The 72089-nt window shown below is 46.8% G+C and overlaps 2 protein-coding genes and 2 pseudogenes across 2 annotated transcripts; 1 reads left to right on the forward strand and 3 right to left on the reverse strand.

Annotated features, from left to right (window-relative positions):
- Nucleotides 1-15641: 15641 nt before the first annotated feature.
- LOC141021849 (uncharacterized) lies at nucleotides 15642-21424 on the reverse strand (annotated as a pseudogene).
- A 10355-nt stretch (nucleotides 21425-31779) lies between these two features.
- On the forward strand, nucleotides 31780-33736 carry LOC109731898 (UPF0481 protein At3g47200-like). The gene has a single exon (XM_020291074.4). The coding sequence runs from the start codon at nucleotides 32222-32224 to the stop codon at nucleotides 33524-33526; it is 1305 nt and encodes a 434-aa protein (XP_020146663.1). The 5' UTR covers nucleotides 31780-32221; the 3' UTR covers nucleotides 33527-33736.
- A 5088-nt stretch (nucleotides 33737-38824) lies between these two features.
- Nucleotides 38825-40087, reverse strand: LOC120963422 (uncharacterized; annotated as a pseudogene).
- A 641-nt stretch (nucleotides 40088-40728) lies between these two features.
- Nucleotides 40729-52349, reverse strand: LOC109731901 (uncharacterized). Its single transcript, XM_020291076.4, has 16 exons — nucleotides 51955-52349; nucleotides 51201-51395; nucleotides 50841-50915; nucleotides 50581-50745; nucleotides 49054-49217; nucleotides 47381-47599; nucleotides 45413-45539; nucleotides 44271-44459; nucleotides 43662-43748; nucleotides 43392-43546; nucleotides 42957-43076; nucleotides 42633-42858; nucleotides 41997-42056; nucleotides 41735-41908; nucleotides 41535-41644; nucleotides 40729-41364 (listed from the first exon to the last, which is right to left on the reverse strand). The coding sequence occupies exons 1-16, from the start codon at nucleotides 52138-52140 to the stop codon at nucleotides 41199-41201; spliced, it is 2418 nt and encodes an 805-aa protein (XP_020146665.1). The 5' UTR covers nucleotides 52141-52349; the 3' UTR covers nucleotides 40729-41198.
- Nucleotides 52350-72089: the final 19740 nt, after the last annotated feature.

Below are 72089 nucleotides of genomic sequence, written 5' to 3' on the forward strand. Positions count from 1 at the left end.
GATAACTTTTACAAAACATAATCATCTCATACAATAACTTATATCACATCATGTCTTGACCATATCACATCACAACATGCCCTGCAAAAACAAGTTAGACGTCCTCTACTTTGTTCTTGCAAGTTTTACGTGGCTGCTACAGGCTTCTAGCAAGAACCGTTCTTACCTACGCATCAAAACCACAATGATTTTTTGTCAAGTGTGCTGTTTTAACCTTCAACAAGGACCGACCGTAGTCAAATTTGATTCAACTAAAGTTGGAGAAACAAACACCCGCCAGCCACCTTTATGCAAAACAAGTTGCATGTCTGTCGGTGGAACCGGTCTCATGAACGTGGTCATGTAAGGTTGGTCCGGGCCGCTTCATCCAACAATACCGCCGAATCAAAATAAGACGTTGGTGGTAAGAAGTATGACTATGATCGCCCACAACTCTTTGTGTTCTACTCGTGCATATCATCTACGCATAGACCTGGCTCGGATGCCACTGTTAGTTTAACGCGATTGATGTAGTCGAACGTCTTCACGATCCAACCGATCAAGCACCGAACGTACGGCACCTCCGAGTTCTGCACACGTTCAGCTTGATGACGTCCCTCGAACTCTTGATCCAGCAAAGTGTCGAGGGAGAGTTTTGTCAGCACGACGGCGTGGTGACGGTGATGGTGATGTGATCCGCGCAGGGCTTCGCCTAAGCACTACAGACTATATGACGGGAGGAGTAAACTGTGGAGGGGGGCACCGCACACGGCTAAGAAACAACTGTTGTTCTTTGGGGTGCCCCTGCTCCCGTATATAAAGGAGGAGGGGAGGAGGCCGGCCCTAGGGGCGCGCCCAAGTGGGGGGAAACCGACTAGGACTCCCAATCCTAGTCGCCCCCCTTTCCTTTCTTTCGGAGGGGGAAAAGGAAGGAGAGGGAGAGGGAGAGGGAAAGGGGGCCGCGCCCCCTCCTCCTTGTCCAATTCGGACTCCCTTGGGGGGGCACCCATTGCGGGCTGCTCTCTCTCTCCCCTATGGCCCATGTAGGCCCAATACTTCCCCAGGGGGTTCCGGTAACCCCTCGGTACGCTGAAAAATACCCGAACCACTCCGAAACCATTCCGGTGTCCGAATACCATCTTCCAATATATCAATCTTTACCTCTCAACCATTTCAAGACTCTCCATCATGTCTGTGATCTCATCTGGGACTCTGAACAATCTTCAGTCACCAAAACACATAACTCATAATACAAATCGTCATCGAACGTTAAGCGTGTGGACCCTACGGGTTCGAGAACTATGTACACATGACCGAGACACATCTCCGATCAATAACCAACAGCGAAACCTGGATGCTCATATTGGTTCCTACATATTCTACGAAGATCTTTATCGGTCAAACCGCAATGACAACATACGTCATTCCCTTTGTCATCGGTATGTTACTTGCCCGAGATTCGATCGTCGGTATCATCATACCTAGTTCAATCTCGTTACCGGCAAGTCTCTTTACTCGTTCCGTAATGCATCATCCCGCAGCTAACTCATTAGTCACATTGCTTGCAAGGCTTATCGTGATGTGCATTACCGAGAGGGCTCAGAGATACCTCTCCGATACTCGGAGTGACAAATCCTAATCTCGATCTATGCCAACCCAACAAACACTGTCGGAGACACCTGTAGAGCATCTTTATAATCACCCAGTTATGTTGTGACGTTTGATAGCACACAAGGTGTTCCTCCGGTATTCGAGAGTTGCATAATCTCATAGTCAAAGGAATATGTATAAGTCATGAAGAAAGCAATAGCAATAAAACTTAACGATCATAATGCTAAGCTAACGGATGGGTCTTCTCCATCACATCATTCTCCTAAAAAGTGATCCCGTTCATGAAATGACAACACATGTCTATGGTTAGGAAACTTAACCATCTTTGATTAACGAGCTAGTCTAGTAGAGGCTTACTAGGGACACAGTGTTTTTCTATGTATCCACACATGCATCAAGTTTCCGGTTAATACAATTCTAGCATGAATAATAACCATTTATCATGATATAAGGAAATATAAAATTACAACTTTATTATTGCCTATAGGGCATATTTCCTTCACAACCACAAGTGCAAGAGAACACTCATGTCAAATTTGTTAAGCCCAAGAGTCCAGAGGTTGGAAAGTGGAAGACGAATGAAGCTAAGGTGCAACGCAAGAGAATCAAGCCAACTTTTGATATGTTGCTATCCAAATATGCCAATCAAGCGACCGGTTCTAGCTTTAACCGATCATCAAATTTGAAATGCTCAAGATCACCTTCAAGGCAAGAATTTCAGAATCACGCAAGGGCATATGAGTCGTGGGCACGAGGACCATGGATGGCGCCACCCCCCTATGCGCCATACTACATGGGAGACTTCAATGGAGGATGGGGCAGCCCCGAATGGCCCCTTATGCTTTTCATCCGGGTTGGGCAGAACTAAGGAGGCCCGTTCATGAGAGGCTTTCCTATCCCACTAGAGGTCGTTTGAACAATGGTGTCAACCGACCAATGCAAGATAATCAAAAAAGGGTCAGGAAGCAAGTGTGGCGTGCTAAATCACCACCACCACCACCACCACCACCACCACCACCACAACAACAACAACAAAGCCTTTAATCCCAAAGAAGTTGGGGTAGGCTAGAGGTAAAACCCATAAGATCTCGCGACCAACTCATGGTTCAAGCACATGGATAGCAAGCTTCCACCCCCTTGTCCAAAGCTAGTTCTTTGGTGATACTCCAATCCTTCAGATCTCTCTTTACGGACTCCTCCCATGTCAAATTCGGTCTACCCCGACCTCTCTTGACATTCTTCGCACGCTTTAGCCATCCGCTATGCACTGGAGCTTCTGGAGGCCTACGCTGAATATGCCCAAACCATCTCAGACGATGTTGAACAAGATTCTCTTCAATTGGTGCTACCCCAACTCTATCTCGTATATCATCATTCCGGACTCGATCCTTCCTCGTGTGGCCACACATCCATCTCAACATACACATCTCCGCCACACCTAACTGTTGAACATGTCGCCTTTTTGTCGACCAACACTCAATGCTATACAACATTGCGGGTCGAACCGATGTCCTGTAGAACTTGCCTTTTAGCTTTTGTGGCACTCTCTTGTCACAGAGAATGCCAGAAGTTTGGCGCAACTTCATCCATTCAACTTTGATTCGATGGTTCACATCTTCATCAATACCCCCGTTGTAAGGGCATATTTATCCCTAAGATGTTTTGGTGATTGATGACAATGCTTTTGTGGTCTAATCGTGTGCGTTGAGTGTTTTTCAGAGATTCATCCTTTTGGCACGAGACGATTTCCTCCCCTCGGAGCTTAAAGCGAAGACGGTGTAGTCCTTTCGGATTAGTTTGGTGGACTAGTTTCATAGGGATCACCGTACTATCAAGAGGGGGTCCGTTTTGGTAAGGCTAGGGCGGAATCATCACGTACACTTCCTTTGCCCCTCCCTCCGAGCCTTTCCGTTTCGATGATGGGCTTGGTTCTCCTCTCTTTGTGCCCTCTCTGGTCCCAGCGGTAGTACCGCGGGCCAGAGCGGTAGTACCGCTTGGGTGCTACAAGCGGTAGTATCGCTCTGGAGCGGTAGTACCGCCCAGAGCAGTAGTACCGCTAGTAGCCCCCATGTGTGTACTAACTCTGGTCCCAGCGGTAGTACCGCGGGATGGAGCGGTAGTACCGCTTGGGTGCCACAAGCGGTAGTACCGCTCTGGGAGCGGTAGTACCGCTCTAGAGCAGTAGTACCGCTAGTGGCCCCAAGCCGTAGTACCGCAGTGGTCTCGTGCTAGTACCGCCTCGATTCGAGGGCTCCTTTTTCGTGTCGGGTTTTACGGTACTGGCCGCGGCTGTGGGGCGCCGTAGTACCGCTCCTGTGCGGTAGTACCGCCCTCCCTCCGCGGTAGTACCACTGTGGGCCAAGCGGTAGTACCGCGTTGTGTAGCGGTAGTACCGCTTATAGTGGCAAGCGGTAGTACCGCTGGCACAGCGGTACTACCGCTCTCTTCGGGGCAGAAGGGGGGTAACAGTTGGTTTGTTCCCCCCACTATATAAAGGGGTCTTCTTCCCCAAAGTTGACTCACCTCTTCCCCCAAAAGCTCCATTGTTGCTCCAAGCTCCATTTTCGCCCGATCTCTCTCCCTAGCCAATCAAACTTGTTGATTTGCTCGGGATTGGTTGAGAAGGCCACGATCTACACTTCCACCAAGAGAAATTTGATTCCCCCCACTTATCCCTAGCGGATCTTGTTACTCTTGGGTGTTTGAGCACCCTAGACGGTTGAGGTCACCGCGGAGCCATAGTCCATTGTGGTGAAGCTCTATGGTGTCGTTGGGAGCCTCCAATTAAGTTGTGGAGATTGCCCCAACCTTGTTTGTAAAGGTCCGGTCGCCGCCTTCAAGGGCACCAATAGTGGAATCACGGCATCTCGCATTGTGTGAGGGCGTGAGGAGAATACGGTGGCCCTTGTGGCTTCTTGGGGAGCATTGTGCCTCCACACCGCTCCAACGGAGACGTACTTCCCCTCAAAAGGAAGGAACTTCGGTAACACATCCTCGTCTTCACCGGCTCCACTCTTGGTTATCTCGTTCCTTTACTTTAGCTAGTTTACTTGTGTTATATCTCTTACTTGCTTGCGTGCTTGTTGTCGTTGCATCATATAGGTTGCTCACTTAGTTGCATATCTAGACAACCTATTTTGATGCAAACTTTAATTTGGTAAAGAAAAGCTAAAAATTGTTAGTTGCCTATTCACCCCCTCTAGTCAACTATATCGATCCTTTCAGTTGGTATCAGAGTCTCGTCTCTTTATTAAGGACTTTACCGTCCAAAGAGTATGGTTGACGTCGTAGACGGTGCGGAGGAGCACTTCGGTGAGAATCCAGTCTCGTCTACGGGAGATGGGGGAACCGCGGTCTCTCGTGAGGAATTCAATGTGGCGTTGGACACATTGAAAACCTCCATGACGACCAAGGTCGAAAGCATGTTGAATAAATTCTTAGAAGGGCTTAAACTTACCACCGCACCGTTGAAAGTGGGTGATCCCGCTAACAAGGTGACGGATGCTACCTCCGACAAGGGGGAAGCTTCGAGCGAGAAGGCTCCTTGTTCTAGTGATAAAAATGGGACCGGCATCTTTGCCCATGTGAAACCTCCACCTGTCTATGGTGGACCGCTCCCTTCCACTCATTTGAATCATGCCGGCCCGGCCCCTAAGATTGAGAAGAATGTAGATTTTGATTCTTGGGTCTATCGTTTTAAGCGTCATTTAAATCATGTGAACACTAACCTTTGGAGAATCATTGAAGAAGGTTTTTATCCGCATGACCGAAGTAACTTCACTCCTAGAGAAGTTGTGGATCATCAATTCAATGAGAATGCTCTCTTCATCATCCAAGAAGCAATCCCACCCGAAGATCTTCCTCATCTCCGGCCTTACACCGTGGCCAAAGATGCTTGGCTCCAAGTTGTTTCCCTCTATCGGGGAAGCGCAAGCATTCAACGCTCCAACTATGAAGTGGTGCAAGATGAAGCCGACGAGTTTGCAATGAAAGAAGATGAAGAACCTCGTGAGCTTTTTCGGAGAGTAACCAAACTCGCGGTCTCTCTCCGAGATCATGGAAGTAAGGACACGGATGACAATTGGATCAAGCGCAAATTCCTCAAGGCAATGATGCCCTACCACAAAGCCATGTCCTCCGTAATTCGTCAAAGGCCAGACTTCCACACCTTGTCATCAAGTGAAGTGTTGGATGAGTTTGTTGCTATGAGCATCTTGGACAAGACCGCCGACAATGCGGTTCTTCGCTCTCAAAGAATAAATAAGCCCAACCTTGCTCTAAAGGCCAAGGTTAGTATGGAGGAAGAGGATGAAGAGGAAGAAGAGGAGGGCAACCTCGAAGATACGAAGTATGCCTATCATGAACACATGGCTCTTGCTTCAAGGCAATTTTGGAGCAAGAAGAACACGAGGCCAAACTTCAACAAAAGCAACTCAAGTGGCGCAAAGGGCAAGCAACGGATGAGGACTTGCTTCAATTGTGGCAATGTGAGCCACTTTGTTGCGGAGTGCCCTTACGAGAAGAGGGAAGACAATGGTGGCAAGCTCATTAGAAAAGACAAGGCCAAGTCGTTCCCCAACAAGAGCAACTTCACCAAGAAGACTCCTCCCAAGGCGTTGGTGGTTCAAGAAGAGTACAATGAGGATGATGACGATGATGAAGATAGTGAGTCGGTTGCCATGGCCTCCGTTGCCATTGCGAAGACTCCACGGGTGTCTCTCTTCGACTCACCCAATGAGAACATCACCGCCAAGTGCCTCATGGCTAAAGCCACCAATAAGGTAACCTCCAACATCAAAACTAGCATCATTAATCATCCTTCTTCGACGGATAGCATTGATGAACATGAGGGGACAAATGTGGAGGAAAATGAGTTTGAGATCTTTATGGGTAAACTCAAGGGTAAATCCAAGAAGCACTTCGTTGCTCTCTTGGAACAACTTGGTGAAGCCAATGACATGATCGAGGATCACGAAGATACCATCTCTAAGATGGAGGGGCATAGTCGTGACTATGCCGATGAGATTTCGGATCTTTCCAATGCTCTTGACGAAGAGCGTGGTCTTCGTTTGGCTCTTGAGGAGTCATACAACGATGATCATGCTAAGTTAAAGAAAGATCTTGATCATGCTCTTGTTGTGTCTCGTGTGCTAAACTCCGAGAAGGCAAAACTTGGGGTTGATCTTGCTAGACTCAAAGAGGAGTTTGGCATTCTCGACAAGGCTCACAAAGTCTTGAAGGGTGTTCATGCTAGCCTCAAGGAGTCTCATGATCAACTCCAAGTGAAGCTAACAAAGGAGAAAGCCACCTTTCCTCATATGGTGTTAATTGATAATGCAAATGCTACTAACCCGTGTTGTGAGCATGTGCATCTTGTTGAGGAGAATGCTAAGTTGAAGGAGCAACTTGAGAAAGGCCTTGTGTCATGCATACAAGGTGAGAAGAACCTCAACGACCTCTTGAGCAATCAAAAGGAAGTTGTGGCCAAGGAGGGGATTGGGTTCGCACCCAATCCCAAGAACAAGAAGAAGAATGACAAGACCAAGCGACCTCCTCCTCTCAAGCAAACTTTTGTGAAGGAGGGAGAGGGTGCTTCCAAGGAGAAGAAGAACAATGCGAAGGGTGGCGGTGTCAAGAAAAGCAATGCCACTCCTTCCAACAAAGCCGGCGACTTTAATCCTTCTTATGTGTTATGCCGTGCTAGTGATGGGCATGTTTATGCCAAATTCGTTGGTTCTCCTCATGAGTACATTGAATGGTCTATTTGGGTTCCTAAGACCCTTGTTGCTAACATCAAAGGACCCATTACAAAACGGGTACCTAAAACCAAGCATTGATCTCTTGTAGGTGTTTGCTTCTGGTGGGGGATCATGGTTGCTCGATAGTGGAGCTACAAATCATATGACCGGAAGCAAGGACTTGGTGGTGGACGTGCACAAGATTCCATCTATGCCCACCAATGTCGAGTGGGGTGATGCCTCGTCTTCTAAGGTATTGGGACTCGGCAAAGTTGTCATTTCTCATGATCTCACGATCGAGAAGGTCATGCTAGTTGAGTCCCCTGCATACAATTTACTTTCCGTTCGTCAACTTGCTATCATGGGCTTTGCCACTTTCTTTGATATTGATACCGTGGCCCTCTTGTGGAGCAAGACTCTTAAGGTAGCCTTTGTTGGGCATGTCGAGAACGGTCTCTATGTGATTAACTTTTCGGAGCAACCCACTAAGACCGCGACATGCCTAATGGCTAAAGTTGACGTGGGATGGCTTTGGCATCGCCGTTTAGCCCATGTCAATATGAGATCTTTTCAAAGTCTTCTCAAGGGGGACCATGTCCGTGGACTAACGAACGTTAGTTTTGCCAAAGATCGTGCTTGCAGTGCTTGTATCGAAGGAAAGCTTCATGAGAAGGCTCACCCTCCCACGACTCTTATTTACTCGAAGAGGCCATTGGAGCTCCTTCATTTGGATCTCTTTGGGCCTCCATCCTTTGATAGTCTTGGGGGTAGAAAGTATTGCTTGGTAATCGTGGATGACTATTCTAGATACACGTGGGTGTATTTCTTCAAGAGGAAGAGTGAGACCCAACAAACCGTCATTGACTTTGCAAATGAAGCCCAACGTCAACACAATGCAAAGATCTTGACAATAAGAAGTGACAACGGCACCGAGTTCAAGAACTACACCTTGGATGAGTTTCTCAGTGATGAGGGGATCAAGTATCAATATTCCGCACCTTACACCCCTCAACAAAATGGTGTTGCGGAGAGGAAGAACCGGACGTTGATGGATGCGGCAAGGACCATGATGGCGAAGTTCAAGTCTCCATACAACTTTTGGGCCGAAGCCATCAACACCGCGTGTCATGCTTCACATCGGCTCTATCTTCGCAAAGGCTTGAACTAGACTCCATATGAGATCCTCACCGGTAACAAGCCCAACCTCAAGTACTTTCGGGTGTTCGGGTGTAAGTGTTTCATTCTCAAGAAAGGTGTTCGTTTGTCTAAATTTGAGACTAGAGCTCATGAGGGCATATTTGTTGGTTATGCTACAAACTCCCATGCTTACCGTGTTCTCAATAAGTCCACGGGACTTATTGAGGAGACGTGTAACGTGGAGTTTGATGAAAATAACGGCTCCCAAGTGGAGCAAAGTGGTACTTGTGATGTAGGTGATGAAATTCCTCCCCAAGCCATAAGAAGAATGGGTATTGGATATATCCTACCCATTGAGGAACCCCTTGTGGCCGAAGGAGAAGGACAATGCTCCACTCAAGTGGAGCCATCACCAACCCAAGACCCACACGCTTCCGAAGAACAAAGTGAAGGCCCACAACCTCATGAACAAGATCAAGGGCAAGATCAACCTCAAGATGGTGGTGATCCACCAAATGATGCCCAAGGTCAAGTTCTTCCCCTCGAGCTAGTTCAAGATCAAGAACAAGCTCAAGACGACGCTCAAGATGATCAAGTAACCCCTCCTCACTTCACTTCCGAGGAGGAATTGGAGCGTCGTGCCACTAAGATCGCTTCCAAGCTCACCACCAAAGGTCATCTCATGGAGAATGTGGTTGGAAGCCTAAGAAAGGGGGTAAGCACTCGTAGACAATTAGCAAACTATTGTGAACATCATGCGTTTGTTTCTTGTGTCGAACCCCAAAAGGTTTATGAAGCGCTTGAGGACCCGGATTGGCTCAACGCCATGCATGAAGAACTCAACAACTTCGAACGTAACCAAGTGTGGAAGTTAGTGCCAAGGCCAACCGGGAATCATAATGTCATTGGAACCAAGTGGATATTCAAGAACAAGCAAGATGCTCATGGAATCATTGTTCGCAACAAGGCTCGTTTGGTGGCACAAGGCTACTCCCAAGTCGAGGGTATCGACTATGGTGAAACCTTTGCCCCCGTTGCTCGCCTTGAATCTATTTGTTTGTTGATTGCTTATGCTTCTCATCATAATTTCACTTTGCAACAAATGGATGTGAAGAGTGATTTTCTTAATGGTCCCATAAATGAGTTGGTATATGTCAAACAACCCCCCGGGTTCGAAGATCCCTATTTCCCCGATCATGTGTATCAACTCCACAAGGCACTCTATGGCCTTAAACAAGCCCCACGTGCGTGGTATGAGCATCTTATGGAGTTGTTACAAGATCGTGGATTCGAAATCGGGAAAATCGACCCCACTCTTTTTACTAAGAAGGTCAAAGGGGAGTTGTTTGTGTGCCAACTATATGTTGATGATATTATTTTTGGTTCTTCTAACAAAGCTTTCAATGAAGAATTTGCCGCTCTCATGACCTCAAAGTTCAAGATGTCTATGATGGGAGAGTTGAAGTTCTTTCTCGGATTCGAAATCAAACAAAGAAGAGAAGGAACCTTCATCAACCAAGCCAAATACACTCAAGACATGCTAAAGAGATTCAAGCTAAGTGATGTCAAGCCGGCTTCCACTCCAATGCCCACCAAGTACCAACTTGACATTGATCCCAATGGTAAAGCGGTGGATCAAAAGGTATATCGCTCTATGATTGGATCCTTGCTTTACCTTTGTGCATCTAGACCGGATATCATGTTGAGTGTGAGAATATGTGCACGGTTTCAAGCCACACCTAAGGAAAGCCACTTTGTGGCGGTCAAGCGAATCTTTCGATATTTGGCTCATACCCCAAACTTTGGCCTATGGTACCCAAGAGGAGCAAACTTCAAGCTTGTAGGTTATTCGGACTCCGATTGGGCGGGAGACAAAGTGGATAGGAAGTCCACTTCCGGAGGGTGCCAATTTCTTGGTTGCTCTTTGGTAAGTTGGTCTTCTAAAAAGAAAAGTTGTGTGTCTCTCTCGTCCACCGAAGCGGAGTATGTGGCGGCCGGAAGTTGTTGTGCACAACTCTTATGGATGAGGCAAACTTTAAAGGATTACGGTGTCATTTGTGACAAAGTGCCTCTTTGGTGTGACAATGAAAGTGCTATCAAGATTTCTCTCAACCCGGTGCAACACTTCAAGACAAAGCATATTGAGATTCGGTATCACTTCATCCGGGATCATATTAGGTGAGGGGAGATCGAGCTCAACTATGTCAACACTCATGATAACCTTGCAGATATTTTCACGAGGCCATTGGATGAAGCAAGATTTCGCGAGTTAAGGCATGAGCTAAATATCATTGATTCGAGCAATGTGGTTTGAACCTTTGCACACCCCTCACATTCATTGTGCTTTCTTGTCTAGGTGTAGGCATGGACGTAGGGGGAGTGTTGTTCTCTCAATGAACTTTCCCTCCCCCCACAATGCATAAAATGATCTCACTCTTTCACATTAGCCATTTTTGATGGTACTTGTGCTTCAAAGACGAGCTTTGGTCATGGGCCCAAGGATAATTCTTCGCGGTGCCATACCAAGTGACTCAAACATAGGTGGCCTCGGCCACCGCCCTCTCGTATAGAGGCGTGTGATTCTTGTTCTCTTGCTAGTGCTCTTGTTGGTCTTCTTGCCGGTATTTCCCGTCTTTCGTTTTGCACCATATGTGTTGAGTCTGGTTTGAGTTGCGCTGGGCGGTACTACCGTTGTGCAGGAGCGGTACTACCGCTGGAGCGGTACTACCGCTCCACGGAGCGGTACTACCGCTTATACGGCTAAGCGGTACTACCGCCCCTCACCACGGTACTACCGCTGAGGGGTGGGGCCAGGGGGTTAAGTCGTGGGCAGGGGTGGTTTCCTCCACCCCATACCCATTTGCTTCGTCCCCTGGTTCCTCTTCCTCTCTCTCCAGCGCCATCTCGCCGCGGGAAGGCTCCGGCGGCCCTCCGTCTCCGGACCGTTCCTCTCCATTTCCTTCGGTGGAGTCGATCCCCACCTCGTCCTCTTGCCATGGATGCCGGTATTGCCCCCGTTCCTCTTCTCTTCTTGCTAGTTTTCAGATCTCGCGTTTTAGGGGCAATAGTAGTTGCATCTCTAGATTTTTGGCCAAATCTAGGCTTGAGTAGGTTGGAGAAGGCAACTAGACTCTTTGGATTGATGTTTGGTAGGTTTATTTTTGAATTTGGCATCCCCGGTAGTGTCGGATCTGACCACGGCAGTAGGGATCCGCCGTGCCCCGTCTCGGGCGGTACTACCGCCCATCTGGCACGGTACTACCGCTGGAGCGGTACTACCGCTCCACGGAGCGGTACTACCGCTTATGTGGCTAAGCGGTACTACCGCTGAGCAGGCACGGTACTACCGCTGGATGCCCAGTTCCATTGTTTCCTACCACATGTTGATCCATCTTTGTAGTGTTTATTTGGTTTTGATCGTTCCTTCTGGTTGTTTCTTGTGTCCGTGTGTTTGGTTCCAGGTGATGAACATCCTGAGCAGCAAGTCCGCCGTGTCAACCCCGGGCGTTCAACGTCGAAGCGGTACCGCTCATCTGAGACTGCAGGTGGTTCTTCCAGTGCTCCACAGCCGGCAGGTGGTGCTTCCTCAAGTGCTAATCCTCCTCGCAAGAAGAAGATTGCCAGCCGACCGAAGCCAAGTGGCAAGAAAGTGACTGAGATGTCTAGCAAGGAATTCTGGGACAGGCGTCGGCGCAACCCCTATGAGGAAGACCAAGAACCCAATCTTGTCAACCGCCCGTTCTGGAACCGGTTTCAGTATGCCACATACTTTGATGTGATCAAGGCTAAGAAGAATCTCTTTGTCAATGTTCATTCCATCAACACGGATGCTACGGAGAAGGACCTTGAGTACTTTGGTGATGCCCTACAGATGTGCTCTCAGTTGAACATCCTCATGATCATGTAGTTCAACAAGGACTTTGATGCAGATTTGCTGGCACAGTTCTTTGCCACTGTTCACCTAGGAACTGACGCAGACAGGACTCTGACTTGGATGACAAATGGAAAGGTGCTAGCTGTCAAGTGGCAGGCCTTCATGGGGCTGCTTGAGGTGGAAGATCAAGGGCTCGAGACTCCAGTTGGTTTTCGTCCTCACCAAAATGTCACCTCCACTCACAAGCAAGCCCTCTGGCCCTACTGTACTCGGAAGGTCCACCCTGAGACCAGGAAGGAAACCTATAAGTTGTCTACCTATCTGGACATCCTTCACCGTATCTTCCGCGAGACTCTCTTCCCTCGTATTGGGAATCTGGACATGGTACACTCTTACCTTGTGGACATGCTTCTCTTCTGCCAGCGTGAGAAGGACGCAAACACCGGCGAGTCCCTGGACATCTCTCACGTCATGTGGTCTGAGCTTCTGGCGGCTGTTTCTGAGCGCAAGTGCCCAATTTATGGTCCGTTCATCATGTTGCTTATTGAGAGGGCCTGGAGACATACCTATCCTGAGGAGCAGCTGGAAACTGGAGAGTTGGTCTCTCATGAGATCAAGCGTCTGAGGAAGAAGGATAATTGGGGTAGATCTGGAGCTCCATCTTCTGCTGCTGCCATGGAGATCGAGGACGAGGCTGATGCCGGTGATGATGATGAGGATTATGTGCCTCCTGGGACAGAGCCTTCTGCAGCAGAGCCCTCTTGGGCAAAGAAGCTCAAACGCAAGATGAAGAAGCTGTTCTGCATGGAGTCTCATGGTCAGTACATGACTCATGTGGCTGAGAAGAAGGCAAGAGGACGTCACAAGGAGCTGATGCGTCAGATGGGTGCGACAGTCACCAGCGGCTCTGAGGGTCAGATTACTGAGGAGGAGGAGGAGTGGGTCCAGCAGCACTGTCCGTGGACCGACTCAGATGCCGAGCAGTTTCCGGGCGAGGACGGCAGTGCAGATGATCACGCAGAGTCCTGATGTTCGAGATCCTCAGCATGCTCTCACCTGGAGCCGTAGGGTAGCTCTTTGTCCCTTTTGGTGTCTCGATGCCAAAGGGGGAGAGAGTTTAGGGATTTGCGTCGTTGTGTTGCGAGTGTGTCTTTGCCTTTGTGCTTTCGTTATGTGCTACTTTGTGCTTTGCTTGGACCTTGTGCTTTGCTTGGTTTTGTGTTCAGTGAGACTTTAGTTCGAGTCATATGGTGTGAGACATATGCTACCCTATCATTATCATATCTTTATCTTTGTCTCTAGTCATTTGATATCTCATGAGTCATATGGTGTGAGACATATGCTACCCTATCATTATCATATCTTTATCTTTGTCTCTAGTCATTTGATATCTCATGAGTTATATGCTTCATTATGTTATATATCCTGCTATCTTATATCTCGCTTAGGTTGTTGGTCTCTAAAATACAGGGGGAGTGTTGATCCTAGTATGTGTGTCGTGCAGTTCAAAGCACTTATCTTGATGGCACACATCTAGGGGGAGCCCGTCTATATTTTAGAGATTTGGGGTTTGCTTATGTCCTTTGTTTTTTCCCAGTTGTGCAAATCCTGTATTGTCATCAATCCACCAAAAAGGGGGAGATCGTAAGGGCATATTTATCCCTAAGATGTTTTGGTGATTGATGACAATGCTTTTGCGGTCTAATCGTGTGCGTTGAGTGTTTTTCAGAGATTCATCCTTTTGGCACGAGACAATTTCCTCCCCTCGGAGCTTAAAGCAAAGACGGTGTAGTCCTTTCGAATTAGTTTGGTGGACTAGTTTCATAGGGATCACCGTACTAAGGGGGTCCGTTTTGGTAAGGCTAGGGCGGAATCATCACGTACACTTCCTTTGCCCCTCCCTCTGAGCCTTTCCGTTTCGATGATGGGCTTGGTTCTCCTCTCTTTGTGCCCTCTCTGGTCCCAGCAGTAGTACCGCGGGCCAGAGCGGTAGTACCGCTTGGGTGCTACAAGCGGTAGTACCGCTCTGGAGCGGTAGTACCGCTAGTAGCCCCCATGTGTGTACTAACTCTGGTCCCAGCGGTAGTACCGCGGGACGGAGCGGTAGTACCGCTTGGGTGCGACAAGCGGTAGTACCGCTCTGGGAGCGGTAGTACCGCTCCAGAGCAGTAGTACCGCTAGTGGCCCCAAGCCGTAGTACCGCGGTGGTCTCGTGCTAGTACCGCCTCGATTCGAGGGCTCCTTTTTTGTGTCGGGTTTTACGGTACTGGCCGCGGCTGTGGGGGGCCGTAGTACCGCTCCTGTGCGGTAGTACCGCCCTCCCTCCGTGGTAGTACCGCTGTGGGCCAAGCGGTAGTACCGCGTTGTGTAGCGGTAGTACCGCTTATAGTGGCAAGCGGTAGTACCACTGGCACAGCGGTACTACCGCTCTCTTCGGGGCAGAAGGGGGGTAACGGTTGGTTTGTTCCCCCCACTATATAAAGGGGTCTTCTTCCCCAAAGTTGACTCACCTCTTCCCCCAAAAGCTCCATTGTTGCTCCAAGCTCCATTTTCGCCCGATCTCTCTCCCTAGCCAATCAAACTTGTTGATTTGCTCGGGATTGGTTGAGAAGGCCACGATCTACACTTCCACCAAGAGAAATTTGATTCCCCCCCCCACTTATCCCTAGCGGATCTTGTTACTCTTGTGTGTTTGAGCACCCTAGACGGTTGAGGTCACCGCAGAGCCACAGTCCATTGTGGTGAAGCTCTGTGGTGTCGTTGGGAGCCTCCAATTAAGTTGTGGAGATTGCCCCAACCTTGTTTGTAAAGGTCCGGTCGCCGCCTTCAAGGGCACCAATAGTGGAATCACGGCATCTCGCATTGTGTGAGGGCGTGAGGAGAATACGGTGGCCCTTGTGGCTTCTTGGGGAGCATTGTGCCTCCACACCGCTCCAACGGAGACGTACTTCCCCTCAAAAGGAAGGAACTTCGGTAACACATCCTCGTCTTCACCGGCTCCACTCTTGGTTATCTCGTTCCTTTACTTTAGCTAGTTTACTTGTGTTATATCTCTTACTTGCTTGCGTGCTTGTTGTCGTTGCATCATATAGGTTGCTCACTTAGTTGCATATCTAGACAACCTATTTTGATGCAAACTTTAATTTGGTAAAGAAAAGCTAAAAATTGTTAGTTGCCTATTCACCCCCCCTCTAGTCAACTATATCGATCCTTTCACCCGTCCTTCTGCAGATTGACCCCATGTATCGAAAGATGTCCTTCTGAGGCACCACATGCCCATCAAGGCTAACTCCTCCTCGCGCCTAGTAGTACTGAAACCGCACATCAGTACTCGGTTTTAGTTCTACTAAGCCTAAACCCTTTCAATTCCAAGGTTTTTCTCCATAACTCTAACTTCCTATTTACCCCCGTCCGACTATCGTCAACTAGCACCACATCATCCGCAAAGAGCATACACCATGGGTATCCCCTTGTATATCCCTTGCGACCTCATCCATCACCAAGGCAAAAAGATATGGGCTGAAAGCTGACCCCTGATGCAGTCCTATCTTAATCGGGAAGTCATCGGTGTTGACATCACTTGTTCGAACACTTGTCACAACATTATCGTACATGTCCTTGGTGAGGGCAATGTACTTTGCTGGGACTTTCTGTTTCTCCAAGGCCCACCACATGACATTCCGCGGTATCTTATCATAGGCCTTCTCCAAGTCAATGAACACCATATGCAAGTCCTTCTTTTGCTCCCTGTATCTCTCCATAACTTCTTGTACGAAGAAAATGGCTTCCATGGTCGACCTCTCAGGCATGAAACTAAACTGATTTTTGGTCACGCTTGTCATTCTTCTTAAGCGATGCTCAATGACTCTCTCCCACAGCTTCATTGTATGGCTCATCAGCTTAAATCCACGGTAATTAGTACAACTCTGAACACCCCCCCTTGTTCTTGAAGATTGGTACTAATATACTCCATCTCCATTCTCCCGGCATCTTGTTTGACCAAAAAATGAGGTTGAAAAGCTTGGTTAGCCATACTATCGCTATGTCCCCGAGGCCTTTCCATGCCTCAATGGGGATACAATTAGGGCCCATCGCCTTGCCTCCTTTCATCCTTTTACAAGCCTCCTTGACCATAGAATCCTGGATTCGCCGCACAAAACGCATGCTGGTCTCATCAAAGGAGTCGTCTAGTTCAATGGTAGAACTCTCAATCTCATTGAACAACTTGTTGAAGTACTCCCGCCATCTCTGCTTAATCTCCTTGTCCTTCACCATGAGTTGGTCTGCTCCGTCCTTGATGGATTTGACTTGTCCAACATCCCTCGTCTTCCTCTCGTGAATCTTGGCCATCTTATAGATGTCCCTTTTGCCTTCCTTCATGCCTAACCGTTGGTAGAAGTCCTCATATGCCCGACCCCTTGCTTCACTGACAACTCGCTTTGCAGCCTTCTTCGCCATCTTGTACTTCTCTATGTTGTATGCACTCCTATCCATATACAGGCATCTGAAACAATCTTTCTTCTCCTTAATCGCCTACTGGACATCATCATTCCATCACCAGGTATTCTTAGCTTCGCTTCTCCTTCCCCTGGACATTCCAAACTCCTCCGAGGCCACCTTATGAATGCAAGTCACCATCTTCATCCACACATTGTCTGCATCCCCTCCTTCCTCCCAAGGGACCTCCTTAATAACCCTCTCCTTGAACGCCTGAGCTACCTCCCCCTTGAGCTTCCACCACTTCATTCTAGCAAATTTGGCACGCTTATCCCTCTAGACACGAATCCGAAAGTGGAAGTCGGCAACCACCAGCTTATGTTGAGAGACAACACTCTCTCCAGGTATCACCTTACAATCTAGGCGCGCACGCCTATATTCTCTTCTTGAGAGGATGAAATCAATCTGGCTAGAGTGTTGGCCACTACTAAAAGTCAGCAGATGTGATTCTCTCTTTTTAAAGAGGGTGTTAGCTATGATCATGTCGTAGGCTAGAGCAAAGCTTAAGACATCTTCTCCTTCTTACTTCCTGATGACATAGCCAAAGCCCCCATGCACCCCTTCAAGACATGTGTTAGATGTACCCACGTGTCCATTGAGGTCTCCTCCTATGAAGAGCTTCTCGCCAATCGGTACACTCCTAACCATGTCCTCCAGGCCTTGCCAGAACTCCCTCTTGGTGTTCTCATTGTGGCCCACTTGTGGGGCATACGTGCTGATAACATTGAGAACAAAGTCCCCAACTACTAGCTTGACTAGGATAATCCAGTCCCCACGTCTCTTGGCGTCTACCACTCCATACTTGAGGCTCTTGTTGATCAAGATGCCTACACCATTTTTGTTTGCAGCCATCCCCGTGTACCACAGCTTGAAGCCGGTATCCTCCACCTCCTTCGCCTTTTGGCCCCTCCATTTGGTTTCTTGGACGCAAAGGATATCAACAACTCTCCTCACCATTGCATCAACTAGCTCCCGAAGGTTCCCTGTCAGAGACCCTACACTCTAGCTACCTAAGCGAATCCTCCTAGGCTCGGCTAGCTTCCTTACCCTTCACACTCGTCGAGTCAAATGCGAAGACCCTTGCTCATTTTCCACTACATCCGGGCGCCGATGTAGCGCGCCACTAGGGACGCGATGAGCCGATCCTTGCTCACTTGACACCGTATCCAGATCAAGATACGGTGCGCCACCTGGGGGTGACGGCCTGCTGACCCTTGCCCATTTGACACCACACTCGGGTTTCGATGTGGCACATCGCTGAGAGGGTTACGCCCCAATGAAAATCTTTAGGGTTTCATCTCCATAAGAGTGGCTGAGTTTTTACGTTAGCTCGCCAAGCCTATCACAACCCTCCTCCTTTACCCAGGCTTGGGACCGGCTATGTTGAGATAACACAGGCGGAGTTGCGTGCTAAATCACCAAGTGTTGAAATTTCAGAGCCTAGCAAGCGAAAGGGGAAGAGTACTAGTGTTGAAGATATTATAGGCACTAAAGAATTAATGATCAAAGAGCCGATTATTGTTGATAATCTGGCTAATTCTAATAAAGATGTGGCTGCTGTCCTGCAAGGTCCCATGGCTAATGATCATGAAGCTAGCACAAGCCGGGCCAAGCCGAGGGATCCAAAATATAATCATCCTAAGTGGTGTCCTCCCGGTCTGGCCAAGGCACAAAAAAGGAGATTGCAGCGCATGAGGAGCCACGAGAAAATAGAACTAGAAGCAGAAAAGCAAAGGGATAAATTGTTCAATGAAACCCGTCCCATGATGCCCGCAAAACAATTATGGAAGCCTAATCAAAAGGAAAACGTAGTAGCTTCTGCATTGATCATAGCAGCACCTATACCACCAACGGAGGACGATGCGGCGGCTATTACATCGTCCACTTCACCTATTACTTCATCTTCACTTGGAGATATTTCAGAGTCGGTGGACATGCTTGAGGATGGAGATGATATGCTGGATTATGGGTCTACACCGGTTCATGAAGTTATGGATATTAATACGGTGTATTACTTACTCGTTGAATTTCATGCAATGGATGAAGAAGGGGAAGTAGCTCAGCTGGATTTTGGCCCTAAAAATGCTATATTTGAGAAGCCAAAAGAACCGGTGACGAACTTGAAGCCATTATTCCTTAAAGGTCATATTAACGGATCACTGGTTGCTACAATGCTTGTTGATGGTGGTGTTGTGGTGAATCTTATGCCATATTCGGTCTTCACAAAATTGGGACTGCGCGATGAAGAGTTGATAAAGACCAACATGGTGCTTAATGGATTTGAAGGCAAAGAAAAACTGAAGCCAAAGGAGTTATATATGTGGAGCTTATGGTCGGAAGCAAAACTTTGGCTACCACGTTCTTTGTCGCCAGGTGCAAGGTAATTACAATGTGATATTAGGCCGTGATTGCGTTCATGCAAACCAATGCATGCCATCTATTATGTGTCGGTGTACAAAAGTAGGGGTCCTATTTTATACCCCTTTACCTGTGCACGGGCAGTTGAAGCCGCGCCTGCGGCCACACTTAGCGGGGCAGAGGAAGGAAGCAAAGACACAAGACAACCAGAGCAACGCCAAGCCAGAGACACGAAGCGCAGAAGGGCGAGGTGAGCTCCCCCGGCAAGGCCCTTGCCGGGGGCGGCCTCCACAGCCCTGGCAAGAACCTTGCCAGGGCAACTTGCCCAGCACCAGCAGAGCCGCCACCCTTGAGCCTAAGAGTTCCGACGCCATCACCCACATTGGAACCAAGGCTCGGGAGGCGCCTCCCTGGTGGCATGCAGATCTTTGTGAAGACCAAGATCATACAAGACTAGATGAGAATGAGAAGACGATGATCCTCGGCAAGATCCTTGCCGAGGATACCCACGAGACCCCCCGGCAAGACCCTTGCCGGGGACGCCCATGACGCCACGGCAAGACTCTTGCCGAAGACATTCACGGGGCCACAGCCAGGCCCCCACCTGCCAAGACTCCACCGCCGTTCACACACACCTGCCAGCCCACCAACTAGGCGAGCACCTGCATGGTGACGTGCGGCCTCCAGGCCAACTCAGCAAGCACCTGCGTGGTGGCATGCAGATCTTCGTGAAGACTTTGCCACCGCACCAGCTCCCCAGCCAGCCAGCCAGCGTGGCACTACACGCCTCGTCAACTCGGACGCGCGTCGAAGCCAGGTGAGGCGGCGACAACTGGGACGAGCTTCCTTACCATCCCCGATAAAGCAAGAAGGGCACGTCGGCATCGCATTAAATGCGTTTTTCCTACGGTGCCAGGAGATAGACTCGACTACTGTACGAACTTTCCACCTCCTGTGTGCCACTGTGGCAGCCCCTTTATCTATAAAAGGAGGCCCGCGGCGTACTGGGAGAGGATTCGGACTTTTTGGACCCTGCACGCTTTGTAGCTAGTCCACGAACACCAGATAAACATACACCAGCAGGAGTAGGGTATTACGCACGACTTGCGGCCCGAACCTGGATAATCCCCCTGCGTTGATCTTCTAATCCCGCTTTTTCCACAGCCCCGCGCCCGCCAACCGTAGCAAAAGGGATTCTACGTGATCCCGTAGGTGTCGTTTCCCCCGACATCTTTGGCGCGCCAGGTAGGGGGCGCAAGCTATGAGAATCCGGTTTTGAAGCCGACGCCTCGACTTCATCATCACGATGACCCCCAAGAAGAAGGAGATGACCGAGCGAGCGGCACCATCCACAGACGTAGTGGCTGTCCGCGCGGCGACAGAAAAGCTAAGTCACGCAAAACTTTGAGTAATTCCTTTATATATAAGGTTATTCTCCTCGGAGATCTTGCTCTTTGTATGAGAAACCTGCACGCGATGGGGGCCTTCCGTTGTTGGCAACGCCCTTGTTCTGTTTCGAGTCCGCTCAACGGTTCAAGCGGCCGCGTTGAGAACGGCAGGGTGGCCTTCCCGTTATTGTCAACGCCCTTGTTCTGTTTCGAGTCCACTCAACAGTTCAAGCGGCCGTGCTAAGAACGGCGAGGTGGTTTGCCTGGCCGCAAGCACACCCGGCCGGCTGTTGAGGATCCGTCCTCGAAACGCCATGGCCTGGGTTTACGTGCCGGCAAGCCTATCCAGTTAAGCGTAGGGTGTACATACAAAGAGAGATCGAACAGGATAATAACATGCGTCGTTCCAAAGTAACTACAGAGTTATATTACACCAGTTGTTGCTACGGTTCTAACTAAAGATAAAAATTGTCTTGGTCATGAACCCACAACGATGATGGGAAACGGGGTGCCTAGTCCCGGAGCTGGCCCTCTATCCTCCGAACTCCGTCGACGCGGCTGATGATGGGCTCGATACGCTCCTCGAGCGCCGCGAGGTCCACGTCCTCCGGCAAGCTCTCCAGCGCGTCGGCGAAGTCGACGTCGGGGTTCCAGTACGCCATCTTGGTGAGGACCTTGGTCAAGGCGCCCCGACAAAGCTTCCGGGCCTCATTGGCCAGAGAGGTCGCTCGGTTGGCCCGAAGCCGCTCCAGGGCTCCGAGGACGCCCTCGAAGAACAAGGTCAGCCTGGCGTTGGGGCTCACGTTCTGCTCCTGGGAGTACATGACATCCGGCAGGCCCATGGTGGCTAGCAGCGCGGTGAGCCTCCCTGCGACGTCGACGAGGCGACCGATCTAGAGGTTCACGCCCTTCGCGTAATCCTCGTACTCGGCGGCGCCGTTCCTCCGCAGCCGTCTCTCCTCCTCCAGGTCCTTGGTCAGGGTCTTCTACCGGGCCCTGACCTCCGAAAGCGTCCCCTCCAGGCCATTAAGGTTTAGCTTCAGGTATTTGATGGAGTTATTGGCCTTGAAGAGCAGCTCGGCCTTGCCGAGGACTGCGGCCTGCGCCTCCACCAAAGCGTCGTTGATCGTGTTTTTCTCCTTCGTCAGCTCCAGGACCTTTTCCTTCAGCCCGTCCCGCTCCACCTCTAACTCCTTCACCTTGCCGCCGTGGACTAGGGCCTGAGCATCGAGTGCCTCCTTGCGCCTCTGCTCCAACTCCTGGGTCCGCTGCGCGACAAGCTTCTCGACCTCCTCATCCTTGCCGCGGAGTGTGGCGGCAAGCGCCTCCTCACGGGCGGCAAGGTCTTCCTCCTGGGAGTTCAGTAGAGCCTGGTGCTGTTGTCGAGCGGCCTCATCTTTGGTGGCCTGCTCCTTCGCCAGCTCCTGGGCCTTCTCGATGTCGGTCCGCTTCAGGATGAGCTCCTGTTTGCGCTCGGCCAGCAAGCCCGGGCCACCCTCAGTTCTTCATGGGCCTCGCGGAACCAGACCCGCGTCTCAGTGATGCGCTCCTTAAAATCCGCTTCCGCTTTGTCCACCGCCGCCATCTTGGATTTCGCCTGGTCGGAGCGGGCACGATGGAGCGCCTGGAGCTTCTGGAAGTTGACGCTCATGGCCCGGAGAAGTTGCTCCTCTTGGGAACCGCCATCACCAGGGCTCGGCTCATCAACAACCTGGAGCCCGACGGTGGCGAGCACCTCGTCGTCAAACACCTCCCCCTCAACCGGCGCCCTAGCGCCCGCTGTCCCTGGGAGGTGGACGAACAGGCCGTCGCCCACCTTCAAGTACCTGCCCGAGACGGGGCCGGAGGGGAGGGAGGTTGGTCGTCAACCACCTCCTCCTCAGAGGCAGCCTTGCCGGCCTCCCAAACTGCGGCCTCGCCGGCCCCTTCGGCAGCAGCCTTGCCGGCCTCTCCGGCAGACCCCTTGGCGGCCTCCTCAGTAGCAATCTTGGCGGCCTCCTCGGCAGCGACCCTGTCGGCCTCGGCCTCGGCGTCCTTGGCGACCTCCTCGATGACGAGGTCGATATCTTCTTGGTCCATCGAGGGAGGATCTGGATACCAGAAGAAAGAATGGAACGAGGTCAAGATCAAAACACAAAGAGAAAAAAAAGGAAAGACAGAGACGAAAAGCCGGCCACGTACCTGCGCCAAGCTGGGAAGAAGTGTCCCCTTCCCCGCCAACATTCGTTGCCGGGATGGAGCCACCCAAGTTCGCCTCCTCCTCTCTCTCTCTCCATGTGTGTGGGCCCGGTGGTGGGGGTCCTTGCCGGTGACGCCCCCTGGGCGGCGTGGTCGACGGGGGCAGCGTGTTAGGAATGGCCCCCAGGGGTTCCTCCTGCTGTCGCTCTCCTCCTACGATCCTGGCAAGGTCAGCGTAAACAATTCACACCCTGATGCCCATCGACAAGGAAATAAGCAGTAGGCTCACGCTGGGGGCTGAAGCAGGGGCTGCGCCTGGGGCTGGTGTCCGAGCCACTCTTCACCAACACCGGTGTTTGCGGAGTGCCCACCGAGGGCTTGTCGCCCGTCAAGGCCTTGGCCCTCTTTGCAACCCTCTGAGTCAGCGTCTCCATGTCCCTGGGAAGACAAGATTGAGTTAAAGAAGGATAAGCATAAGCGTGGGGTCAGAAGGTGAAGGGGGCGAAGTACCTACTCGTCCTCCACCTCCTCTTCCACCACCCTCCTCTTCCTCTTCGGGCTAAAGGACCCGAGGTCGAAGTCGGCCTCCGGGGTACTATCCGCAAGAGGAGGAGAGGGGGATGGGGACCTGCGCCGCTTGGACGAAGGAAGGGCAGTCGCAGTCCTCTTCACCACCGCGGCCTTCGCTGCCGCGGCCTTCATCGCCCTCGTCTCACGCACGAGCTGCCCCTAGGCCGGCTGCCGCTGCGTGGTCCTATCGGGCCGGACCGGCTCGCCAGAGCTGGCCCGCCGTAGGATGTGCTGCCTCCCCGCGGCCAGGGGATCAAGCTCCTCGACCTCCTCTTCGAATGACTCGTCGCCCGCGTCTTCAACAAGGGGGGCCCCGGCGCTGGCGCCACTGGCCTCCCCGGCAGACTCCGCCCACTGGGCGAGCTCCTTCTCCTCCGCGGCCACGTCGGCCTCATCCTCCACGCCGCCAGCGCTGCCGGCCTCCCTGGCGAGCGCCGCCTCCGCCGCCCTGGCGGCGATGTAGTCCAGCTCCGCTTTAGTGGTGTCTTGGATGAGCAGCAGCTCGTCACGGACATAGCTTCCGACAAAGTGTCGAAGAACTCCTGCACCTTCTCCACTGGCGGCTTGGCCCAGGCCGGGTCAAGGCCATGTGCATTGAAGTCCAGCATCATGGCGATGATAGAGGACTGGCGAGAGTTGTTGCTCAGCGGGACCACTCCCGCCGGCAACCCAAACAGGGGCCCCTTGACGACCTTGCCGGCCTTCGCGGCCCTGCCGGTCCTCTCGGCTCTGCCGTCGCCGTCCACGTCGAGCTGAAAGAGCCTTTGGCAGAAGTGGGCGTGCCCCATCACCGTAAAGTTGTGCTTCAGGCCGGGGCAGAGCCTCATGATGTCGGCCGTGTTCCTGAAATCCCAGGCCGGCCTCCCCTTGTTATGCAGCGGGGCGATTCAGCAACGGATGAAGTCGGCCCCGATCATCTCGAGGGTGAGCCTGGCCATGGCGAGGCGATGGATCCTAGTGGTGGCGACCGTGAGCTTCCCGTCGTTGGCGTCGAGGTCGCTCCAGTCCCTGCGGCGAGTTGGCGGGCTCTGACGAACCCGACAGAACTCCTGCGGGTCCTCCTCCTCGATCCAGCACCACCGGCTCCGCCATTCCTCCCACCTCTCCTTCTGAGCACCCTCCGGATACGTGCCCTTCTCCTGGGTCCTCGGGATCCAGGTGATGCAGCTGGAGATAGCGCCCCCTGGCTGGAGGCGAGGGGAGAAGTAGTGGCGGAAGAGCGCCGTGCTAGGGAGCACCCCGGCAAAGCCCTCGTAGAGGTGGGCAAAGAAAGCCATGCACGCCACGGCATTCGGCGTAAGATCCAGAAGATGAAAGCCGTAGGTGTGCATGACGTCGTTGAAGAAGTCAGAGAAAGGGGGGTAGAGCCCGCAAGAGAAGAAATCGACGAAGAAGGGGTACCCATTTGGGCCGGCCTTGGCGAACTTGGCGGGGACGGCGCGCGTGGCAGGGTGCCACGTTGTCTTCCTCCCCCACAGGGGCAAGAAGTAGTTCCTGAGGTGGACCGCATCGACCGTTGAAGGGAAGTAGGCGAGCTGCGTCCGCCGCACCGCCAACTCGCTCTCCAGCGCCTCCTTCTCCCCGGCGTCTTTGGCTGCTCCTTTGCCCTTGCTGGTTTTGGGTGCCATGGCGGCTGGGAGAGGGCGAAGGATCAAGAGCAATGGGGGCGCAGCGGCAGCAAGCAGAGGCGAGAGTTTCGAATCTTTCGTCGAAGGAAGAAAGGGGGAACGGCGATTCCGAGATTGGAAGAGGCGTAGAGGGTAAATGAGCAGCGTGCCTGCAGTTTTTCCTTTTTATAGGGAAGGCGCGGGCCGCCTCTTTACCATTTACCACGGTGTGACGCATGAGTGCAGCAACCGCCCCACGCATGACCCCCACGTCACGCGCGACCCCCACGTCGCGCATTCAGCGCAGGTCGTGGGGAAGCGCAACTAGCGAGGGAGTTACTGCAGTAAAACTTGGCCCCGCATGCCCACGCACCATTTTGGGCCTAGCCCAACAATGCGTCATGCTTATGTGTGGCCCAGGCCCAGGGGCTCCTGTCAGTGTACAAAAGTAGGGGTCCTATTTTATACCCCTTTACCTTTGCACGGGCAGTTGGAGCCGCTCCTGCGGCCACACTTAGCCGGGCAGAGGAAGGAAGCAAAGACACAAGACAACCAGATTAGCACCAAGCCAGAGACACGAAGTGCAGAAGGGCGAGGTGAACTCCCCCGGCAAGGCCCTTGCCGGGGCGGCCTCCACAGCCCCGGCAAGAACCTTGTCGGGGCAACTTGCCCAGCACCAGCAGAGCCGCCACCCTTGAGCCTAAGAGTTCCGACGCCATCACCCACATCGGAACCAAGGCTCGGGAGGTGCCTCCATGGTGGCATGCAGATCTTTGTGAAGACCAAGAACATACAGGACTAGATGAGAATCAGAAGACGAAGATCCTCGGCAAGATCCTTGCCGAGGATACCCACGAGACCCCCCGGCAAGACCCTTGCCGGGGACGCCCATGACGCCACGGCAAGACCCTTGTCGGGGCCCCGGCAAGACTCTTGCCGAAGACATCCGCGGGGCCACAGCCAGGCCCCCACCCGCCAAGACTCCACCGCCGTTCCCACACAGCTGCCAGCCCACCAACTAGGCAAGCACCTGTGTGGCGACGTGCGGCCTCCAGGCCAACTCAGCAAGCACCTGCGTGGTGGCATGCAGATCTTCGTGAAGACTCTGCCACCGCACCAGCTCAGCAGCCAGCCAGCCAGCGTGGCACTACACGCCTCGTCAACTCGGACGCGCGTCGAAGCCAGGCGAGGCGGCGTCAACTGGGACGAGCTTCCTTACCATCCCCGATAAAGCAAGAAGGGCACGTCGGCAGCGCATTAAATGTGTTTGTCCTACGGTGCCAGGAGATAGACTCGACTACTGTATGAACTTTCCACCTCCTGTGTGCCACTGTGGCAGCCCCTTTATCTATGAAAGGAGGCCCGCGGCGTATTGGGAGAGGATTCAGACTTTTTGGACCCTACACGCTTTGTAGCTAGTCCAAGAACACCAGATAAACATACACCAGCAGGAGCAGGGTATTACGCAGGACTTGCGGACCGAACCTGGATAATCCCCCTGCGTTGATCTTCTAATCCCGCTCTTTCCACAGCCCCGCGCCCGCCAACCGTAGCAAAAGGGATTCTACGTGATCCCGTAGGTGTCGTTTCCCACGACATTATGCACCAATTTTTAATTCAATGGGTTGATGGTGAGGTGGAAGTCATTCATGCGGATAATTCGGCTCGTGTTGCTTTGGCCGATGCATCGCTGGATCGGCAACATCCCAATGCTACTTGCTTGACGGGGCACAACTTATCAAAATTTGATTTTCTCAGCGCTACAAAAAGTGGCTTCGTGCCTGTTTCTTTAAAGCCGGTTGGTGGTAATTGGCTCCAAGTATGATGTATTTAAATGGATTCTAACTCAGAGTGGTTACAAAAGCGTCTTTAGAATATCGACCCAATGAGAACGATATGTATGAGTCTATAGGAGAGTTAGATGATATGGATAACTTAGGACAAGGTTTTACATCAGACGATCCATTAGAGGAGATAGATATTTGATACGTCTCCATCGTATCTACTTTTCCAAACTCTTTTGCCCTTGTTTTGGACTCTAATTTGCATGATTTCAATGGAACTAACATGTTTGCAATGACAATTAGAAATTATAGTTACTCATGCCATGCTTAATTAGCTAGGAGTTTATAATGGTTTACCTTGCGTGCCAACATGCTTTTAAAATGGTTGTGATGAGGTATGATAGATGGTATCCTCCTTTGAATGATTCGAGTGGCTTGACTTGGCACATGTTCACACATGTAGTTGAAACAAAAATCAACATAGCTTCCACGATATTTATGTTCATGGTGATTTATATCCTACTCATGCTTGCACTCAATGTTGGTTAATCTCAATGCATGTTCATGACTATTGTCGCTCTCTAGTTGGTCGCTCCTCAATTTCTTGCTAGCCTTCACTTGTACTAAGCGGGAATACTGCTTGTGCATCCACCTCCATAAACCCAAAGTTGTTCCATATGAGTCCACCATACCTACTTATATGCGGTATTTAACTGCTGTTCCAAGTAAATTTGCATGTGCCAAATTCTAAACCTTCAAATGATATCTGTTTTGTATGCCCGAATCGCTCATGTAGCGACTGGGGGCTGTCAGTATCTTCCATGGTAGGTGGGTTATTCTCATGATGAGTGGACTCCGCTCGTCATTCACGAGAAAATGGCTGGTAATTGGGATGCCCAATCCCATGCTCAAATCAAATCAAAATATAACTCCAAACAAAACTCCCCCAGGATTGTTGTTAGTTGGACGGTACCCATTGTTTCGGACCAGCTGTGGAATGTGCTTGTTGGTGGTGGGGGAGTATAAACGTTACCATTCTGTTTGGGAACCGCCTATAATGTATCTAGTATGGAAGATACCGAGATCTCTTGGTTGTTATGTTGACAATGAAAGCATACCGCTCAAAATATTATTCATCTCTGTTTTAAAAACTCGAGCTCTGGCACCTCCGCAAATCCCTGCTTCCCTCTGCAAAGGGCATATCTATTTACTTTTGTTGCTGAGTCATCATCCTCTTATAAAAAGCACCAGTTAGAGAGCACCACTGTCATTTGTATGCTTTGCTATTAATCAATATTGAGTATGACTGTGACTGTATCTATTTTGCCATGAATTACAATGTCTAGTCAGTCCTTGATTTTCAGGGTTGCTCTGCGTTTATGTTTTGGGGTCTCAGAAATGGCTAGCGAGATACCATTTTGTTATATCATATCATGATTGTTTTGAAAAAGTTTTGTCATCCGAGATTTATTATTATTACTTGCTAGTTGATTATGCCATTGATAGGAGTAAATGTGAGACCTAAATGTTATTGTGAATATGGTTAGTTCATAATCTTTGCTGAAAACTTGAATGTTGGCTTTACATATTTTCAACAACAAGATCAAACAGAGTTTGTAAAAAAAATTCTTTATCACTTTCAGTTTGTCAACTGAATTGCTTGAGGACAAACAATGGGTTAAGCTTGGGGGAGTTGATACATCTCTATCGTATCTACTTTTCCAAACTCTTTTGCCCTTGTTTTGGACTCTAATTTGCATGATTTGAATGGAACTAACCCGGACTGACGCTGTTTTCAGCAGAATTGCCATGGTCTTATTTTTGTGCAGAAATAAAAGTTCTCGGAATGACCTGAAAAACCACGAAGAATATTTTTGGAATATATAAAAAATATTGGTGAAAGAATCAACCGAGGGGGACCCACCAACTGCCCACAAGGGTGGGGGGCGCACCCCCTGCCTTGTGGGTTCCCTGGACCTCCACTGACCTCAACCCCAACTCCATATATTCATATTCGGGGAGAAAAAAATCAAAGAGAAGGATTCATCGCGTTTTACGATACGGAGCCGCCACCACCTCCAGTTCTTACTCGGGATGGCAGATCTGGAGTCCGTTTTGGGCTCCGGAGAGGGAAAATCGTCGACATCATCATCATCAACCATCCTCCATCACCAGTTTTATGATGCTCACTGCTGTGCGTGAGTAATTCCATCATAGCCTTGCTGAACGGTGATGGGTTGGATGAGATTTATCATGTAATCGAGTTAGTTTTGTTAGGGTTTGATCCCTAGTATCCACTATGTTCTAAGATTGATGTTTCTATGACTTTGCTATGCTTAATGCTTGTCACTAAGGCCCGAGTGTCATGACCTCAAATCTGAACCTATTATGTTTTCATGAATATATTTGTGTTCTTGATCCTATCTTGCAAGTTATAGTCACCTACTATGTGTTATGATCCGGCAGCCCCGGAGTGACAATAGTCGGGACACCTCCGGTGATGACCGTAGTTTGAGGAGTTCATGTATTCACTAAGTGATAATGCTTTGGTCCGGTTCTCTATTAAATAGAGGCCTTAATATCCCTTAGTTTCCATTAGGACCCCGCTGCCACGGGAGGGTAGGACAAAAGATGTCATGCAAGTTCTTTTCCATAAGCACGTATGACTATATTCGAAATACATGCCGACATTATATTGATGAATTGGAGCTAGTTCTGTGTCACCCTAGGTTATAACTGTTGCATGATGAATGTCATCCGACATAATTATCCATCATTGATCCATTGCTTACGAGTTCGTTTCATATTGATCTTTGCTAAGTTACTTTTCCATTGCCACTGTTACGATTGCTACAAAACTGCTACTATTACTTTTGCCACCGTTACCGTTACTTCCATACTACTTTGCTACTAAATACTTTGCTGCAGATATTAAGTCTTTCAGGTGTGGTTGATTTGACAACTCAATTGCTAATACTTGAGAACATTCTTTGGCTCCACTTGTGTCGAATCAATAAATTTGGGTTGAATACTCTACCCTCGAAAACTGTTGCGATCCCCTATACTTGTGGGTTATCAATATTGGAGATGGTTCAATTACTAGGCCGATGTTTGTAAACAAAAATTTGAGAGCCGATTATAAAGCTAAGTTAATCGAGCTATTGAAAAAATATGTTTGTTGCTTTGCATGGGAATATCATGAGATGTCGGGTTTAAGCCGAGAGCTAGTGCAGCATCGGTTGCCTATAAAGGCCGGTTTTAACCTTACAAACAAACGAACAGAAGATTTAATCCTAAAATATATGACCAGATCAAGGAAGAGATCGGTCTTTTGCTTAAAGCTAATTTTATTATACCTTGCAGGTATGCTGAATGGATTTGTAATATTGTGCCTATGGAGAAAAAGGGATCTGGGTTCCAAAGCTTATATAAGCAAGATGATATCCTGCAGAGCGATCTTTGGAGGAACACACCTTTATTTGCCCGACTGCTGGTCACAGTCTATGAGATTGGGGTGATCTCTATCATGTTCATGAACAGGCGAGGAGTATGACTAATATGCTCCACCCGAGGGGTCAGCCTTCGACAAGCTAGTACCAAGCAGTCATCGCCGTTGAACCCTTGCATAGATCTGAAGTATCTGACACCCAATCTCGCCACAAGACGAGAAACCCTAACCTCACCGCCCCAAAGAGACGACATAAATCAACGTCGGAGCTCTGTCGGCTACATCCAGACGGACGAACTCGAGGAGGATCGGAGCTCGAAAGACAAACTCGAAGAATTAGCGCCGCCATCCGCCCGAGCACCGCACCTTCAAAGACTAAAAAAACCTAACCTAAACTACTAACCGGAGCGGAGGCACCGGGATTCCCCTCCCACCACCGGCCACCGGAGTGGCAGGTAGAGGGGAGGCGAATCCACGGGCTTGCCAGCGAAGTTTTTGTAGGGGAGAGTTTGCCCTATCCATCTAGGGTTAGGGAAGAAAACTTGCGGGAACACACAAAAGGAGGGTCTCAACAGTTTCTTTCTGTCTTAGCGCTATGTGCGTAGATGTTTCTACTATATGTTTCTAAAAAAAATGTTTCTACTATATGCATAGCACGTGCTTATCTACTCCCTCCGTCCCACAATATAAGATGTTTTTGCAAGCTGTTTTAGCTTGTAAAAATGTCTTATATTATGGGACGGAGGGAGTAGATCGTAATCAGCATGTCATTAATTCTGTCAATTCATGTTCATGATTATTTATGGGTTAAATTAATCAAAAAATTGCTAATATACTCAACACCTTTTCTTTTTCTTTTTCCCCTTCCTTTTTCTCTCTACAATGGCAATGGCATGCATAAATATTTTGACATTGCTCGGTACGAGTTCACGTCAAACATCGGGCATCCTAGATTCCTGCATCCGCCCATTCACACTATGCTCGCGTTGACAAGTTGACGCGTGTGATCGCGAAAACATGTCACTGGCGGCATCGAACATGGGGTCGTGCGTGTGCAGTATGGGACGAGCTTGTGGCATACTCCGAGGTGCGGAGCATGATCTACCAAACGGCACTCCTTGACGTGCGACCCCGTCGTGCGTGTACGTCAGCCGTCACAACCAATGTACTTAATCACCATTGGAAAATATGCATGGAAATGCCAGGCTGCTTACGACGTCGACTTCATCTCCGCGGCCAAGTAAAAAGCTTTTTTTCTTTCATTCGCAAAAAAAAAACTTTTTTCTTACCGTTCTTGTTTGCCACGCCTATGACCCCGTCCACGCTTGAAGGCCTGAACTCGAACCAGTCATTTTTGTCATCCGTCACCGATTTCACAAACTGATTTTGTACATCCCAATCCTGTAGAGTCCAGGTGTATGGTAAACATGAAATATAAGAACCACTGACCAAAGTAAAATTGACATCACAATCATCACTGCCGTACCGCCATAAACACGCCGAAGCTGCGTAAGCTCGTATTCTAATTTATCAGCGATGGTGACCGGTTAAAAATAAGCTTTCCCGGTGTGTGTGTGTGTGTGTTTAGCTGTAAAGCATCAGTAATTATTTTTTTGTCCTCCTTTGCTCCATTTTGGTTTTTGAGATCCCGAATATACAAAAATTGGGTAGTACTTTAATTTTGCCCTTTTTTTTTGAGGATTAACATAAATTTGCCCTGTCCAATCAAAGTCTACGCGAGACTAGCGTAGACTAGGAGTGGAGAGATGCAACTTTTCCAAACACATTTCGTCAAGTACGCTGCGTGGGTACATGGAAGTTTTAGACACGGCGATAAGAAAAAGCTACTAAGATACACGATGTAACAATCCAGGTGAGTTGAGGTACAGCTCCCGCGACGCCCCATCATTTTTGTTGGTGAAGCGCGTCCCATCCTCGGATCGTGGCCGCGGCGTTCAATTTCGACGCGCGCTTCCCTCTTTAAAGCCCCTTGCCGGCGCCTCGCCGCGTAGTGCGTTGTGTCCTCCCCAAGTGCGCGCGTTCGCTCGATCCATGGCCATGGAGGACGACGAGACGGCGACCCAGAAGAGCCGCTTCTTCCGCGACGCGCGCGTGGAGGCCATGCAGCGGCGCGTGGACGAGGTGCACGCGGATGCCGAGGACCCCTACACCATCTTCCGCCTCCCCGCGGCCGTGCGCGAGCGCCACCCCGACCTGTACGAGCCCCAGCTCGTGTCCGTGGGGCCCTACTACCACGGCCGCGCCGGGCTCGCCGCCGCGCAGCAGCACAAGTGGCGCCTCCTGCGCGACTTCCTCTCGCGGACAAACGAGAAGGGGGCAGCCGGCGGCAGCCAGCTGGGCGCCTACTTGCGCTGCGCGAGCGCGATCGAGGCCGACGCGCGGCGGTGCTACGCGGAGGGGTTCGACGGCGTGGGCGCGGACGACTTCGCGGAGATGCTGGTGCTCGACGGCTGCTTCCTGCTCGAGTTCTTCCTGCGGAAGGGCGAGGGCCAGCTCGCCGCGCCCGGGGGCGCCAAGTGGGCGTGGCAGCACATGTACCACGACGTCCTCCTGCTCGAGAACCAGATCCCCTTCTTCGTCGTCGAGAAGCTGCACGCCATCGCCTTCCCCGGCGAGGACGGCGGGCCCGACAGCGAGGGGCTCCTCGACATCTTCTGCAAGGCCCTGGCCGGCGACCTGCCGTCGAGCCGCGCCATCCGGCCGCGGAGCGGCAAGACGATACACCACCTCCTGCACCTGCACTACGAGTGCAACGTCCGCAGCGCGTCCGCGGACGCCAGCGACGCCAAGGGGCGCAACAACGGCAAGGCCGACGCCAACGGCGCGTCGTCGCTGGCCGTGTGGAAGCAATCGCCGGTCCCGTCCCCGCGCTCCAGCGACGGCGCCGTGAAGGGCCGGCTGACGTCGATGGTCCCGCAAGCGGCCAAGATGGAGGAGGCCGGCGTGACGTTCAAGAGGAAGGCGACCCCGCGCGACATGTTCGACGTGAGCTTCCGCTACGGCGTGCTGCACATGCCGGCGTTCGTGGTGGACGAGGCCGCCAAGGTGCTGCTGGCCAACCTGGTGGCGTTCGAGCAGGGCGGCGGCCGCGCCGCCAGGCAGCTGGACGGGGGCAACCTGGTGACGGGGTTCGTGGCGCTAGTGGGGTCCCTGGTGAACACGACGAGGGACGTGGAGGTGCTCCGGCGGTGTGGCGTCATGCACTGCATGGTCACCCACGACGAGGCCGTCAGGTACTTCAGCCACGTGGTGCAGTACACGACCATGGACTACGACCGCCACCTGCTCGCCTGCTTGTTCCGAGACATCCGAGAGCACTGCCAGTGGAGCCGATGACCGATGCGTGCGCACGTAGCTGATTCTTTGCTCGACTATTATCAAGTCGATCTCCACCACTTTGTTTGTTCTCTATACATGACAATACGTTTCCTTCTTCTGTTCTACTCTTTTTTTCCCCAATGGTTACTCTACTCTCTCCTGTCACAAAATATAAGATGTACTCCCTTCATTGTAAGGTCTATTATTTTCGGCACGGTGAACAAGACACATAATTATGCATAATTTAGGATGAAAATAACCTTGGCCAAATCACTGGTTAGTGTAAGTAAATCATTTAGTCTAGAAAAATGAAGAGATACACGCAATCAGGAGAGAGACACTTTTCTTTTCTTCTCTCCAAAGAAAGATATATGCAATCGGGAGAGAGATACTTTCCTTTTTCTAGAGGGTTGAAAACAGAATTTCAAAAAATAGATAAAATGCATCTTACATTGTGGAATTTTATAAAAAACAAATACATCTTATATAGGGCAATTACTCCATTTGATGGGTGTAATTAATAAGCTCTTTTAGGACCCTTCTAAATTGATTGATACAAGCCATTTATTTTTGTTAATCCAGTGACTAATATTAGGAGTATTAGGTAAGATGCTACCAAAGATTTTGTAGTGCTGAGAGTAATTCCTACGGATCCCGTATCCATAAAATAACTACCGTTCAGAAAAAGTTTGGGCAAAAACGTCGCCAACAGATCCCGTAAACATGGAATAAATTGCAGGATCTTGTAAACTTGACCTTAACTTTCCTTTGGTACACGCGAAGTTTTGCTTCCCGTAAACATTTGGCAGCAAAGTAACCACCTGAAACTTCACGCCGCGCCGCCGGTAAGCCGGCGCGCCATCGCGAAAGCCACCACGCCGCCGGAAAGCCGACGCGTCGATGTGCCCCGCCGACCTGCCGGAATGCCGTCATGTCACTGACTAGCGGGCCCTAGAGCATTATCTAGTTTTGTTTAATGAAAAATAAAATAAAAAGAGATTTAGGGGAAGAGTTTACGAGATCTGACAAAAATAGGTCTCAGAAACTTCTAGAATTTACAGACATCCTATAAAAGCACTTTTACATAAAGTTTTTTAGGGAAATTGTGTGAATTGCTCTAATATAGACGTTGCACTTCTTTAAATAAGAACACAACTTACATAATCGTGTGTGTGTCTATATATATATATACACCTTGCCCGCAGCCGTACCTTTGTAAAAAAAGGCTCATGTTGCACTTGCCGCTTTGCAACATGAGCCTGATTGCGCTCCATGCTAGTTTTTCTCTTTTTTAGTGTTGATGTGCTTCAGCCTTTGCAACAACACTCATATTATATTCGGCGCTTTACAACATGAGCCTTGTTGCGCTCCTTGTTAAACTATTTTTTTTCTTCCTTCTTTTTTCCTACTGAGGTGTGTCATCTTTTGCAACAACCAACAAGGCTCCTATTGCACTCAGCATATTGCAACGGGAGCCTTGTTGCGGCCAGAGGCCGTCCTATCAAACTCAAATCCGATGGCACGGAGGCAGTCGGCGCAAACTCGAATCCAATGGCCACAGAGGCAATCGAAGCGCAAAAGAGTTATCAGCCGGGTGAATCTAAGCTTTTTTTTAAAGAGAGAAATTACATGGTCATTAAAGTAATACAAAAAGGAAGTTCTAACTATGCATATCAAGCTAATGATTTGTTAAATAAGGATGTATATTTGTGTCCCTAATGGCTGTGTTCATGTTTCTGAGTAAGCATTAATGCTCTCTTTTACCCCAGAAAAATGCTCTCTTTTCCTTGAAGAAAAGAAAAACAAGGTATTACATTGACTGGTGGACCATGAGATCAGTGTCAACTCCCAGTAAGAAAAAATAATCAAAATATTCCACTCCAGGGTTCACTGTGATCTAAGATAGTTGCAGTCCAGGGAACGAACTAAGAGCAACGCTAGCAGATTAACCACCATACGACCGTTTTGGAGCTAGCAAAATCGCCATCCAACGTCCCATCGCCATATTTACATACAGACTCTGCCCTTGAGCCATAATATATAGCGACCATGTCAAGGACCTCGGTGCCCAAGACAGCCGGACCTCGACTACGTAGTTCGTAGTCTCGGTTGATAGGAGCGCTAGGGTTTTTGCCTAACTGCTCAATGGCGCAGGAGATGAGATTAGGAGTAGAGAAAGAGGTAGGAAATAATGATTTATTGCTTGCCGTCAAAGGGTGCAGATTACACGATATATAAAGGCCTCATGGGCTGCTAACAAACTGGAAACTATGCCTAACAAACTACTCCTGGACTCTAGGAACCAATGTATACGGATCAGGACTCCTTGCCCCGATCACGCCTCGCCAGCTGTGGCCGTCGGCTGCTACTCCTGGGCGCGTGGCCCGCGCCTGTACGTAGCGCCCCACATGACATCTCTCCCCCCCTCGACGAGCAGCTCGTCCTCGAGCTGAAAAGCGGGGTAGCGCTCGACGAAACTGTCAAGATCCTCCCATGTTGCCGATGATGCAGCCTCGCTCTTCCAGTGGACAAGGAGCTGGCGAACGCCACGTGCTAGGCGTGAACGAGTCCGCGTTCTGGTTCCGGGACAGCCGCACCATTGTGGATCGGAGGCAAACCCGGCGGTGCAGTTGGAGGCGTGCCGAAGAACTTCTTGAGGAGGCCCACGTGGAACACGTCATGGAGGCGCGAGCGCGCCGGAAGCTCAAGGCGGTAGGCGACGTCGTTGACGACCTCCGAGATGCGGTACGGCCCGTAGAAGCGTGGCTTGAGCTTGCCCCTGGTTGGCAAGTTGAGAGAAGACGCGGCGCGCTGGCGAAGACGAAGCCACACCCAATCGCCGACGACATGCCGAACGTCGCGATGGCGTCTGTCGTAGTAGGACTTGTAGACCGCTTGCGCCTGCTGTAGACGATAGCGGACGTCAGCGAGTAGCTCGTCGCGCTCCGCCATGCTCTTGGCCACTGCCGCCACCCTCATGTCGCCTGGCTCGTAAGAGCGAATAGTGGGAGGGTCGCGGCCATACACGAGCTTGAACGGAGTTTCTTGGGTCGCTGTCTGGTAGGCGGTGTTGTAGATGTACTCGGCCCAGGGAAGCCACCGTAGCCACTGCCGCGGACGATCCCCTGTGAGGCAACGCAGGTACATAACAATGATCTTGTTAGCAGCCTCCGTTTGGCCATCCGATTGAGGATGAAACGCCGACGTCATGTGCAGCTTCGTCCCGGTGAGACGCATGAGCTCTCGCCAAAAAACCGAGGTGAAGACGGGGTCGCGGTCAGAGACCATGGACTGCGGAACGCCATGGAGGCGCACGATCTCGGCGAAGAACACCTGTGCCACCGACTCCGCCGTGTACGGGTGGGCCAACGCCACGAAGTGGCAGTACTTGCTGAAGCGATCCACCACGGTGAGGATGACGGACTTCCCGCCCACGCGAGGGAGCGCTTCCACGAAGTCGATGCCGACGTCAGTCCACACGCCCGTGGGCACCGGCAGCGGAAGCAGCAGACCGGCGGGGTGCAAGTGCTCGAACTTGTACCTCTGGCAAGTACCGCAGGCGCAGACATACTCTTGCACCGTCTTGCGAAGGTTAGGCGCGTGGAAGTCGCGGCGGAGACGATGTAGCGTGCGCAGGACGCCGTCGTGCCCGTCGTCGTGCACTGCGGTGAGGAGCTCCTGGAGTAGTGGGGGATGACGGCGGAATGTAGAGGCGGCCGTTGAAAGTGACGAGGCCGTCGGAGAGCGACCACGGCAGCTGCCGCGTGCCCGCCGTGATATCCTCACGCAGCGCGACGAGCGCCGGGTCGGTTGACATAGCTTGCCGTAGGCGATCGATGAAGTCGAAGCGAGGACCCGATATCGCCATGACCGTCGTCTCCTCCGTGTCGCGGCGGGAAAGGGCGTCCGCCACCGTGTTTGTACTACCGGCCTTGTACTCCACGGTGAAGTCGAACCCCAGTAGTTTGCCGACCCAATGGTGCTGCGGAATGGTTGCCAAATGCTGGTCAAGGAGGAATTTGAGACTGTAGTGATCAGTTTTTACCACAAATTGGCGGCCCCAGAGGTATGGTCTCCAATGACGAATAGCGAGCACCAGGCCGATGAGTTCCCGTTCATATGCTGCCAGGGAACGGTGACGAGGCGCGACCGGCCGGCTAAAGAAAGCCACCGGGTGCTGGTCCTGGAGAAGGACGGCCCCGAAGCCGTACGTAGAGGCGTCACACTCGACGATGAACGGCCGTGTGAAGTCCGGCAACACGAGGACGGGAGCCGTGGTGACCGCCGTCTTGAGGGCGGTAAAAGCTGCTGCCGCCTCCGGCGACTAGGAGAAGCCGTCCTTGCGAAGGAGGGCCGTTAGGGGCGCGGCGACCACGCCAAACTCCTTGACAAACTTGCGGTAGTACCCCGCAAGGCCGAGGAACCCCCGGACCGCGCGCGCCGAGCGTGGCTGCGGCCAGTCGGCCACTGCCTGCACCTTTTCCGGGTCCATGGCCACTCCTGCAGCGGAGATGGTGTGACCCAGGTAGGAGATCGACTCAACGGCGAACGCGCATTTCTATCGCTTGACGAAGAGCCGGTGCTGGTGCAGGACGGTGAAGACGGTGCGCACATGTCGGAGATGGTCGGCCCACGTCTCGCTGAAAATGAGGATGTCGTCGAAGAAGACGAGAACGAAACGGCGCAGGTACGGCCGCAGCAGATCGTTCATGAGTGCCTGGAACGTCGCCGGCGCGTTGCAGAGGCCGAACGGCATCACCAGGAACTCGTAGAGGCCGTCGTGGGTGCGTAAGGCGGTCTTTGGGATGTCCTCTGCGCGCATCCGCACCTGGTGGTAGCCGGAGCGCAAGTCGAGCTTGGTGAAGAAACGAGCGCGCCGGAGCTCGTCGAGGAGTTCGTCCACCACCGGGATCGGAAACGCATCCTTGACGGTGATGGCGTTCAGGGCGCGGTAGTCGATGCAGAAGCGCCAGGACCCGTCGGGCTTGCGGACCAGCAGTACCGGCGAGGAGAATGCGGAACAACTCGCTCGGATGATGCCCTGGGCGAGCATGGCGGCGCACTGACGCTCCAGCTCGTCCTTGTGTGCGGCCGGGTAGCGATACGGACGGACGGCCACCGGAGCGGAACCGGGCAGCAGGGTGATGCCGTGGTCGCGGCCGCGGGGTGGTGGCATGCCGGAGGGTTCGGCGAAGATGCCGTCGAACTCGGTGATGATGGCGTCGAGGAAGTCACGGCCGCTGCATGATTTCAGGGCTAGTCCAGCCGGTCCTGCAATGTCGCGCCAGCACACCCGATGGCCCTCCCGCCAGAACGTCATGGAGAGGGTGCGGAAATCCCACAGGATCGGTCCAAGCGTCGCAAGCCACTGCGTGCCCAGGACGACGTCGTAGCCCGCGAGCGGCAAGGCGAGGAAATCCTCCGAGAACGCCTCTTGGTCGATGTGGAAGGACACGGCGAGGTATGCACCCTAGCACGGGCGGCCGCCTCCTCGGCGATGAAGTTGTGGGTGGAGCCAGAGTCGATCAGGGCGAGGAGGGAGACACCCCCGAGTGTGATATGCATCTGCATGGTCTCGCTCGTGCGCACGCCGGAGATTGCGTGGAGCGAGATCCGAGGGTCGGCCTGCGAGGCATCAGCGGTGGTGGAGGCCGCATCGTCGTCGTCGTCGTCTGGCGCCAGGTCGAGGAGAAAGATGCGCTGACACACGCGGTTGTGGCCCCTGCCAAACTTCTCATTACAATTGAAGCAGAGGCCCAGGCGACGGCGTTCCTCCATCTCCGCCTGTGACAGACGTTTGATTTGGCGCCCTTCCGGCAGAACGGGGGCAGGCTGGGGTGCGGCTGGTGGTGCCGGTGCGGGGGGCGCGAGGCGTGGTACGGGCGCCGGCAGGATGCCCATCTGCTAAAAACGAACCGGTGGCGCGGAGGCGAGCGCGCACTGGTCGCGCAGCTCCAACTTGCGGGCGAGACTCATGGCGACGGCGAGGGACTGCGGGTTGTGGATCTCCACGTCGAGGCTGAGGGGTGGCTGGAGTCCCGCGGTGAAGATCTGAACCTTCTGTGTCTCCGATAAGAAGCCTGCCCGGGGAAGGAGCGCCTCAAACCGCTCCTGGAAGTCGACGACGGACGTCGTGCGCTTGCACGCCATCAGTTCGCCCAGCGGGTTAGCGCGCAGAGGTGGCCCGAAGCGGAGATTGAGCAGCTCGGTGAAGCGGCGCCACGGAGGTGTGCCCTCGTCGCGCTGGACCTGCATACACCACAGTTGGGCAGTACCCTCGAGATTGTATGACGCCATCCACACTTTCTCCTCCTCGGCGATCCGTTGTTGATGGAAGAAGGACTCGCATCTGTTGATGAATGCGAGAGGGTCGGACTTGCCGTCGAACTTGGGGAAGTCCATCTTCTGAAACCGGGGTGGTCGATCGTTGTGGTGCTGCCCATCGTGGGCCCCGTCAGCGCCCGACGAGGAGGCGGACTTCTCCTTCTGCAGTGCGGCGACAGACGTCTGCAGGGACGCCACCGTTGCAGTCAAGGCCTCGATCATCTTGGCCAAATCAGCGGTGGTTGGTTCTGCCATGGCGGAAGTAACCGAGGCGACGGCGGATGGTGGTGATGGAGGTGGGCTTGGCGCGGACGCAGGGGTGGAGGCGGGCTGCGGAGGCATGGACGAGGAAGAGGAACGCCTGGAACCCGATACCAAGTTGTCAAGGACCTCGGTGCCCAAGACAGCCGGACCTCGACTACGTAGTTCGTAGTCTCGGTTGATAGGAGCGCTAGGGTTTTTGCCTAACTGCTCAATGGCGCAGGAGATGAGATTAGGAGTAGAGAAAGAGATAGGAAATAATGATTTATTGCTTGCCGTCAAAGGGTGCAGATTACACGATATATAAAGGCCTCATGGGCTGCTAACAAACTGGAAACTATGCCTAACAAACTACTCCTGGACTCTAGGGACCAATGTATACGGATCAGGACTCCTTGCCCCGATCACGCCTCGCCAGCTGTGGCCGTCGGCTGCTGCTCCTGGGCGCGTGGCCCGCGCCTGTACGCAGCGCCCCACATGACAGACCATGTGTTTGCAGCTTTGCGCACAAGCTCCACAGCCTAAAAAAAGGAGCATCCTCCAAAACAAAAACGTTTTGGAGGCGGCAGATGTAAGAACTCCGCTATAGTTGCTCTAAGCACAATAGGCGGGAAACTCTCTCCACCAAAAAAACAGAAAAACGAATGTCCGATGTATTGATAAAACAAAAGAGAAAGCGTTTACTCACACCATGAAAGGCGGCTGTGATATTGTCTTGTATCTCTATATATACTACACGGTAAATCGTTGCACACTGACAAGTGAGCCCATAATCGGATATTACCTCCGTAGCAAAAAGTTAAACGTTTTTGAATGGTAGTTTTAGCCTACAAAAAACGTTTTCTATTTTGATACGGAGGTAGTACATGCCACATGGAGATTCCTATGGCTCAAGTGCTGAAAAATAACAATCTCATAGACAAAATTGTGCTACAATCCGACATAGCCCCTAACTTTTTTTTCTTTTCTTTTTGAAGACATAAGCCCTAACTAATAGTCTACCACACAACGTTAGTTCATGGCTTCATCCAGACGTCGTCCTTGACATACCCATCATGTCATCATAGAGAAAATCTTTAACCGCCTTATCCAGTGGTTGCGCGAGTTATCGAACTGGTGAAGAGAAGAAAATAACCAATGAGTAGACAAGAAATCCAGCCAGAAGGATCCCTCCATAGACAAAAGCCTGGGATGACTGTTTCGGGTGACTATATTCAATGCTGCAGCACTTCATCTTGTCTCTCTCCGCAGAAAGAACACGTTCTACATACCTGCCCAACCAAAAAATTGTAAGAATGATTCCAAAGAAAGGGTAAATATGGAGCAAATAAATCACCAAAAAACGATTAAATGTTCTTTTCTATACAAGGTTTAACGGTACAAGGAGTGAAGGCAGAATAGCTAGTTGGGGACTGGCGACATGGAGATAAAGTTAACATACTGTTCTGTAAATATAGTGCTCTGAAGGATGTCGGAACTGTTTTGAGAAGCATCAACCAGACGGTGGTCATAGAGCAATGAAGATAGATCCACAAGTTGTTCCTCAAGCCTCTGAAATGGTGCGAACAGAAAAGCAAATCAGGTCCAGACAGAACTTCCACACTGAAGTAGACTGATGCAGTGTATGAAACATGTACTTACATCCAGGTACTCTTCTAAACGTTCAACAAGGCCATGGGGGAAAGGCTCCGGCATTGTGGTCACCTTCTTATAGAATTTCTCTACCCATAACTCAGTGCTAGACTTGTTTTTATTACCTTTGACAGGTTCTCCTAATGGCGTCTTAAGATGATCTGACGCAAATGATTGAACGGACTGCAACAAACATCAAACCACAGTTTTAGTTTGTCATGCACGTCAAGAAAATAACCAAATGATGAGGTTCAATTGAATGTCAAAGGACCTCTGACGTGTCCCTTATTTTGCGAAGAGCTGCATCAACCCGGGCATAGATTGTAGTTCTCTGCACATTAAAAAACAAAAATTGTCACAAATGAATATGACAACAGCTGACACTAAGGTTGTACATGCCAGTTTAAATGGGTTGCAAAAGCCGGTAAAGACGCATTTTACTATCAATAATTGCACTACCAATGCATTTTGATGTCTATGCTACGCATGTATGTTGACACAGGTCCAGAAACCCGTGTTTGAACCAGAATTTATATTGGTTAAAATGGAAACCTGGTGATGGTAATTACAGAATCGTGATAATGATTTACGCATATACCCAGCTTTTGTGGACATAAATGGCAACGGAACAGCAGAGAAAATAAATACCGAACCTAGCATGCTCCCAACACACGTGGAATAATTATCAGAAACTGGCCCATGGAGGGGAAGAAGCAATGGGTGTATAGCGGGCCTGAGCTCGAGGTTTCACAGTTTCTGTTCCAGTGCAATGTACAGACCATAGAAAGCATGAACAAGTATTCTGACGGTGCCTCACTATTACATATGAGCATTTATCTCCCTCCCCTGCTCCTCTCATTGTACATTATTTAAGGGAAATAAAAAAGGTATTGTTGGTTGACATTACCAGTGCAACGTCCTGAAGGATTTGACTGATCTGAGAGGAGTTTGAGAATGGTCCAAAAGGATGACAACCAGCAGACCATAGCCAGTTCACAATTGGTCTTTCATGAATACGTGATGCCCGTTCATACGGTGCACTCAGACCTCCAACTGCGGAAGCCAAACCAGCCAAGATGTGACGCTGTGCTAGAGATGGATACGCAAACTGCCTAGTTGTTTCTGACACGTAGCTGCAACATAAGGGAGGCTTAAACACAGCAGCAACTTGAACTCATGCTGTGCAGGAATCAGTAGAACGTTTTTTTCTTTACAGAAAAGTTTAACATACCTTAGAGGAATCATTTTATTGTTATGCTCCAATACAATGACAACATCTTTACTTGTCCAAACAAGGCTTTCCTCTTCCATCATAAGCTCAGCATCAAAATCAGCCAATGATAATACAAAGCTGTTGAAAAACAAATCAGCAAAAGTAGCAGTGCACCTTCTGCCTCAACAATGCATTCTTAGGACCTTAGTTCTTAAAATATCTTGGGAATAATTCTACTTCTATGCACAAATTATACTTTACATTTGTTGAGTGCATAATTTGATAACTTCCAAATTTTACAATAAAACGGTAGGACAAAATCCATGTGAACAGTGACCCTTGTCTTCTTATTGTTCTTAATTTATCACTTGCAGTTTTATCTTTTTTTTATTTGCAGGAGCACAATATGAGTTTGAAATATTATACTTGCTCTCTTTGTGTGTAGTAGCTTACACTGGAATCACTCTGGTTCCATAAGTTCTGTACATGGCTCCATGTTTCTTTTTTCCAGCTCCTCGCTTTTCTTTCTTATTTCTGGGCATGTAAGATTCCCAAATAGGCTTGTGCTTGATAGAATCTTGTACATTATCTTGCTCATCCATCCAATGCTGTTGTTGACAAAAATTGTTTCTCATAGATAACACCCGTAATAAAAAACAGGTATTGTGATTCATGAAATTGACGTAAAATTCCGGTGTATTTCATACAGCAAATATTACACACCTGCTTCAGGAAGAATCTACTTGAGAGGGAAGGATCCGAGACTTCCAATAAACCAGCCGACAGCACATCGGCAGAACGTTCCATTTCCTGTACCAGTTAGTATAACCACCTCAGAATATTGCAGTTGAAATGTAAGAAATTAGTCTGCTTTGTAGTGCTTCAGGTTTCACCATTTCATAAAAGCTATGGGACACGTTCAGTACGGTCTTATACACCTGTTGCCAAAAATGTCTATAATTTTCACTTGATTCAGCCTTCTCCCAGCACAAGCAGAAGATCCATGAAGATTACGAATTATACAGCTGTCTTTTTTTATCCTTACGGTATTAGGAAGACATGGCTAACAGGCCAGGTAAATTTAGCGTATAGTTCTCCATGTGACAAGCTCTCATGCACCTATATTTACTAAACGTGGAAAATGGATAAATATATTTTATGCTATATAATTAGATGAAGACGTCATGTTAATTTTTCCAGAAGTGCCTCTTCAACCCAAGAAGCATACATCCAAGATCTGTAGGTGAGTAGGTCTATTAAGCTACCATAACGGAAATAATATCCTTGCAATTACAACATAATGCATTTGAATGAAGCTAAGATCTAACATACCTCTTTGAGTATTGCTCCATCCAAGTATGTTTTGGTACGGACGTGAAATCGACCATCACTCTTTGTTTCATGAAGAGAATGACTACGCATTGCTTTGGAGACCGCAACAGCTAACTTTTCGTGCTCATGCAGTGCATGCGAACCAGAAATTACTATAACCTCCTGCCCAGCATGGACCATCTTTTTTACCTGAAAGAGTATGAATGGTGGTACTACCAATTCAGTTCACGAGGTTAAAAAGTATAGACTTATATATGCCCCATAGATTTCTGATCAATAACCATGTGTACTTCATACTGCACAAAACAGGCACAGCATACTTTTTTCACTAATAAATCAGCCAGGCTAGTAAATCGCTGATCAATAACCATGTGTACTTCATATTGATTGTACTACTATTCATTTTCAACCAATATTGAATCATGATGATCTTGAGCTTCCTAAATTGGACAATGTGACAAGACAGATCTTCACTTCATACTTGCAATTTCCTTTTCTCCTACCAGGATCTAGGTAAAAAAAACTATTCACATGGATTTGCCACAGGCAATTATATCAATACAATTACCGCAAAAGGACTTTCCGAATGAAATCCCATTGGCACTACAGATTGTGAAATGATAGCTAACAGTCAACAACGGTGGAACTAATACTGATTGAGAAAGCTTTGCTCGCACCTCAATGTACTGTTTAAAATATATTACAAGGACTCAAGGAAACATCCAAGCCCTAGACCAATAGGAAAGGACCATAATACCCCTGACATCACTGTAATTGTATATATTTAGCGTTTTATTTTTGCCTTATTCTATTTCTAGAAGTGGACAATTTCTCCCAACAAATGAAACAAGGTACAATGGAGTAACCATAACTTTGTATCTTACTTTTAGCATGGTCATTCTTCCAGATGCAAAATTGCATTTGCTAATGTTTTTGGCAATCTTGAGATTTGCAATGCTATTTCATGTAAATGACAAACATATGTTTTTGCCCATATAATAATATGCAGTCGGAATGCTGCTCCTACATATTAGTTGACTAGTACATGAACACAAAACACAAACTAGTGAGTTGACTACAGAATACTGTGGCTTCAGCCACCTAAAGATAAATTCATAATTCATGCAAGAAAGTCAACTAACCTCTCTTTCAATAGCTTTAACATCTATACTGTTGTTGTGGCCGGCTTGAAGAATATTGTACCTATTGTGGTTCTGTAGCACAATGATAGGTACAAGCAACCTCAATGTCATGTCAACAGTTTCAAACCTGGATTTTTTTTTTTAAAGGAGATATCAGAATAGCAGATAGATAGAACAGTTGGTGCTTGAAATGCTTGACATGGCACTGCAGAGTGTCAGACTATACTCAATCTTAAATTAGCCCCCCCCCCCCCCCCCCCCCACACACACACACAAAAAAAAGAAATCGTAAGCTAAGTATACGAATCAGAAGAACGGATTAACCAGCTGTACATGAACTATGGAGTACAACTGGTGTCAATTGATTGTGTGCCATAGTTTTGCCGTTTCAACTATAAACAGTTTAGTTTTGAATGATTTTCGAATCTCCAACACTGCATACAAACTTAGCTCGTATTAGAATAAGGCTCCATTTGGCATTGGGTGGATTATGATTTCATTTATTGAGCCGCTTTATCATATATTCAAAGAATCTATGAGATCAAATTTAAGAAGGCCGCCATTGGATCACATGCTTTTATCTAATTTTAATGTGATTTGCCAATCAAAGTAGTAGACTTTTGACAGATTCTTACTTCACAGCACCACTACAAATATGCAAAGCACAGCACAACAATAGCAAACTGAGCCTGTGAAACTGGGCTTCCACGCCAAGAGATGACAAAACAAACCAAATGAACATCTCTTTTGCAAGGATGCGTGATAAAATGCAGAAACGAAAACAAGGTAACCTAGTTTATGCTACAGGCTCCAAGTGGGCAAGATGTGCGCAAGGAACTGAAGACACAGAAGACCGTACTCAGGTACTGACGTGATTTAACTTGTTCCCGATTCCTGTGTAACTTCTGCTTTATTAAATACTCCCTCTATAAACAATTATAAGACTTTACTTCTCTGTGAATATGCTGAGAAGTGAATTTATTTTAGAGAGAGAACTTTTGTTGAGATCTAGAGAGACAAGTGAATTATTTTTTTGGAGAGAAAGTGAAATACTTCAGACAAAAAAATAGTTATTGTGATCGAATATCCATTTCTGAGCCCAGGCTCATCTGCACCCGGTGAAGAGAAAATTCACAAAAAATACAAAACAAATTCAAAAAAATCAGGTTTTTTTTCCATGGAAGATAATTTGGTGCGTGAGGTGCACTCCAAAATTTCAGATCATTTGGACATATGAGTAGCTCTCAGCAAAGAAGACAAATTGGGTCAGAACAATACATGAACAGTAAACTTTTTCACAGACCCCAAAATTATTATTTTTTTGCCAAGAGCTACTCAGTTGTCCAAATGATCTGAAATTTGGAGCGCACCTCACACACCGAATTATCTTCCATGAAAAAAAATCAGAATGTTTTGAATTTTTCTAGTATTTTTTTTGTATTTTCTGTTCATCGCGGGTGCAGCTGAGCCTGGGCATCGAATCGCCTCGGCCGTATTGTGGTTGTCTATTAACTTTGTCAATCTCTCCTACTTAAAAAATACGTAAGGTTCTGTCTTACGGTATTTTCGTTCGCCCTCCCTCCTCACCCCACCTCCACTTCCAGTTATGCCTTTTTCTCACCATTTTTTTTAAACCACCTCAGCTGTCCGCATGTCCCACATCTTACTGGTTTACCAAATAAAATCATTTCTTTTGGTAAGTCAATAAGTACTGATTCAATTGGTAGCTAAAGTCTATTTTTAGCACTTAATCACCTTAACAATAAATGACAGGTAAAACATGGTGATTGTGTATAAATATTTGTGCCCCTGTTGCAACGCATGGGCAATTATCTAGCCTACATAAAATATATGATATTTCAGTTATTCATCACTGATTTTTTTCTATAACTAACATGAGCTATTACTGGGAGCAGAAGTTCGATTCATATATAATGTTTTATGAATAACAGAAATTTTCAGTAATACCTGATATCAGGAGCTATTACGTGCTCAATGGTGGTTGAAATTAAACCTGCAAGCTGCCCAACAAAAATATCTTGTGTTGAACTGGCACTTGGAGCAGCAAGTCCTCTTGGGAAGATTATATTTGACAGCCGCGGCATTGACCTATAACTAACACTGCCTTCTTCACTTTCTATTTTCCCATATGTACAAGGGCCTGCTGACAGATCTATTACAACAAATCTGCAAGGAGCAGCAAGTCATCATTTAGAGGATTCATTACTTAGCTGCAATCTGTTAAACTATTCTAGGGCATGATAAAAGACAATAGCTCTAACATGTACTCCCTCCGTCCCAAAGTGTCGCTGATTTAGTAAAGCTGTACTAAATCAGCGACACTTATTTTGGGACGGAGGGAGTAACAGTTAATAGTACAGCATGACACTCTTTCTATTAAACTATTTTAGGGCATGATAAAAGAAAATAGCTCTACCATGTAACAGTTAATACTAAGCATGAAACTCTCAAGTCTTGGCGGAAAAAAATTATGCACATAAAATAATCTATGATATGTAATTCAACGAGTCATGGCAACCAGGGTACAAACTTCTGTTTTTGTTTAACCCTTGACATCAGAGACCAATTATTTCCTGGCCTAGTCATTATATCAGTTTTTTTCTCTTTGTATATATTCCGTAAGTGGTGTTCCTTCATATCCCATAATCACTCCTGTATGCTTACCTCCAAAGTAGCATATAGTTAATCCAAATTTCGTTTAGTTTACAAATACCAGGTCAAGTTGGGGTCACCTAAAATGATGGGAAATGGCCGATTCCTGCCAGGATTTGCAGCCCTGATAGCTAGCTTACTAACAACCAAGCAACAAGAAAAAAGTGAATATGCTTTATCTTTTTAAGTGAAGCTGAGTAAATGTCAGGGCCTCCCCTACAGGTCCCATTAAAAAAAAGTGATGCTGAGTAAAGATGGTCTGGCATTATTTCCACTACAAAGCACATCCTTGGCCCTTTGGGCAAACTACCCCCTTTGGAAAACGGATGCCAGGTTCAGTAGGATGTTATTTTTTGACTGAAAACAAGGGGATAAAACTTTTTGCAATCCCCACTGCTGGGGCAGAAAGATCATTGCCATTAAAAACTAACGTACTACCTTCATTTCAAAATATAGGGTGCACTTTAATCCGTCAAGACAAGCCTTTGACAATGATTAGTAAGTTAATATGTAGTTTATGTGATGCAGAATGAAAGTTATAAATAAATTTATATTGTTGAAAATAAATCTAGTCACAATAATCTCATGTCACATAAACCACATACTAACGAAGCAATTGTTGGTCAAAACCTTGTCTTAAAAAGACAAAATATGCCTTATATCTTGGAGGAAGGTGTACACATTAAGGAAGAAAGTGACAGCACATGAATCTAATGGTATAAATAACGAAACAGAAATGATCGTGAAAACAAAAAAGGAATCATCTGGCAGGACAAGTGCAATGCAATGAAGCAGCAAGTAGAATAGGAATATTGGTATGGTTTTTCTCTCCAGATTACGCTTCATATCGCTCTTGCAATGATGTACTGGGCTGAAGGGTTGTCATATTTAGTGAGTTAAAAATGTAAATTCTTGACCGTCAAGGTTTCTTGCAAGTCGTAACGAAAAAATAGTATAATAACTATTACCTTCCAGAACTCAGCCAAACTTGAGTTGCTCCACCTCCATTGTACCGGTAACGGTAGATGTAATCCGCTTCTTGCTTTTTTAGCTCTTGTTCTGTCAGTCCATTAATTTTACTATACATTAAACTGTCAAGATCAACTCCTTTGTTCCGAGGATCCATTCTGACCTGCCAAGGAAGAGCTTTGTCAATGTTGATTACTGTTCTCCAAGTATAATTGTATATAAGATACAAGGATGGACATTGAATCCCATGTTTTCTTTCTGGATTCACTAATGATTGCTGGGCTCTTATCAATGTCTTTTGGGAGTCCTTTTGCATATTTTCCTATTGTTACAGAAGGCTAAGGATGCTGCCTGAGCATGACTATCTTTATCTTAAATGTTGTTCGAGGTGTTGATAACCATTGGCTGCTGGCATATATAATTACAATAAACGATATATTTTATAATATCCATCAAACAAATTGAGATGGATAAATCGTTCGACCTGAATCTGTTAGAACTTGTGAAAATGTGAGGGTATTGTTCTTCTAAGCAAAGTGAATATAGTTCAGGATGAAAGTCATGAAACTCCCACTTGTTGAATCAACTTATTTTCCTTTGTAATACCTTCTGTGCAGTTTCTGTCGTATTTCAGCAGGGTCCCCTACATTCTAAAAGAATAATTGTATGCATATTTTGTCTCTGGCCAGTTTACTAAGGATTGTTGGGCTCTTATCAATGTCTTTTGGGACTCATCTATGCATATGCTCCAATTTTTAGAGAAGGCTAAGACTAGCCACAGTGGGTAGTAACATAGAGTAGTAACATGCCCATGTTACTACTCTATGTTACTACCTCTATAGTGGGGAGTAACATATTTGTGGTAACATGCAATACTTCATTTATTATGCTATAGACTCATCTTGCCTTGATATGTGTGATGTTACTCATACTAGTAGTAACTAGCTATGTTACTACATGTCTCTCTTTCTTCATTTATTGCTTGCCACATCATCTATTTTATCTAGATATGTGTGATGTTACTACCTATGTTACTCCCACTGTGGGTAGTCTAAGGATGTTGCATGAGCATGACTATCTCTATCTAAAATACTATTCAAAGTTTTGTTAACCGCAGACTACCTGCATATGTAGTTACAAAGAAACACATTAATTATTTAATTATACCATCAAACAAATTTAGATGGAGGAAATTGTTTGGCTTGGATCTGTTAAAAGTGAGTGTTTTTTAAGGATAGTGAGTATAATTCACATTCAGAATGCAACTCCCACTGGTTACCTTCTTTTCCTTTCTCTTCTTATGTATTATTTTTTGTATAATAACTTTAAAATAATTTCAGTAGGGTTCTTCTCTTCTGTTTCCCTCAAATAGTAATAGGAAAATAAACAACCAGAAGAATTAGGCTGTTTACTCAGTATTTCCAAAAGACTACAAGTCTACACACGAATAATAGCTATAATTTGCATGCAGGTGTGAAATGAATTAGAAAAGTATTTTATATAGAACAATATATAGGTGTACGTACCTTATCAAAATTAACAACAAATATTGCAACAGGTACAGGCCTATCCATCTCAGTTGCAGAGCGACCAGGCTCCATATCAAAAATAAATGAGTATAGCCTCTCGAATATAGGTTCCACTACAGTTGCTTCTACCTCAAAGAGAGGGAATTCCCTACCATATTCACTCTGTGGGGGACAAAATAGTTAGTGTCATGTCTTGTGTCAATCAAGATCTGAACAGCGTTTAAAGATACTTTTGTAGGGAAATAACATATTTCTACCTCTCTCGCAGTTCCTGCAGAAACCATAGCCTCCTTCAGTGACTTCTCAAGCGAAATAAGCTCTGGTTGTCCAGCCTAATGAAGCAATAACAGTAATATCACTGGATGAAAACAAGACCTACATGTTGGAAAAAGTAATCTACATAACCATGGTTTTTGAGTCGCGACTAGTCAAGTGGCCGCCAGCCCTGCGGCTCGGCGATTAGTCGACCCAAGTCGCACTATAGTCGCCATAAGTCGCTGTATAGTCGCGAGTCGCCCTGATTTCTAGAAAACGACTTGGCGATTAGTCGGCGACTATACAGCGACTAATCAGCGACTCAAAAACCATGTACATAACCATCGTAAATGAAGCCTTACCGCTATGACATTATACATGATATGGTGCTCAATATCAATTGGCTCCCCTGTCTCGAAACAAGAGGGCCTATGGAGTGGAAAGCTCATCTTTAGGAATTGCTCAAGCTTGTGCCCATCCAAAGGGTATCTATACCCTCCATCACCGTTGAAACCAATCAGAACAACGTTAACCTCGAGGGGCACTTGAAATGGAACCTGCAAAATTCCCCGAATGTGTTTATAGAAGTTCAATCTTTAATAAAGTAACACCACACATGTTTTGGAACAAACAGAGATATGAGCAGAGAAATAGGGAATGATTACAGATACATCACTACTGTTTGCTCAGTTCTCCTGGTTATACGAGCACCAGTATGACCATGGCAACCGATTAACTAATGTAAGGCACAATTTAATCTACGGTGCCCCAAGTCCCAGGCATAATTCGTAACGCGAACCCACGTGAACACTCTCACACATCTTCGCAGCCAGAGTCTACATGTATATATTAGAAGTTCAAAAATTGGAAATTTTGACACGTCCCACAATAAAAATTGCTCTCGATATCACTGACGGGGAGAACCGAAATCCGGTGGCAGGTGCGGATCCCATACACGCGGGAGTAGTATTCACCGCACCGCCGATCGAGATCGGATCCATTCGAGAGCTCAATTACTCTGCGCAGATCGCGTCTGCAGAGGCCACGCGCGAGGGGGATCGGAGAGGTTTAGCGGGGGAGTGGCGGGGCGATTGGGGTGGGGGGGCAGTGGAGTACCTCTGCGCGGGTGTGGAGCATGCGGCGAACGTCGGCGCGGACGCTTTCCTCGACGTCGTGGAAGGCGCCGTGGTGCCAGTGCTCGTGCCCGGGGTCCCGACGGAACGCCTCTCGCCGCGCCGCTGCCGACGCGGCGGCGGCGACTGCGAGGAGGAAGAGGATGCGGAGGAGGAGGGGAGGCGCCATGGGAGGCGGGGAAAGAGAGGCGCGGGAAATCCCCTAGACTGGGGGAGCTTCGCCGTGGCCGGCTTGAGGTAGTAGTGGGCAGGCGGGGGGGGGGGGGGGGGGGGGGGGCAGAGCGGTCGGCGGCACCACACGGTCCAACGGCGAGTGCGTGCGGGTGTTTGCTCTCTCGGCTAGGCCGTCGTCGCTTTGAGATTAGTGGTGTTTGACTTGTGTGGACTCGGGAGCGATGGATCAAAAAATCTGCTTTTTTTTCGAGAATCTACTAGGCTTTATTCATCAAGAGGTATAAATACAGGTATTAGAGCATGGTTAATAGTATAGCCGACTATATGATATTGCCATGTCATATATAGTCACTGACGGAGTCCTGGATTAGGGGATACTCGGCATGTCGGTTGCGCGACCTATGGGTTGGGCCGAAGAACCACCCCCCCCCCCCCAAGCTTATCATCGGTGGGCTTCGTTCATCTGGCCAGGAACATCGGGAAAGAATAGCGTGAAGACTTGACGTATACTCCAAGAAGTAGAGATAGTCCTCGACATGATTGCCCTTTAAATGCAATCGACATTATGTAAACCCTAGATACCTCGGCGTCTATATAAACCGAGGTGTTGGGGCCTTCGAGGGACAGATTCACATCCGATCTCGTGGTAGATCACTTATACTTTGCACCTCAGCCGCAATCAATAGAACAAAGCAGGACATTTGGTTTTACCTCTTCGAGATGGCCCGAACCTAGATAAACATCGTGTCCCTTGTGTCCTTGTTACCATCTAGCCAAGCCTACCAGATGGGGGGGCCCTACCCAAGATCCGTCGGACTTAGCTCCAACATTCGTGACACATACAGGTCCCTCTGGGAAATCGAAACGGCGCGATGGCTCGCAGATTGACGATACTGTCGGTTGTGGTATGGCTTTCTTCTCGGGACAACTCTTTGTCTTTGGCAGCATTACTCTTTATGCTGGTTAGACTGGCCACCTCGGTCAGATCAAAAATTACGCTCCAGGCCAGATCATCAGATTTGGGAACCTCAAGTACGCCATAGATCCCTGCGGCGCTATCGCGTTTTCGGGTTGGGTGTCAGACCAGGCCCCTGACGCCTCCATCCAGGTCTCGGATTCAATCCCGGATCAGGACCACGACATGGATCACACCTCGGGTCTGGCTTTGAGCTCGGAGCCGAGTATTGCATTAATGGGTCAGGCATCTATCTTGACCAACGAAGACCCTGAGGCCATGTTAGATCAGACCTCAAGTAAAGTTTAGTTGAGCCCGACTTTTGATCGGGATATGGGCGAGGCAGACAAGGCGCTTATGAACAACGTTAAATCGGATTCAGAGCCTGGTCATCTCGGAGGACTGGACCTTGGTGTATGATCAGATCTGGGAAAACAAGGGAAGGCTGGAATTTTTAGCCCACCCTCCACCCACCTAGTCGCTACCATAAAAAACTTACCGATGTTTTAGACAGTGCCTCCGAGGTGGCCACTGACGTATATGAAGACGTCGGCGAGATGTCAGGTATCGCTCCACCACCAGCCATCAACCATACCGGCAGGTGGACCGCGACCTCCACCTACGATATCTACATGGTAGACACTTCCAAGGACGAAGGAGGAGGAGAAAACTCCAAACGCTGACGCAAGGGCGCCGTAACGGGGGGACATGCAATGGAGATACAAGCAAGGGGACCGAAAGCGGTGATACTACCAACGGTGACACGACTAATGATGGCACCATTAGCAGTGGCAGCGACAATATCAACACCGATGACATGATCAACAGGGATTAAGATGACCCCAACGACAGCGACTACAATCCAGAGGCCGAGGAAGAAGAAAGCCTCGGCCCCGTGAAAGTGCAACTAATCCCTGAGTGGTTTTGGTAATTAATAACAACATATATGCCATTGAACTAATGCCTATTCAAAGATAGATTTCAGGAAAGTTCAATGTTGGCATATCAAGGACATGTGGAAGTGGACCCCTCTCAAAATGCTATGGTAACATATTGGCACAAAGCTTCAAGATTCTTCTTCTTTGGTTAAGTGGTCCAAGATCACATTGAGTCCATACGAAAGCCAATACTATTAAAAGGGATGAGGTTTTGATCATGACTTAGTTGCTCAAGTGCTTGAAGATATTGCTCCAAAACCAGCCACTTCCCCACATTTAAATATGTCCAAACCCTAACTGCCAAATTCGGTCCTACCGGAACCTCCACATGCGGACCCACCGAGTTTACCTAGACAGAGCAACAACCAAACCCTAGCAATTCGGTTCTACCGAGATGACGTTCGGTCCCACCGAAATGTCGTGACCAAGTTTCTGTAACCCTTTCACCCCATTTCAGAATTACCGAGTTGGTTTGATCAGAACTACGAAACAAGGTCTCACATATCGGTCCCTCTGAGTTGATCTGTTCGGTCTCACCGAAAAGCCCAACGTTCGAATCTTTTACATAGGTCGGTCTCACCGAGATTTTGTTTTCGTGTCACTGAGTTGAGTCAAAAGGTTGTAACGGTTGAATTCTTGGTGAAGGCTATATATACCCCTCCACCCTCACTCACTCTCTAAGAGAGCCATCAGAACGAAGCTACACTTCCACAATTCATTTTCTGAGAGAGAACTACCTACTCATGTGTTGAGATCAAGGCATTACAATCCACCCATTTGAACATTGATCTCTAGCCTCCCCAAGTTGCTTTCCACTCCAATCATTCTCCTACCCAAGCCAAATATGTGAGAGAGTGATTGAATGTTGAGGAGACTATCTTTTGAAGCACAAGAGAAAGGAGTTCATCATCAACACACCATTTATTGCCTTTTGGAGAGTGGTGTCTCCTAGATTGGTTAGGTGTCACTTGGGGTTGAACCAAGGAGTTTGTAAGGGCAAGGAGATCGCCTACTTCGTGAAGATCTACCCCGAGTGAGGTTAGTCCTTCATGGACGCGTAAGCCATGGTGGAATAGACAAGGTTGCTTCTTCATGGACCCTTCATGGGTGGAGCCCTTCGTGGACTCGCGCAACCGTTACCTGGTAACCCACAAGTATAGGGGATCACAACAGTTTTCGAGGGTAGAGTGTTCAAACCAAATTTATTGATTCCACACAAGGGGGGGCAAAGAATATTCACGAGTATTAGTAGTTGAGTTGTCAATTCGACCACATCTGAAAGACTTAACATCTGCAGCAAAGTATTTAGTAGCAAAGTAGTATGATAGTAACGGTAACAGTGGCAATAGTAGCAGTAGCAGTTTTGTAGTGATTGTAATAGTAGCAACAGTGAAAGGAACTTAGCAAAATCAATATGTGAAAAGCTCGTAGGCATTGGATCAGCGATGGATAATTGTGTTGGATAATATTCATCATGTAGCAGTCATAACCTAGGGTGACACATAACTAGCTCCAATTCATCAATGTAACGTAGGCATGTATTCCGTATATAGTCATACGTGCTTATGGAAAGAACTTGCATGACATCTTTTGTCCTACCCTCCCGTGGCAATGGGGTCCATAAGGAAACTAAGGGATATTAAGTCCTCCTTTTAATAGAGAATCGGAACAAAGCATTAGCACTTAGTGAATGCATGAAGTCCTCAAACTACGGTAATCACCGGAAAGAATCCCAATTATTGTCACCTTGGGGTATGCGGATCATAACTCGTAATAGGTGTCTACAACTTGCAAGATAGGATCAAGAACACACATATATTCATGAAAACATAATAGGTTCAGATCTGAAATCATGGCATTCGGGCCCTAGTGACAAGCATTAAGCATAGCAAAGTCATAACAACATCAATCTCGGAACATAGTGGATACTAGGGATCAATCCCTAATAAAACTAACTCGATTACATGATAAATCTCATCCAACCCATCACCGTCCAGCAAGCCTACGATGGAATTACTCACTCCCGGTGGTGAGCATCATGAAATTGGTGATGGAGGAAGGTTGATGATGACAATGGCGACGAATTCGACCCTCCGGAGCCCCGAACGGACTCCAGATCAGCCCTCCCGATGAAGAAATAGGAGGTGGCGGCGGCTCTGTATCATAAAACATGATGAATCCTTCTCTCTGATTTTTTCTTTGTGAATAGGTATATATGGAGTTGGAGTTAGGGTTGTCGGAGGTCCAGGGGGCCCACAAGCCTGGGAGGCGCGCCCCCAGAGCTTGTGGCTCCTGGGTGGCTACTACTTCTTGAGCTTGTTGGTTTTTCCCTTGAAGAGAAAAGGGTGATACAGCAAAGTAGAGACAAGTATTTCCCTCAGTTTGAGAACCAAGGTATCAATCCAATAGGAGACAACACACAAATCACCAATACCTGCACAAACAATCAAACAACTTGCACCCAACGCGATAAAGGGGTTGTCAATCCCTTCATGGTTACTTGCAAAAGTGATATCTGATAGAGATAGATGAAACTAAACAAAAGTTAAAGTAAATATTTTTGGTGTTTTTGGTTTATAGATCGGAAAGTAAAAGATTGCAAAATAGTAGATCGGAAACTTATATGATGGAAAATAGACCCCGGGGCCATAGGTTTCACTAGAGGCTTCTCTCAAGATAACAAATAATATGGTGGGTGAACAAATTACTGTCGAGCAATTGATAGAAAAGCGCAAAGTTATGACGATATCTAAGGCAATGATTATGCAATATATGCATCACATCCGTGTCAAGTAGACCGAAACGATTCTGCATGTACTACTATTACTCCACTCATCGACCGACTCCTGCCTGCATCTAGAGTATTAAGTTCATGAAGAACAGAGTAACGCATAAAGTAAGATGACATGATGTAGAGGAATAAAATCAAGCAATATTATGTAAACCCCATCTTTTTATCCTTGATGGCAACAATACAATACGTGCCTTGCTGCCCCTACTGTCACTGGGAAAGGACACCGCAAGATTGAACCCAAAGCTAAGCACTTCTCCCATTGCAAAAATAATAATCTAGTTGGCCAAACCAAACCGATAGTTCAAAGAGAATTACAAAGATACCAAATCATGCATAAAAGAAATGAGAGAAGATTCAAAAAATATTCATAGATAAGCTGATCATAAATCCACAATTCATCGGATCTCGACAAACACACCGCAAAAGAAGATTACATCGGATAGATCTCCAAGAACATCGAGGAGAACATGGTATTGAGAATCAAAGAGAGAGAAGAAGCCATCTAGCTACTAGCTATGGACCCGTAGGTCTGAAGTAAACTACTCATGCTTCATCAGAAGGCAATAGAGTTGATGTAGAAGCCCTCCGTGATCGAATCCCCCTCCGGCAGGATGCCGGAAAAGGCCCAAAGATGGGATCTCACGAGTACAGAAGGTTGCGGCGGTGGAAAAGTGTTTTCGTGGATACTTCTGGTGGTTTGGGAATATTTGTGAATATATAGGCGAAAGAATTAGGTCAGGGGAGTCACGGGGGGCCCACAAGGCAGGGGGCGCGCCCTACCCCCTGAGCACGCCCTTGTGGCCGCCTCGTGGCTCCTATGATTTGCACTCCAAGCCTCCTGGGTGCCTTCTGGTCCAAGAAAATCATCGCGAAGGTTTTATTCCGTTTGGACTCCATTTGGTATTTCTTTTCTGCGAAACTCAAAAACAAGGAAAAAACAGAAACTGGCACTAGGCTTTAGGTTAATAGGTTAGTCCCAAAAATAATATAAAATAGTATATTAATGCATATAAAACATCCAAAACAGATAATATAATAGCATGGAACAATAAAAAATTATAGATACGTTGGAGATGTATCAAGCATCCCCAAGCTTAATTCCTGCTCGCCCTCGAGTAGGTAAATGATAAAAACAGAATTTTTGATGTGGAATGCTACCTAACATACTTATCCATGTAATTTTTCTTTATTGTGGCATGAATGTTCAGATCCATAAGATTCAAAACAAAAGTTTAATACTGACATAAAAACAATAATACTTCAAGCATACTAACAAGGCAATTATGTCTTCTCGAAATAACATGGCCAAAGAGAGCTTATCCCTACAAAATCATATAGTCTGGCTATGCTCCATCTTCATCACACAAAATATTCAAATCATGCACAACCCCGATGACAAGCCAAGCAATTGTTTCATACTATTGATGTTCTCAAACTTTTTCAACTTTCACGCAATACATGAGCGTGAGCCATGGACATATCACTATAGGTGGAATAGAATATGGTGGTTGTGGAGAAGACAAAAAGGAGGAGATAGTCTTACATCAACTAGGCATATCAACGGGCTATGGAGATGCCCGTCAATAGATATCAATGTGAGTGAGTAGGGATTGCCATGCAATGGATGCACTAGAGCTATAAGTTTATGAAAGCTCAAAAAGAAACTAAGTGGGTGTGAACTCGCTTACTCACGAAGACCTAGGGAAATTTGAGGAAGCCCATCATTGAAATATACAAGCCAAGTTCTATAATGAAAAATTCCCACTAGTATATGAAAGTGACAACATAGGAGACTCTCTATCATGAAGATCATGGTGCTACTTTGAAGCACAAGTGTGGTAAAAGGATAGTAGCATTGCCTCTTCTCTCTTTTCTCTTTTTTTTTATTTGGGCCTTCTCTCATTTCTTTGGCCTCTTTTTTTTCATCCGGAGTCTCATTCCGACTTGTGGGGGAATCATAGTCTCCATCATCCTTTCCTCACATGGGACAATTCTCTAATAATGAAGATCATCGCACTTTTATTTACTTACAACTCAAGAATTACAACTCGATACTTAGAACAAAATATGACTCCATATGAATGCTTCCGACGGTGTACCGGGATGTGCAATGAATCAAGAGTGACATGTATGAAAGAATTATGAACGGTGTCTTTGCCACAAATACGATGTCAACTACATGATCATGCAAAGCAATATGACAACAATGGAGCGTGTCATAATAAACGAAACGGTGGAAAGTTGCATGGCAATATATCTCGGAATGGCTATGGAAATGCCATAATAGGTAGGTATGGTGGCTGTTTTGAGGAAGGTATATGGTGGGTGTATGGTACCGGCGAAAGTTGTGCGGTACTAGAGAGGCTAGCAATGGTGGAAGGGTGAGAGTGCGTATAATCCATGGAATCAACATTAGTCATAAAGAACTCAAATACTTATTGCAAAAATCTATTATTTATCAAAATGAAGTACTACGAGCATGCTCCTAGGGGGGTAGATTGGTAGGAAAAGACCATCGCTCGTCCCCGACCGCCACTCATAAGGAAGACAAATCAATAAATAAATCATGCTCCGACTTCATCATATAACGGTTCACCATACGTGCATGCTACGGAAATCACAAAGCTCAACACAAGTATTTCTCCAATTCACAATTACTTACTAGCATGACTCTAATATCACCATCTTTACATCTCAAAACAATCATAAGGAATCAAACTTCTCATAGTATTCAATGCACTTTATATGAAAGTTTTTATTATATCCCTCTTGGATGTCTATCATATTAGGACTAAATTTATAACCAAAGCAAATTACCATGTTGTTTAGAGACTCTCAAAATAATATAAGTGAATGTGAGAGTTCAACAATTTCTATAAAATAAAGCCACCGCCGTGCTCTAAAAAGATATAAGTGAAGCACTAGAGCAAAATTGCCTAGCTCAAAAGATATAAGTGAAGCACATAGAGTATTCTAATAAATCACGATTCATGCGTGTCCCTCTCAAAAGGTGTGTATAGCAAGTATGATTGTGGAAAAATAAAAAGCAAAGACTCATATCATACAAGACGCTCCAAGCAAAACACATATCATGTGGCGAATAAAATATAGCCTCAAGTAAAGTTACCGATAGACGAAGACGAAAGAGGGGATGCGTTCCGGGGCATCCCCAAGCTTAGGCTCTTGTTTGTCCTTTATTATTACCTTGGGGTGCCTTGGGCATCCCCAAGCTCAGGCTCTTGCCACTCCTTATTCCATTGTCCATCAAATCCTTACCCAAAACTTGAAAACTTCACAACACAAAACTCAACAGAAAATCTCATAAGCTCCGTTAGTATAAGAAAGTAAATCACCACTTTTAATATTGTTGTGAACTCATTCTTTATTTATATTTGTGTAATATCTACTGTATTCCAACTTTTCCATGGTTCATACCCCCCGATACTACCCATAGATTCATCAAAATAAGCAAACAACACATAGAAAACAGAATCTGTCATAAACATATCAGTCCATAGCAATCTGGTTACTTCGAATACTTCTGTAAGTCCAAAACTTCAGAATTTTATCACGCTTATATGATTTTTTAAAATTCTGGGACTGGGCGCAAAAGTTCTGTTTTTCAGCAAGATCAAATCAACTATCACCTAAGGCATCCCAAAGGTCTTACTTGGCACAAACACTAATTAAAACACAAAACCACATCTAACCAGAGGCTAGATGAATTATTTATTGCAAAACAGAACCAAAAAGCAAAAAACAAAAATAAAATTGGGTTGCCTCCCAACAAGCGCTATTGTTTGACGCCCTTAGCTAGGCATAAAACACAAATGTATCTAGATATTGTCATCTTTGGTATGCAATCCATAAGTAGCTCTCATAATAGATTCATATGGCAATTTAATTTTCTTTCTAGGAAAGTGTTCCATGCCCTTCCTTAACGGAAATTGAAACCTAATGTTTCCTTCTTTCAGATCAATAATTGCACCAATCGTTCTAAGGAAAGGTCTACCAAGAATAATAGGACATGTAGGATTGCAATCAATATCAAGAACAATGAAATCTATGGGCACATAATTCCTATTTGCAACAATAAGAACATCATTAATCCTTCACATAGGTTTCTTAATAGTGGAATCCGCAAGATGCAAATTTAAAGAACAATCATCAAATTCACGGAAACCTAACACATCACATAAAGTTTTTGGAATCGTGGAAACCCTAGCACCCAAATCACACAAAGCATGGCACTCATAATCTTTAATCTTAATCTTAATAGTAGGTTCCCACTCATAATAGAGTTTTCTAGGGATAGAAACTTCCAATTCAAGCTTTTCTTCAAAAGATTGCATCATAGCATCAACGATATGTTTAGTAAAAGCTTTGTTTTGATTATAAGCATGCGGAGAATTCAACATGGATTGCAACAAGGAAATACAATCTATTAAAGAAGAACTATCATAATTGAATTCCTTCAAATCCAAAAGAGTGGGTTCATTGCTACTTAAAGTTTTGACCTCTCCAATCCCCCTTTTATCAATTTTTGCATCAAGATCTAAAAACTCCGAATCATTGGGACGCCTTTTAACTAAAGTTGACTCATCTCCAGTCCCATCTTTATCAAGATTTATATTGGAAAACAAAGATTCAATAGGAGTCACATCAATCACTTTAAGATCTTCATCATTATTTTCACGGAAACTAGAAGAACACGTTTTTACAAACCAATCTCGTTTAGCACGCATCTTAGCGATTCTTTCTTTGCACTCATCAATGGAAATTCTTATAGCCTTTAGAGATTCATTGATATCATGCTTGGGTGGAATAGATCTAAGTTTCAAAGAATCAACATCAAGAGAAATTCTATCCACGTTCCTAGCCAAATCATCAACCTTAAGCAATTTTTCTTCAATCAAAGCATTGAAATTCTTTTGCGAACTCATAAATTCTTTAATACTATTCTCAAAATCAGAGGGCATCTTATTATAATTTCCATAAGAATTGTTGTAGGAATTTTCATAATTTTTAGAGGAATTACTAGGAAATGGCCTAGGATTGAAATTACCTCTATACGCGTTATTACCAAAATTGTTCCTACCAACAAAATTCACATCCATAGATTCATTATTATTTTCAAGCCAAGTAGACAAAGGCATATCATTAAGATCAATAGAAGCACTCTTCCTAGCAAATAATTTCATAAGTTCATTCATCTTTCCACTCAAAACATTAATCTCTTCAATTGCATGCACTTTTTTACTAGTGGAAGATCTTTCGGTATGCCATTGCGAATAATTAACCATAATATTATCTAGGAGTTTAGTAGCTTCTCCTAAAGTAATTTCCATAAAAGTAGCTCCCGCGTCCGAATCTAAAAGTTTTGTAGAAGCAAAATTCAATCCGGCATAAAAAAATTTGTATAATCATCTACAAATTCAAACCATGAGTAGGGCAATTTCATATCATCAATTTCATCCTCTCCCAAGATTGTGCAACATGTTCATGATCAAGTTGCTTAAAATTCATAATATCGTTCCTAAGGGAGATGATCTTAGCGGGAGGAAAATACTTGGAAATAAAAGCATCTTTACACTTATTCCATGAATCAATACTATTTTTAGGCAAAGATGAAAACCAAGTTTTAGCACGATCTCGAAATGAGAACGGAAATAGCTTCAATTTAACAATATCATTATCCACATCTTTTTTCTTTTGCATATCGCACAACTCAACGAAATTATTCAGATGGGATGTGGCATCTTCACTAGGAAGGCCTGAAAATTGATCTTTCATAACAAGATTCAGCAAAGCGGCATCAATTTCATAAGATTTCGCACTAGTGGCGGGAGCAATCGGAGTACTAATAAAATCATTGTTATTAGTGTTGGAAAAGTCACACAATTTGGTATTCTCTTGAGCCATCGTGACAAAGCAAGCAATTCAACACACGAGCACACAAAAAGCAAACAAGCAAACCGAAAGCGAACGAAGAAGACATTAAGTTCATGAAGAACAGAGTAACACATTAAGTAAGATGACATGATGTAGAGGAATAAACTCAAGCAATATGATGTAAACCCCATCTTTTTATCCTCGATGGCAACAATACAATACGTTCCTTGCTGCCCCTACTGTCACTGGGAAAGGACACCGCAAGATTGAACCCAAAGCTAAGCACTTCTCCCATTGCAAGAAAAACCAATCTAGTTGGCCAAACCAAACCGATAGTTCGAAGAGAATTACAAAGATACCAAATCATGCATAAAAGAATTCAGAGAAGATTCAAATAATATTCATAGATAAGCTGATCATACATCCACAATTCATCGGATCTCAACAAACACACCGCAAAACAAGATTACATCGGATAGATCTCCGGGAACATCAAGGAGAACATAGTATTGATAATCGAATAGAGAGAAGAAGCCATCTAGCTACTAGCTATGGACCCGTAGGTCTGAGGTAAACTACTCACACTTCATCGGAAGGGCAATAGAGTTGATGTAGAAGCCCTCCATGATCGAATCCCCCTCCGACAGTATGCCAGAAAAGGCCCCAAGATGGGATCTCACGAGTATAGAAGGTTGCGGCGATGGAATAGTGTTTTCGTGGATACTTCTGATGGTTTCGGAATATTTGTGAATATATAGGCGAAATAATTAGGTCAGGGGAGTCATGAGGGGCCCACAAGGCAGGGGGCGTGCCCGCCACCCTCGTGGCCGCCTCATGGCTCCTTTGACTTGCACTCCAAGCCTCCTAGGTGTCTTCTAGTCCAAGAAAAATCATCGTGAAGATTTTATTCCATTTGGACTCTGTTTGGTATTCCTTTTCTGTGAAACTCAAAAACAAGGAAAAAATAGAAACTGGCAATAGGCTCTAGGTTAATAGGTTAGTCCCAAAAATAATATAAAATAGCATATTAATGCATATAAAACATTCAAAACAGATAATATAATACCATGGAACAATTAAAAATTATAGATACGTTGGAGACGTATCAGTGGCCACCCCTCTGGTATCTTTTTGCACCAGTATTTTTATACATTCCACAAAAATTCTCCGTAAATTTTCAGGTCAATCTGAGAACTTTGATTTCTGCACAAAAATAACACCATGGCAATTCTGCTGAAAACAACATCAGTCCGGGTTAGTTCCATTCAAATCATGCAAATTAGAGTCCAAAACAATGGCAAAAGAGTTTGGAAAAGTAGATACGATGGAGACATGTCAACTTAACCATGTTCAGGTTTTCAGCAAAGATTATGAACTAACCATATTCGCGATAACATTTAGGTCTTATATTTACTCATATCAATAGCATAACAAACTAGCGAGCAATAATAAGATATCTCGGATGACAACATTTTTTCAAAACAATCATGATATAATATGACATAATGGTATCTCGCTAGCCATTTCTGAGACCGCAAAACATAAATATCGTGGAGGCTATGTTGGTTTTGATTCAACTACATGCATGAACATGTGCCAAGTCTAGCCACTTGAATCAATCAGAGGAGGATACCATCCTATCATACTACATCATAACCATTTTAAATGCATGCTGACATGCAAGATAAACCATTATCCACTCCTAGCTAATTAATCATGGCATGAGTAACTATAATCCCTAATTGTCATTGCAAACATGTTTCATTCATAATGGGCTGAATCAAGAACGATGAGCTAATCATATTTACAAAAACAAAATAGGTCGAGTTCATACCAACTTTTCTTCATCTCAATCATTTCATCAAATTTCATCATTATTGCTTCTCACTTGCATGACCGAATGATGTGAATAATAATAAGAGTGCACGTGCAATGGACTAAGCTGGAATCTGCAAACATTTATTCAAAGGAGGAGACAAGGTAATATGGGCTCTTTGTTAGATCAACAATAATGCATATGAGAGCCACTCAACATTTTCATCGTGGTATTCTCCTTACGACCCAGAGAAAAGAAAATAATTTCAAAGAAACACATTGATTTTTTTTGGAGTTTTTGTTTTCCTGAAGAAAGCGAATGAAGGAAAAATAAAAACGAGAACAACTATTTACACGGGAAAGCTCCCAACAAGTAAAAGAAGAACGAGAAATCTTTTTGGGTTTTCTTTTAGTACTGCCAACTACTAAACAAAATAAACTAGAAAGAAAAACTTGAAAAAAGCGAGAAATATTTTTGGATTTTATCAAAGTTTTTTAAACACACAAGAAGAAAGCAAGAAAAATAAACTAACATGGATTATACAATGAAAAAGTATGAACACCGACAACTGGAATGAATGTGTGATACGTGAATGTAATGTCGGTGAGAGATACGTACTCCCCCAAGCTTAGGCTTTTGGCCTAAGTTGGTCTATGGCCATGGCTGGCCAGGCGGATATCCAAAGTTGTAGTTGGGGTTGAACTGGATTGCAGCTGCTACCGCTTGGAGAGCTGCCTCGTTGAGGCGAGCGGTCTCCCTCGCCCTCTCATACTCCTCTGCCTCCTCTATGAGTATGAAATATCTCCCTTTTACCTTAAAGTCAAATAAGGCAGGAGCGGGAAGCGTAATATGGAAGACGCAATGCCTGTCAAAGATTAGTCTGTACTGAAAAGGCAACTCGCCCCTCTCAAGAAATTGGAAACACTCCATAGCATCATAATCAAGGAAAGCAAGTGGCAGCTGAGCATCATTTTCTTTTATTGGAACCCTAAGATAATCAGCTAGACAAGTGGCATAAATTCCACCAAAGAAATCTCCATCTAAAGCATTATTATGTAACCGACGTGCAATGATAGCCCCCAAGTTAAAAAAATTATCGTTCATTACCGCACTCTTAAGAATGCTCAGATCAGAAGTGCAAAGGTGGCTATGGTCATGTTTCCCATTAATGCATCTACCTATAAAGAGAGCAAAGTAATGCAAAGTAGGAAAGTGAATGCTCCCTATAGTAGCTCGTGTTATGTTTCTAGTTTCTCCCCTAGTGATGCTAGTAAGGAACTCGGTGCAATCAGTTTTGTGAGGTTCATTATAAATGCCCCATTGCGGAATTTTACATGCTTCAAGGTCCATGCGAAATAATTTATCATAGAGATCAAATAAAATAGAATGTGTATTGCGATGGAATGAATACTTAAATCTATGCACGAAAGAATCAGTAAGATTGTAATATTGCAAGCACTTATCTGACAAGAAGTCCATCAGGTCGGTGTTGTGCACGTACATATCAAATTCTTCCTTGAAACCTGCACGAGTCATGAAATGATCTGACGGCCATTCGCAAGGTCACACTAGAGCTTCCCGCGGTGGTTCAAGGCCCGGCTCACGTATCGCGAGCCTCGGGGATTTCTTCTTCGAGGAACCACGACACGTCTCCGCCGTATCTATAATTTTTTATTGTTCCATGCCAATATTCTACAACTTTTACATACTTTTGGCAACTTTTTATACTATTTTTGGGACTAACATATTGATCCAGTGCCCAGTGCCAGTTCATGTTTGTTGCATTTTTTTGTTTCACAGAAAATCCATATCAAACGGAGTCCAAATGGGATAAAAACGTATGGAGATATTTTTTGGAATAAATGTGAATTTTGGGAAGTGGAATCAACGCGAGACGATGCCCGAGGGCCCCACGAGGGTGAGGGGCGCGCCCTGGGCCCTCGTGGCCACTCCATAAGGTGGTTGTGCCCTTCTTTCACCGCAAGAAAGCCAATATCCGGATAAAAATCGTGTCAAAATTTCAGCCCAATCGGAGTTACGGATCTCCGGGAATTTAAGAAATGGTGAAAGGGCAGAATCAGGGAGTGCAGAAACAGAAGGAAACAGAGAGAGAGATCCAATCTCGGAGGGGCTCTCGCCCCTCCACCGCCATGGAGGCCATGGACCAGAGGGGAAACCCTTCTCCCATCTTAGGGGAAGGTCAAGGAAGAAGAAGAAGAAGGGGGGCTCTCTCCCCCTTTCTCCCGGTGGCGCCGGAGCGCCGCCGGGGCCATCATCGCGACAACGATCTACACCAACAACTTCACCGCCGTCATCACCAACTCTTCCCCCCTCTATGCAGTGGTGTAACCCCTCTTTTACCCACTATAATCTCTACTTAAACATGGCGGTCAACGCTATACATTATTTCCCAATGATGTATGGCTATCCTATGATGTTTGAGTAGATCCGTTTTGTCCTATGGGTTCATTGGTGATCGTGATTGGTTTGAGTTGCATGTTTTATTATTGGTGCTGTCCTATGGTGCTCTTCATGTCGCGCAAGCGTGAGGGATCCCCGCTGTAGGGTTTGCAATATGTTCATGATTTGCTTATGGTGGGTGGCGTGAGTGACAGAAGCACAGACCCAAGTAAGTAGGTTGTTTGCGTATGGGATAAAGAGGACTTGATGCTTTGATGCTATGGTTGGGTTTTACCTTAATGATCTTTAGTAGTTGAGCATGCTTGCTAGAGTTCCAATCATAAGTGCATATGATCCAAGGAGAGAAAGTATGTTAGCTTATGCCTCTCCCTCATATAAAATTGCAATAGTGATTACCGGTCTAGTTATCGATTGCCTAGGGACAAATAACTTGCTTGTTGAGAAAACCTCTATACTAAAACTAACTTAGTTGTGTCTTTATCTAAACAACCCCTACTTTTCATTTACGCGCTCTTTATTATCTTGCAAACCTATCCAACAATACCTACAAAGTACTTCTAGTTTCATACTTGTTCTAGGTAAAGCGAACGTTAAGCGTGCGTAGAGTTGTATCGGTGATCGATAGAACTTGAGGGAATATTTGTTCTACCTTTAGCTCCTCGTTGGGTTCGACACTCTTACTTATAGAAAGAGGCTACAACTGATCCCCTTTACTTGTGGGTTATCAAGACCTTTTTCTGGTGCCGTTGCCGGGGAGCAATAGCGTGGGGTGAATATTCTCGTGTGTGCTTGTTTGCTTTATCACTAAGTAATTTTTATTTTCTGTTCTAAGTTGTTCTCTATCTTTAGTTATGGATATGGAACACGAAATACCAAAAAATTAGGTTTACTTGCTACTCATGGAGATGGGGAACCTCCTAAAACCCTCGATGCTCATTATGTGAAAGATATTATGCACTACTTTAATAATCCTGAGAAAACCCCATTCAATTATGTAATGGGAGACACATTGGATCAACGTGAATACTTTAGGGATTATCGTTTGACTCAAAAAGGGAAACTATTATGGGATCAAATTCATATGTTGCATTGGTATGCTCGGCAACTATGCTTGAGATATGATTATACTTGTTGCTCTAGGATGAAGGCTCCACGCATTCCCTTTTCATGCAAATTTAATGATAATGAAACCTTAGCTTCTTATGCTAATGGTATATATGATTACTATGATGTGGAACGAATAGAAGAATTTGTTGCTTTTAAGGGTGCTTGTGAAATTGAACCTTTGTTTAAAGAGTTTGAAGATTTTGATGATTCAGTTTATAGACCTGAAAGTTTAGCTATCCTTAAATATTGCTATGAGAATTATAAATACAATTATGATATTGATGAATTTATTGAGAAAGTCTCCGCTGTTCGAGAAGAGACTAATATTTTGCGGGAGTCTATGGAAGAAGAAATTGATGAAACTGTGAGCTCATTGGATGAAAAAGATGATGAGGAGAGCGAAGAACAAAAGGAGGAAGATCGGATTAGCTACCCGTGGCCACCTTCTAATGAGAGTAACTCTCCAACTCATACATTATTTAATATCCCTTCATTCTTACCAAAGGATGAATGCCATGATAATTGCTATGATCCCGTTGATTCGTTTGAAATATCCCTTTTTGACGAACTTGATGCTTGCTATTCTTGTGGCCAAGATGCCAATATGAATTATGCTTATGGAAATGAACTTTCTGTTGTTCCTTATGTTAAACATGAAATTGTTGCTATTGCACCCACACATGATAGTCCTATTATCTTTTTGAATTCTCCAAACTACACTATATCGGAGAAGTTTGCACTTATTAAGGATTATATTGATGGGTGGCCTTTTACCGTTGCACATGATAATTTTGATGAATATAATATGCATGTGCTTGCTGCTCCTACTTGCAATTATTATGAGAGAGGAACTACATCTCCGCCTCTCTATGTTTCCAACACGATAAAATTGCAAGAAACTTCTTATGCTATGCATTGGCCTTTACTTGATGTGCATGAATTGTTCTTGTATGACATGCCGATGCATAGGAAGAGAGTTAGACTTCGTCATTGCTTGATATATGTTGCTTTGTGCTCACTACTAAATGCCAAATCATTGCTAATTCAAATTGGCTTTGATATACCTTGGGATCCGGGTGGATTCATTACTTGAGCACCTTATGCCTAGCTTAATGGCTTTAAAGAAAGCGCTGCCAGGGAGACAACCCGGAAGTTTTAGAGAGTCATTTATTTCTGTTGAGTGCTTTTATGGAGTTTAAAAACAAAAATAAATAAAGAGGGGAACCCAAAACTTTTCAAAAAGGAAAGTGAAAGTGAGAGAGACAAGCATTGTTGAAGTGAGGGAGCTCCTTGAACTTTGTTCATGCTCACGGAAACTTTGTGGGTCTTGATTACAGAAACTTTTCAACAAAAATAATTATCCCCTTGTACAATTCCATTGTATTATAAAAATAATGTGCCAAGATTTGCCTTTAGGATGTCTACATTGCTTGTTGGTTTGTGCGGTGCAAAACAGAAACTTTTGCTGTAGTGCGCGATTTTACATTTTTACTGGAACATCAAACGGTTCTGAAACTTTTTGCAATGTCTTTCTATACAAATTGTTTATTTTTCCTAAATTTTCAGAATTTTGGGGGTACCAGAAGTATGGTTAATGTTCAGATTACTACAGACTGTCCTATTTAAGACAGATTCTGTTTTTGATGCATTGCTTGCTTGTTTTGATGAAACTATCGATTTCTATCAGTGGATTAAGCCATGGAAAAGTTATATTACAGTAACTACAATGCAAAAACAAAACATGAATTGGTTTGCAACAGTACTTAGAGTAGTGATTTGCTTTATTATACTAACGGATCTTACCGAACTTTCTGTTGAGTTTTGTGTGGAAGAAGTGATCAAGGATCGAGGAGGTCTCGATATGAGGAGAAGGAGGAGAGGCAAGAGCTCAAGCTTGGGGATGCCCAAGGCACCCCAAGTAAATATTCAAGGAGACTCAAGCGTCTAAGCTTGGGGATGCCCTGGAAGGCATCCCATCTTTCTTCAACAAGTATCGGTATGTTTTCGGTTTCGTTTCGTTCATGTGCTATGTGCAAATATTGGAGCGTCTTCTGCATTTAGTTTTTCCCTTTTTCATTTATGCACCATGCTGGTATGAGATAGTCGTTGGTTGATTTATAGAATGCTCTTTGTACTTCACTTATATCTTTTGAGTATGGCTTTATAGAATGCTTCATGTGCTTCACTTATATCTTTTGAAGTTTGGATTGCCTATTTCCCTACACATAGAAACCGCCATTTGTAGAATGCTCTTTTGCTTCACTTATATCTGTTAGAACGTGGGCATATCTTTTGTAGAAAGAATTAAACTCTCTTCCTTCACTTATATCTATTTAGAGAGATGACAAGAATTGGTCATTCACATGGTTAGTCATAAAATCCTACATAAAACTTGTAGATCACTGAATATGATATGTGAAAGATCGTGGATGTCGCCTAGAGGGGGGGTGAATAGGCGCTTTAAAATAATTACGGTTGAGGCTTGAACAAATGCGTAATAAACCTAGCGGTTAATTTGTCAAGCACAAAACCTACAACAACTAGGCTCACATATGTGCACCAACAACTTATGCTAAGCAAGAAAAACTACTTAGGTGATAGCAAGATATATGACAAGAAACAATATGGCTATCACAAAGTAAAGTGCATAAGTAAAGGGCTCGGGTAAGAGATAACCGAGGCACGCGGAGACGACGATGTATCCCGAAGTTCACACCCTTGCGGATGCTAATCTCCGTTTGGAGCGGTGTGAAGGCACAATGCTCCCCAAGAAGCCACTAGGGCCACCGTAATCTCCTCACGACCTCGCACAATGCAAGATGCCGTGATTCCACTAAGGGACCCTTGAGGGCGGTCACCGAACCCGTACAAATGGCAACCCTTGGGGGCGGTCACCGAACCCGTACACGTTGGCAACCCTTGGGGGCGGTCACCGGAACCCGTCAAATTGCTTGGGGCGATCTCCACAACCTAATTGGAGACCCCGACGCTTGCCCGGAGCTTTACACCACAATGATTGAGCTCCAAACACCACCAACCGTCTAGGGCGCCAAGGCACCCAAGAGGAACAAGCTCTAGGGTGCCCAAACACCCAAGAGTAATAAGCTTCTCAAACTTCACTTCCACGTATCACGGTGGAGAACTCAAACCGATGCACCAAATGCAATGGCAAGGGCACACGGAGTGCCCAAGTCCTTCTCTCCCAAATCCCACCAAAGCAACTAATTCTAGGGAGGAAATGAGAGGAAGAACGAAAGAAGAACACAAAGAACTCCAAGATCTAGATCCAAGGGGTTCCCCTCACTTAGAGGAGAAAGTGATTGGTGGAAACGTGGATCTAGATCTCCTCTCTCTTTTCCCTCAAGAACTAGCAAGAATCATTGGAGGGATTGAGAGTTAGCAAGCTCGAAGAAGGTCAACAATGGGGGAAGAACACGAGCTCAAAGGGTAAGGTTCATTGGGGAAGAAGACCCCCTTTTATAGGTGGGGGAAAATCCAACCGTTATGGTCACAGCCCGCACCGAGCGGTACTACCGCTCCAAGGAGCGGTACTACCGCTAGGGCGGTAGTAGCCCTTTGAAACACAACAGCGAGGAGGCAAAAAAGCCAGAAGAACCGTCGGAGCGGTAGTACTGCTTGACCTCATGGTACTACCGCTAGGGGTAGCGGTACTACTGCTAAGGGTAGCGGTACTACTGCTTGCGAGCGGTACTAAAAAATTACATCCGTGCCTACCACCGCTGGACTTGTGACGAGTTTTTGGTCCCGAGCGGAAGTAGCCACGGAAGTAGCCGCGGTAGTACTGCTCCAAGCGGTAGTACCGCTCCCAAGAGCGGTAGTAAAAAATTACATCCGCTCCTGTCCGCGGTAGTACCGCTGCACCCTTTTCAGAACACCAAAACTGACATAACTTCTGCAAACGGACTCCGAATTCGACGAAACCAAGTTTGTTGGAAAGCTAGAGACAAGGTCTAACACAATCTTGATAGAAATACCAATAAGAAGCAAATGAGAAAAATCC

Source organism: Aegilops tauschii, chromosome 4 (genome assembly GCF_002575655.3).
Source record: "Aegilops tauschii subsp. strangulata cultivar AL8/78 chromosome 4, Aet v6.0, whole genome shotgun sequence".
NCBI classification, from domain to species: domain Eukaryota; kingdom Viridiplantae; phylum Streptophyta; class Magnoliopsida; order Poales; family Poaceae; genus Aegilops; species Aegilops tauschii.

Coding starts and splice junctions, on each gene's coding strand:
- LOC109731898 (XM_020291074.4), top strand. CDS start 32,222: ATGGCCATGGAGGACGACGAGACGGCGACCCAGAAGAGCCGCTTCTTC.
- LOC109731901 (XM_020291076.4), bottom strand. CDS start 52,140: ATGGCGCCTCCCCTCCTCCTCCGCATCCTCTTCCTCCTCGCAGTCGCC. Junction 50,916..51,200: donor TCATGTATAATGTCATAGCG/GTAAGGCTTCAT, acceptor TTGCTTCATTAG/GCTGGACAACCAGAGCTTAT. Junction 49,218..50,580: donor TTGTTGTTAATTTTGATAAG/GTACGTACACCT, acceptor CTTCCTTGGCAG/GTCAGAATGGATCCTCGGAA.